Source organism: Camelus dromedarius, chromosome 30, assembly GCF_036321535.1.
Source record: "Camelus dromedarius isolate mCamDro1 chromosome 30, mCamDro1.pat, whole genome shotgun sequence".
Taxonomy (NCBI): domain Eukaryota; kingdom Metazoa; phylum Chordata; class Mammalia; order Artiodactyla; family Camelidae; genus Camelus; species Camelus dromedarius.
The window spans coordinates 15,392,526-15,464,614 of record NC_087465.1 but is presented as its reverse complement, the minus strand read 5'-3'; the positions used below and the strand labels follow the sequence as shown (position 1 = coordinate 15,464,614).

At 34.3% G+C, this 72,089-nt stretch overlaps 1 protein-coding gene across 1 annotated transcript; it reads right to left on the bottom strand.

Moving 5' to 3' along the window:
- Positions 1-35,718: 35,718 nt before the first annotated feature.
- On the bottom strand, positions 35,719-60,087 carry HNF4G (hepatocyte nuclear factor 4 gamma). Its single transcript, XM_010979411.3, has 10 exons — positions 59,910-60,087; positions 56,736-56,907; positions 53,727-53,821; positions 50,946-51,052; positions 49,225-49,380; positions 46,157-46,244; positions 43,993-44,145; positions 43,633-43,869; positions 42,545-42,667; positions 35,719-38,244 (listed from the first exon to the last, which is right to left on the bottom strand). Exons 1-10 carry the CDS (start codon positions 60,043-60,045, stop codon positions 38,123-38,125), a joined length of 1,389 nt encoding a protein of 462 aa, XP_010977713.2. The 5' UTR covers positions 60,046-60,087; the 3' UTR covers positions 35,719-38,122.
- Positions 60,088-72,089: the final 12,002 nt, after the last annotated feature.

Genomic DNA, 72,089 nt, shown 5'->3' with positions numbered 1-72,089 from the left:
AGACATGTTCTATGCCCTCAGACAACAGATAGTTTCATGAGGAAGCAGGCAATGCATTAAAAGTTACAATGAAATTTGATGACTCTTATGTACAGAATGGTTTTAGAGCTCATTTCAACTATCAGCAGGAGTATCAAATAAGTCATGTCCTATCTTAATTCACAGATGACCTCTAGGAGAAATGCCCCTAGATCATCTCCTGAATTCTGATTCACGAGGGGGTATTTCCTGACTTTCAGTTAAATTAGTGTGATCAAACTCTTTGTCTTCAAAGCAATTTACTAAGGTGTCTTCCTGACATAACTAACATGCACATTCTGTGTTTCCCATCCATGTAAATCTTGAATACATGACTTCAGACACGGTAGAAACATCATAGAATAAAGACCGCCCCCTAAAGCAGAGATAGCAAGGTTTCAACTCAAATGCTAATCTACCCTTTGTTGAGAAAGATTCTGGAGTCACATGTGAGATCGGCAAGAAAAAGGCCCAGTGGAAATGTCTGTGACATGAACACTGGAAGAGGAATACTCTCACTGGCCGTCCCTGTGCTGGGTCGAGCATATGCTCTTTGATCAGACTGAGAGCTCCTCTGCAAGACTGGATTCCCTGAGGGCTCGGCAATGTCTGACTCATTTCTGTACTTTTTTAGGGCCCTAATCATCGTAAATGAGAAAGCAATTTTATAGAGCCTCCCTCCACTGAGAATCATCACTAGGAGCATTTTTTGTAATCTATCTCCATTCTGCATTTTGGAAACAAATGGAAGAGGATTTGTGGGGAATTTTCTTGGGAAATGACCTATCTCTCTCTTCTTCATCACATGGCATCCTACTGTGTCTTTCTAATTCACGTAACGTCTTCCACATTCATATGTTAATGCTCTGGTTTTCTAAATTCCTACTCTACCCTGGAGAGATGGAAGTGCCCAATGAAAAAAAGTGAAGTTACATCGAATTGGCGATGTGTCACACAGGTGGAAAAGAAGGGGGACGTTTTTTTCTATTTTTTTTAACTATATTTAATCAACAACCCAAATATTTATAGGATACAAATTCATAGAATAAAGAAAAATAATTTTTAAAAATACAAGGTATATTAGTACCCTGGTAAACCATGGGCAATGCCTTATAAAAAAAAAAAAACCCAATTCTAACTTTTTCCAGTAAAAACATTTTATTACTATGTACCTAAAATAATTGAATTTTTCACCTGGACAAAATGGCAAATGGCTGTGATGTTTGTTCTAATAAGATTTTCCTTTATTTCTTAAGGGAAAGGTGTTTTCAGTTTTCTCTGTACCAGCCCATATTTCTTGGGCCTTTCTTCCCCAGTGCGTGATTTGTTCTGAGCAACTTGTCATTTCCCATCCTTATGTGGCACTTCCCTAAATGCTTATAAAATGCCTTTCAAATAATCGTTCAAGGAGATTAAAATTTTAGGGGAGAAAGTCATTGGTACTTTTATCGAGGCCAGGGTGGGCAACATTAAAAGAATATTGTTAATATTGTCTATACTGCTTACATTGATTCATGGTGAAAAATGTTTCTCAGTTTATTGCCTCCATCTGAACGGCAAATCTATGTAGAAAATCTGATCAAAGCACACTCTTTAATAATGCATCCTGTCTTACTATTGACATTCTTAAGTTGTGTTGACTTTTCCAGCACTGGTAATGGTGGGAGAAGCCTAACATTAATAAGTGAGCTGATATTTAAAGTATCTATGCTCCACCGGAGTATTTGGAAAGTCATTTGAATGCTGTCTTAGGTCAAATATATTGGAGGAAAATAATAGTCTCTCCCAATGGCTGATGGAATAAACGTGGACAAATGTAGACCAGTGTTCATGTCTGTGCCGTTTCTTCTCATTTAGGAGAAACCTGCTGCTGTATATCAGGGTTTCATGTCAGCTGTTGGGCACCCAGTGGACTGGCCGTGAGTGGCTGATCTGTGAGTGGTGAGTTTTCTGATTTCAACGCTAGCAAAGGTGTGCCAAGAGTGTTGTCTCCTCCATGAGTACTCTAATGACCTTTCAGCACTGAATTGAGATAAAGCAACGGACGCCACTAATAGAATTTGCTGCAAGGAGGCCCATGGTGCACTGCTGACTTCACTATGAGCTCTGGTGCTATAGGACACTAAAACAGAGCTCCGGGGAAGGAAAGAGAAGTGAATGGAACACAGAAAGGACATACAATTTAAAAAAATTTATCTGAATATTCAGAGACTGTAAAACATGGTGTACTTTAACATGCAACAATTTTGTTAGGTAAATCTGAAGCTAGGCTGGCGTCTTCTTAGGTTCAATGAACACACTGGCCAAGCACATGTTTTTATGCCGCCTTGCAGTATTTAGGATGGTATTATACATTATAATAAACAAAATGCAGGAATGTCACAGTTGGCTAAATTCCTATCAATTATGAACTTAATTTTTACACATATTTAATACTTATCTCATTTCTGACTTTGCTGTACTGAGAAATTTTCTTTTAAAGAAAAATGGTTTATACAGTTCACTTCCTGCCATAATCAAGGTCTTTCTAACCTGATATCTGAAGGTTATGCTTCAGTGAATAATTCAGTAGGTTAGTGAAACTCTGGCAGCAAAGAAAGTGCTAATCTTAGATGGAAGCTGTGAGGGATATTAAGAAACAATTGCAAAAAGTGACATATTTAATAGAGAAAGATTACACTGTGCTACATCTATTTAATTTGAATTGAATAAATTTTGCCAGTATTTTATGAGATGCAGACTAGAAATTATGTGAAACTTCAGAGTGTCACTTTAGGAGAGAGACGAAAGGCCTTAAAAATATCGTATTGTGATTTTTGAAGAATTCTCCATCATTGAAGAGAATTTTGCAGAAACTAAAAAAAGAATTCACTGCAGGACTTTATTAATTTGAATTTTAAAATAAAGGAGAGTAGAAGGTGATTTACCAAAAGATAAATAAGGTGCAGAACTAAAAGGAAATCATGTCATGGGAGTCCTTGAAATCGGGGAATTCCTTCTGTACTGTGACTGAGTGAGACTGGCTTCCTTCTCCATTTTTCAAGGGAAATTTAGTTGATCTGGCTGAGACAAGTCTGAAATTATGAATAATTGCAAGTGTGGAAATGATAGGGGCACTTTGTGGCCTTAATCGCTAAGTAGATCCTCACTTGAGCCTGTCTCATGGCATTTATAATTAGGTTTTGCAATGTGTACACCTGGCATAATTTCTGAGAAAGAAAACAAATAATTCCAATGCTTAACCTAGTGCTTTTGAACTTAAGAACTTTGAAATGGCAAATGTACTAACAAAGTATTTTGACAAATTATTTACCTGGGATGGGGAGGCAGAGATCAAAAGTATAAAAATATCTCAGAATCTATTCTCTCCATCCAGACTGTGTTCCATGAAAAGTAGGACCCCACTTCGAATAATCTTGGGGAGAATATCTGTTCTATCTTCTTCTTGGCTATTCACAAGAAAATTTAACACAGTAAAAAAATCTAAAATGTCCTGCTGGAAAACAAATTAAAATTTTAAAAAATACCTATTAATCAAAAAAATTTTTTTGCTTAATCTCACGTCCTGAATTTGACTTCCATAGTCTATCCTCTTCCATATAAAACCTATTTTGCAAAATACAATTTTTGAAATTGCCCCTTATATTGCTATAATGGGCTGAATATTTGTGTCCTTCCAAAATTCTTATGTTGAAGCTCTAACCACTCCCTCAGCAATGTGATGGGATGTGGAGGTGAAACCTGGGGAAGGCAGTTAGGTTAAAATGATATCCTAAGAGTGAAGCCGCCATGAGGTACAATTTGTGCCCTTGTAAGAAGAGGAGGAGACACCAGAGCTCCCTCTCTATGTGCACATTAACCCAAGAAAAGCCACATGAGGACACAAGAGAAGCTGATCATCTGCAAACCAGGAAGGTCTTCACCTGAACCCAACCATATTGGCACCCAGATCTTGGAGTTCCAGCCTCCAGAACTATGATAAAATAAACGTCTCTTGTTTAAGCCACCCAGTCCTAGTACATTTTTAAAGCCACCTGAGCAGACTAAGACAATTGCTTTATCATTTTTTTCATTTTATATCATATTTTATCCATATTGGATCCTTGGATCATAAAAATTTCTTCTGTCCTTAACCTGCATAGGGGCATACATCTCAATCTTTTAAAAGGTAGAGGTGTTTTTAATGTGGAAAGGACGATGACCTTGCCATCTGCCTCTATCCCCAGGTTTTGCTGCTACGTATCTGGGAGTAATTTTTAAACTGAGCATCAGTCTTCTCACCTAAAACAGTATTAGTAACACTACGTCACTAAAGTGATGTAAATAAGTCACCTTATGTAAAAACTCAAAACAGCTTCTGAAGTTCATAGACTATTAGTGTGTGGCAAGACACCCTTATGATCATGATTAAAGAAAATCTGAAAACCAAACCAACTAACCAGACTGCAGTCCCTATGCACGCATGTGCTATAGCAATACCAAAACAACCCTGAAGCCCTCTGACATAGGATGTGGGCCTTAGGAAAGAAGACTGCAGGTTTCTGATTTCTTTCCTTCTTACCCCTACAGCAGACTGAGAGGGAAAATCTAGCCCATTGAGTTACTGTGGCAGCTGCTGTCAGTTCCTTTGCTCACATCCTGTGGACCTTACTCGTTCAGCGTATTCCTGCCAACTTCCGGTTGCCAGCTTGCTGCCTGTGAGCTGAGTGTGCCTAGGGGAGCTTTTAATCTGGCCACTTGGCCCACGTGAAGTATGCTGGATGTCCTGGGACAGTCAATATCAACCCCAACCCCCATATTTCAAGTAATGACTCTTGAGAGTTGGGTATAAATCTCCCAGCTCACTTGCCGTTGGGTGGGATAACTGAGTGCATTTCTCAGAGTTTCCTTGAGGGATTAAAGTCACTTTTTTACTTTCCTTTTGGTGATTCCTGCTCATTCCAAAGATACACTTGAAACTTCGTCTCAAAGTCTGCTTCTGAGAGAACCCCACCTAAGACAACTGCAACTCCTTAGAGTAGGAAGGAAGACGTTTGTGTAAGCTGTTGCCCCCACACGTAAACAGCTTCGTTCAAAATGCTCTAAAGTCTAGGCTTATAATTGTCATTATTATGAGTTTCAATTGATTCCATTGCCTTTTGGAAGAACATTATGAAAACTAACAAAACCAAGAATAAACTAGCTGAGAACTGAATCCACATCGTGTGTAATGGAAGCACTAACACTTAGACGATTATAGGGTTGACGCTTGAGTCTGAAGTCATCTCATATCTCTGTATTCTACATGGACAGATTCCAAAGTCCTTGTCGAATTTCCTGAAATTCCCAACCATGAATGTGACTGTTCACAGTCACCTTTGCCTTTGCCATCCTTCTATGCAAGCCTCTTTAATTGATATAAAATTCCCACTCACACCAATTAGCAGTAAGTATAGTAACTTCTGAAAAAGGAGGAGGGTGGGAACTGAGCAATAGTTTGAATGGTGACAATGAGGAGAGCCATTGTTCTCCCACAGAGCAGGAGGCAATCCATTGTCGAATATTACCCGCTACTATGCTCTCTACACTGTGAAATATTTCTGCACTGTAACAGAGTCTACCCTGGCTGGCCCTAAAGTCATCCCCTGAAACATACTGTCTGTTATGCCCCAATCCATCTTTCTTTCTCCTCTTCTTATTCCCCTTCTTTGAGAAGCAAATTGTTTGTTGCTCAGACCCTGAGAGTTTCACTATTTCCTCTAAAGTCACTACAAGGCATTGTCTTCTCTAAGGAGTATTCTGGTTCCACTTTTTACATTTATACTGTGTACTTTACATCTATACTGTTAACTTTCTTTTTCTGATTAGGTGAGTAACATCCAAAGGGATGGTTTTTGTAATTACTGATCCTTTCCCACTATACCAGAGTTAATAAATGTGGTTAAATTACAGCGTGCAATTCAATTCTAGAAGATAAACAGGTGAACATTGTTTATTCATTATAAATTTATTTTATCTGAATTAGAAGCAATATAATTACAATATCAAACTCAAAGTTTTAAAGAAATCATCATATAAGAAGATTCTACTTTCAAAAATTCTAATTCAAATTAATGTGGATATCAATAAAAATATCCAAAGAAGTCAGTAATATTTTAGAAACGGCCAACTGACATGACAAGAATGATGAAGGTGGCGTTTGACTGAGTGAAATTTTTGAAACATTTCCCTAGAAAATGGTGATGTGTTTAATAAAAAAATTGGCTAGGACAATGTTTGCCATGATTCCGCTCCTGTTTTATTTGTCTCAAATTTTTATATATTTTTGGAAAAATAAATGCTACTCCCAGTTGGACTGTTACATTTATTTTAACAGATGTGATACACTCATTTAAATTCACTGTGACTCCTCGCTTTACCAACTGCTCAAAGTTGAATACTGATCTTATTAAGAAAAGTTATATCGCTATAGTTATTTTTCTTATTTAATACTTCACACATGTGCACACATGTGCATAGACAGATAGATACACAGATAGATAGATAAATAGATAAAGTTAGAAATATAGGTAGTCATATCTTCACCTGGGTTTTGGGTTTTCTTTAATATTGGGATATTGGGTTTTCTTTAATATTCCCAATTTCAAAATACAGTCTTCTAGGCTCTTTCAAAATGAGTCAGCTTCTCTAGACTACTGTGGATCTGAAATAAAGAGAATAAATCCTAGGCTAAGTACCATCTCAAAGAGATTTTCTATTTACTTATTCCATGGTCTTTAATCCAAAATTCTTGCTCTCAGCATCCCCAAATTTCAAAAAGCATGACTAAAAATGACCTTCTTGCCACAGCACTGTGGTTTCATTATTTAACAGTTTTTGGATACCTTTCCAGTTACATTTAAATTGGTCCCAAAAATTGGAGCTAAGAGAGGTTGAAGGTCACAGCAATTCTCAGGAATGCCTCTGAACACCAGTGGTCATTCATCCACCAAAAACAGATTGAACATTATGCTAAAATTAACACAAATGAAAACAAAGCTGGTCCTGATGTGCAACAAAATTAAATTGTATTTTCAACTTGCCTATCTTCAGAATGAAGGCAATAGAGTGCCCACATTTATACTAAAATTTATCTTATATTGTCTGAATAGGCTACAGTCTAATTTCAAACTTTGCCATCAGTACAACTTATTTCAAAGGAGAGACTAAAATCATTAAACAAAATCATCTCCACCTATATTTCTTTTTTTTTTTACCTTGCCTTTGAATAATATTTTACACTTTTGAAAAATATTGTCCATATATACCTAACTTTATCCTCATTACAAACAAATCAACTGAGTAGGTGGTGGCATTGCACCAGATTCATCAAAAAGGTCCTCAACAGATGAGAAAAGCGCATGACCCTTAAGAATGGCAAACATGCTTACTTCTGTCTACGTCCCAGTCCTGCCCACCTTGATTATACCCGGTTGGCCACGGACAAGTATTTCTATAATGAACGAAGTAGTGACTAGTGAAGCTGTCTTGCACTTATACGCCTCAGCCAGCCAACTTTTACCTTAAAGCAACTGTGTCCACGCATTTCTCTGATCACTGCTATTGATACAGAAACAAACCAAAAAAGGACCCATCAGCTTTTGCCCCAAAATTGTGATTCAGTGGCTCTGTTTAGACACCTCGTGGAAAGGACATTTGTCTTCTAAGATACCAGCCTTTCCACTTCTGCCCTAAATCCTGTAATTTTCACTTACCTTCTATTTCATTTCCTCTCCATCCATCCATCTCCTCACTTCTGCCTTCAAGCACACCCAGGACATTTACTATTAAAAGAAAAAAAATTCAATAGTGTAGCTTCCAACTAGTATCTATTTTATTTTTCCTCCCACTGTATTTTTTTTTTAAACTTAACTTTCCAGAATCTGGTCTCTAGATAAACTTTAAACAATAGACATGATACATAATTGTATATCTAAAAGTTGAGATGTGTTAAATAGTACTCAGTGAAAAATAACTTCCTCGCAAGCTTCCCCAGCAGGGCAGCCTCTCTCCTCTTGCCAGAAGCAATTGCTTTAATCACTGAGTCCTTCCAGAGGTCGTCTCAACATATTTAAGCATATATGTTTATAGCCTGTTGGTTTTTTACACCATTGATTACATGCAATGCACATTGTTTCATGTGTTTTTTTTTTCACCTGCTGTTAATAGATCTTGGAGGCTGCAGAATATCTGTCCATAGGAAAATGCCTAGGTTTATTTTTGTTGTCTCTTTTATTTGTCTGTTTGCTTGTTAGTTTTAACGATTGCTAGGTAATCATTGCCTGTGAATATCGTTATTCATTTATCTGTTAATGAGCACTTAGGTGTCTCAAAGTTTGTCATTTTAGTAATACTGCAATGATTATCCCCTACAGAAGTCATTTCTCACAAGAGCAGGTATATAGGTAAGATAAAGCTCTAAGAATAAAACTGTTCACTTAAAAACAAAATTTTGAAAGACTAATCTTTTCTCTGAACGTATTCCTGAATGAGTCTATGCTCCTGTCAAAATAACTCAGTAATTCTTACTACTTACTTATTTGCTTACCTTTGAGCTGCCTTTTATGTCTGATTTGTGCCCTTCTCTTTAAATTTCCTTGCCACCTTCTCCACAAACTCAAGTTATCATCTTTTCAATTAACCAAAATCCTCATCCTTCATGAACCTTTCTCTAATTCTTCATTCCAGGAGGACATACCCATGTTTCTTAGTACCTTTATCAAATCTTACTTACTATGAACTTTCCCGACACATCCTGCTCTCAACTTGGCAATGAAGTATTTGCATTAATCCTTCAGTTCCCACCTAGGTTCTTAGAAGACAGTCTATACCTCTTTTGTTTGCTCCTTAGTTGCACTCAGCCCACACCTGCATATCTGGAAGACTTGACAAGTGTTTGTTACACTAATATATTATTAAATAAATGAATGAATGAATAATCAAATGAAAGAAATGTAAGTTTTGCAGAGAATCACATTTAATCCAGTCTGAGAAGGCTATGTGCAACCTTCTAGACTTCTATATCTATTTAGTAATTTTTATCTTCCAAAACAATTGCTAAATGACTAAATCTTAGGGTGCTTGGCATCTCTCTCCAAAACTGAGATAAGTTCAGCATAGTCCACATACACTTGACATCCAAATGAAGAAGCTGTTAGGAAAATGTCACTCCACTCTGGTCATGTATTCAGGGTCAGATATTAGCTCCTATGTAATAACTGAGAACAAACGCACAGTTCATGAAGAAGCATCTCTTCTGTTCATCACTGTTTGCCTTCTCTGCATCCCTGTATTCTTTTCTTTTAGAGTGTAGATTCACTTGGGTTTGGGAAAAACCTGGGTCCCCTATAAAGCAAACTGCAGGGCTTCTGATTAGTTCTGTGAGAGAGACACAGTTCTGAGAATTGCTATCATAAAGCACTGCCAACCACATTTGCTACACTCACTGTACAAATAGCAGAATTTGGGATTTGATGCGATGAAGTTCCATCTTTCTTAACAAGGCAGACTATAGAAATGATTTTCTTGTCTCTGAATCAAGGATTGGGTCAGCTGTCTAATTATTATAAGTACTGGGAGAGGGATTTTTTTTAATTTTAGACATTCTCACATTTTGTAGTTAAAAAAACTGTTTGAAATGCAGATAACAGGATATTGTAATATTTTTAAAGCACAATGCATTAGAAATTACAAGGAAGGTCCCTGGTCCTGGGTCTGCCTCTCTGTCACATTGTCCAGTCTTTTTCCTCTCTGTCCTTCATCTTCTCATTGAATAAATAACGATTTAGCCTAGAAAATTTGAAGGTCCATTTAAGTCCTAATGATCTATTTAGGAGTGGAGCTCTGGAGATAGAAAACCTGCCTCCCAGATACAGTTCCACTATTTCGTGCTAAGTGAGTCTTGGCAAGTTATTTAAGTCTCTGTGCCTCCATTGTCTTATTTTTTTCATTTGGGGCTAATGACACCTACTTTACACAGAGATTGTGGGTCTCAAACAGAACAAAGTAAGGAAAAATAGCTGTAAATTCAAAGTCACTGCACACAAATAGTAGTGACTAAAATAGTATTGTTATTTTTTCTTAATTATGAATAGAGACAATTCTCACTTTTATTGCACAGTGTGTTTTGGGGAGGCTTTTTTTTTTTTAATTTTTTTTTTTTAAGTAGCATATGTGGTGAATAAAGCAGAGTGTGGCACACTGTCTCCATAACTTAAGCCCTAGTTTTTGTGTAAGGTTCAAAACTTTAGGGAAGTCAAGTTATGTCTTTTAGCCATAAGTTTTCAATACCTCTTAGGAAAAAAAAAATATATATATATATATATATATTTAGAGAAAACAATAAATGCTAATATAAAGGAAGAATCTCAAGAATGTGAAAATGAATATATGTATATATATGCATGACCGGGACAGTGTGCTGAACACCAGAAATTGACACATTATAACTGACTGTACTTCAAAAAAAATAAATTTAAAAAAAATAAGAGTGTCAAATGCCATGCAGTATTTTTAATATTTGAAAATAAGTCAACTAATACCAATAAATGCTCAAACATTTTTAGACTCCATGTATTTATAATAATAGTAATAAATAACGTTTTACATTTAGTTTTCAAACATTCTTCTGATGACTTTGCGTACATTAACTCAATATTAAAATCAGGTATATGCATAATTTTACAGGTGAGATTAATTGAGGAATAGTTTAAATAAGTTGATCAAAGTCAGATTAGTAAGTAACGTAGTCATCATTTTGGTTCACACAGTTCCAGGCCATAATCAGAGATTATGATTGTAAACTACCCTGATCAGAAAAGAAGTGGAATAGCCAAAACTGTAGCTGAGTTATTTGAATTACTCCTGGCTCAGATATCCTAAAGAGTCATAGAAAAAAATTTAGCATTGAAATTTTTTTATTATTCCCATCTTTTTAAATTTGACACAAAAGGAATGGAGAGAGAGTCTGTGTTAGATAAGAGGTCTGCGTACAGCAGCAGGAAGGGTTCGGGAAAAAATTATTTGAAAGTTCACGATAATTTTTGTTTCTTTAATGTAAATGAAAGAGCCACTGTCTTGAATTTGCCATTTCTTAGGAAGATGACTAATCCTAGCTGCAGTTTGGGAACCGATATGGTTTCAGCTACGGTGGTATCAGTATCAAAATAGTAGTTAGCATTAGTGCATAAATGAGATCTCCGAGCATCAAAAGTGGAAACAAAATCACCCTATCCAGTTATTTTCTTTGCTTTTTCTTTGCATGTCTTAAAAAGATTGCCAAAAACTAGAGGAGAAATGGTGAAGAAATGTGTATTCTCTCCATGAGCCTGCCTTTTGAAACAGCATAATGTGTTATTGTTTTTTGTTTCTTTATAAGTGAGAAGATTGACTCTGTTTGTCTTTTGATGATTTACTTTGTTTGGTTATAGAATGTAGCATGTTCATAATCAGTAACATTTGTCTCTATTCCAATCAGGAACTAAATGAAAAGTCTAAAACCATCAAACTTTATCATTTCAATAATGCTACCAACTGGAAGCAATTGGAAATTTTGAGAAACTAACTTGTCTTAAACGCTTTAGGCTTAAAAAGCTTTTAGAATCTAAGGGCAATTATATCACTGATTTGAACAACGTTGAATTGGTCAGTGACTCAAATTGGAAAAGGTTGTGTTGCACTGAGCACGATTTCTTTACTTTCCTTATACAAAATGTTATTTCATTTTAAAAATAACAGGCTGCTTGAACTATGGCTGGCTAAAGTTACTGTGGGCATGCTACTACAGGATTAAAGGACCTTAGGCACCGACAACCGCAGAGAATGAGAGGATAATGCTTCCTCTAACCTAAGACAATGGGTGTATTTACATACAAATAAATGCATGGGCTTCATTTACCAAAGGAAAGCAATCCGGTTTCCTTTTGTGTGTGTGTGTGTGTGTTTATTTAAACGTCTTTGGCTTAGATGCTGTCATTTACAAATGCACCTTTGCGTGCACGTGTTGCAATAGATGAGACGTGGTGTTGTGAGAGAGATCCTTAAACGTTAGGATTGTATTTCTTGGGAAGAGAGTGAGAGAGCTGTCCTCTAAGCATTAGCTACTGTGCTTGGTAACTCAGAACTTCACATTAAACTAGCTCTAGACATATTACCACCCTCAGATTTAAGGCAGTGACTATAGGTCCTTTGTTTTATACCTAGTTTGTTCTTAAGCAGGGAAGAACATCCTCTGCCTGCAGCCCGAAGAGTTTAAAGTCCTCAGTTTCCAGAAAGGCACTTGAACAAAGTTGACAGGAAACAGTGCGTCCTGCAAAGCAAGAAAGAATGAGAAAATGCCATGCTTAGATTTCTAGTAATATACAATGAGTAAATCATTTTCCATAAAGCAAGCAAGTGGAATATAAAATACAGAAGCAAATAGAGTCCCCTTAGAAGTGGATACTGCTTTTATTTCTTGCTTTTAAAAATAAAGTCCTTAACTGTGTATTTTATAGGGGCTATGTGCATATGGCATAAATTGCATTATACAAAAATCTAATATAATGTATATACATATATGTATGTGTACATACATCTGTATCTATCCATCTAGATGAATATGGACACCCATATGGATATAGATGTATATCCATCTAGATGGATGGATAAAGATATAACTATAAATGCACATAGAGAGAGAGAGCAAGAGAGAATAAAGAAGGAAAAGAGGGAAGGAAAAAGCAAAGAAAGGAGGAGGAATAAAGGAGAGACAAGAGACAAACTTTTATGAAGAGGGGATCTTGCAAGATCTGAGAACCACTTCATTTGCTTTCATACCTTTTGGTTCCTAGCCGCTATAGAGCTGAGTGGAGTATTCTCAACAGGCTTAGAGAAAACAGGAAAATTTCTTACCTCTTTTACTCTAACCCCTTCAATTAAATCCCTGCCCACAACCTGTACTTAGTCTCAAAGTAGCTCTACATAATGCTGAGGATTACGTTTAACTATATTCTGAAATGGAGAATACTCATTCAATTGTATATTTCCATATTTAGAAGGAAACTATAAAAATGAAACCAATTTAATCAATAGTTCTTATTTCAGAATCTATAATAAAACATAGGGGAAAAGAGAAATGTAAACAGATAAAAAAAATCATACTCAGGAAAGGTATAGATTTACACCACAGTATTTATGAAACACCAATTAAAAGATGCATGTTCAAATTGTGAAGATGAATATTTCTTTCGTAGAAATCATGAATGTTCAAGTTGTCCTAAACCTAAGAAAAAAATATAATTATATCTCCACCTAGTGGATACTGATGGTAAAGCAGGTGCAAGAAGTAAAATCGAAAAAAAAGTCCGTCTAATAAATAAAGCAGCAAAATACGCTTGCCATAAAATCTTGGAAATGAACCCCAAATTAGTTTATAATGTCATGAGGAATTGTCAGGAATTCTAGGCTATTCTTGTTTTCAGTGTTATATCTAAGCATTATTCTCTCTCTAGTTGTTAGAAAGTCAGCTTCTTTGTAGACAAGGGGTCTTCACTGAGTATTAAGTCAACTTTAATTTATACATTTCAACTGTAGGTTGCATCTGATCTTAGACAGAAAAGCGTATACTTGATTCGAAATTGGAGATCGATTTGTTTGATTTGCTATGTATTTGGGTGGATATCGCCTCTTAAATTCTTGTCTGAAGAAAACAGTGAGCTTGATGATTGTCTCTGGAAGCCAAAGGGAATTTCAGTTCAAACAAAAATAAAAGATAAAAAGAAATCCTTGAATTGTGTTAAGGAAAGTCTTCTTAGCAATTATTTTAATATTAATGAGGAAAAACGTGGACATTCCAAAGGTTTATGGAAGGGTTATTTAGTGTAATTTAACTTCTTAAAAAAAAAAAAACAGAAAAGAAACTATAGTATTTTTTTTTTAACCAGTGCAAGCATTTTTATTCTAGGAGCAAAAGAAAAATTTTATTTTGGCTTTCCCCCTTAAGTGTTCAAGGGACTGTTATAAATATTTAAAAGCTGTGATTTACGGCTCTAAGATCTAGAAGCAGTGGACTGAGGTAGTCTGCACCATGTAATATGTTTAGCACAAAAGACGTATATCTGGTGTGTGTGTGTAGGGGGGAGGGTGAAAATGAACTTCCTGGAAAGCCAGTGAGTAGATGGCATCAAAATACTATACAAAAAAAGTACCTTTAAATAAATCATTGCTAGAAAAGCAAGATCATTGACAGTTTTTTAAAAAATTGTTGGACCCAAAATAAGAATGACTTAGAAAATCATAAACTTGCTTTAAAAAATGAATATAGATTAAAAAAAGAACTTTTTAGAATCAAACAGTGAAAAGTAGAAGAACCTACAGATTCTCCATGGCAGACAGGGATGAAGATTTGTATTTTGCGAATTCTATATCCACATATCCAGAAAGATATATTAATACTAGAAAAAACAATTCAATAATAAAATTATACCACTAGAAATTGTAGTTGCAAGTAAAAAGTAAAACAAAATAGCAAAAAAAAGCATAAAATTCCAAAATAGTCCATAAACTGATATGCTGAGATTTATTTCACTAAGTTATTGTTTGTTTCTTTATATTTCTCTTTGTTTTTTTAATTTTTCAGATTTCTAAAATATGAAATATTTCTAATCTTTCTATTTAGAAATTTTGTGATATGTTAGCTGCTATGTGACAGATCAGGTTTGCTAAACTGCATTTTAAATTGACAGTTTTAAATATAATTTAAATAAAATTACTTATCCATTTTTTTCTCTCTTAGAAGAAGGAAAGTTAATTTATAGCTCTACTATCCTCCATTCTGTCTGTTTTTTATAATTCCTCATAGTCTTTTGCTGATTTTGTGTTTGGAACAGATTTTGGATGATGACATTTTTACAGTGCTAGCACATTTAATATCCTGCTACCTAATGCTACCATTTTCAAAATTGTTATTAAAACAATTTTCTAATTTAGTAACAATTTTTTAAAAGAACAAAAGCTTGTAAAAATGTTAGTAAAGATTCCTTCCTTAGATAACAGGATGGGAAAATTCTCTCCAAATCAGAAAAATTGAATTATGTGTATCAGTATTCAGTATAGTTGTTCAGGTCTGGATCATGGTAACTGAGAAACCTAATTTAGTCATCTATTTGCTTCCACTATGTAGCAACAGAAAGGAAACTCTTCTTTACGTATATATCCCTGCAAATATTTTTGAAATTTTTCCTGGTCCTTCTCTCATTTCTTGTGAAACTAAATATAGACACTATGCCTGCTGTTGTCCTTCTACTAAAGATTTAAATTTAAGAAATAATAGATGCCTGTCTAGACAACCCTAAAATTGTTTTACTTACTGATGTATGGATGACTGATAAATGTCATCTTTTCTGCCTGCAGTGCATTTTGAATCTCGTCTACTGACATTTGTCTATAGCTGACCTGGGTCTGCATTTTAGATTTACATGAAACACTTAAGTTTTACAACTATAAACCTTTCTATTTCATCATTCCTACTCTACATCGAATACAATAAAACAATTAGATCCTCTCCCATGTTTCTTCTTCCTCACATGGATGTTTTTAATTAAACCAGCAGGGAAGATTGTAATCAAACGAAAGGCAATGGAATTTACTTCATCCCTTACCTAGTGAAACAATTATTAAATTCCCTAGCTTCATATTTCTCATACCGATAAAATTAAATCTGCAGCTCTGCTAGGAAGTGTGAAAAAAAAAGCAGTGCCAAGTAATCAAAGCCTATAGGTCTTCAGAACAATAATGCAAAATATATAACTCTGTTGTCTGGAAAATTGTTCGCTTAGTCCTGTAGATTTCATATCAGTTTTCCTCATTTTCACTTTATTGGGAAGTGTTCCTATATTTTACACATAATAACAGAACAGTAGCCCTTAGAAATGTGGTTATAAGACCTAATTAGGTTATTTCTGAACAATGTTTTTATAGAATAATGGCTTACCTTGAGTTGACCCACAATTCTATTGAAAGAAATGGGGCTTTTTTTTTTTTTTTTTTGCTTATATTAGAAACGTGAAATTATCAAGAACATGAATACGAAGGCGTGCTTTTCAGGCTGTGTGTCTGTGAGTCTTTGTCAGACATCTCATTACCCTGATACATTGTGACATGTGACATTCCCACTTTCCACCTTTTACACCGTTTACAAGGCTTGGACAAGTTTAAAAATTTATATGAAAAACAATCATCCTTACATTTTTAACATATGGAGAAAACAATTTACATAATTCCTAGCCAATAAAGCAACAAATAATTTGAGCAGCTAGAGAAGTGATAACTTCAGTAAAAGGAAAAATGACTCCTGACAGCACTCCGTCAGATTTAGGTTTGCACTAGAAACTCAGCTGGCGACGGCCAATGAAAATGTTCTTCCCAGGTACATACCTCGTTTACAGCACTTATCTCAAATATATCAGTATCTGTCTCCATCACTTGACTGTGAGATTAAGAGCAGAAAACATAACATTTGTCACCGTCAAATATTTCATTCATGGTGGGTACTCAGTCACTGTTAAATGAATTAATGAATTAATTAATATTAAAGGAATGAATACATTTGGTGATAGTTGAAATGTTGATACCATGTTACTAAAACTAGGCTCCCTCCTCCTTAACCTCAAAGTATTTATTTTTAAAAATTGTTAACTTTCTGCAGGATTCTATAAAGGATCCTGAAAGTCATAAATGAAGTTAACCAGTAGACTAAAACACAAAGATCATGGAAAGAAACAGATAAAAACCTTCTGAGTCAACAGTGTATTTGGATGAGATAAAAGAAAGGAAAAATAAGACAATTAAGATGAACATAATTTTACAATATTTTGATTGTGAATTAGAAGCTCCAAACTACATTAATTGAAGGCATTTAATGAAAATCAGGCTGCAATCCTAACTTCATGACTCTCTTTTATGATTTATCTTTTCTGGTTTCAGAATGAATCTATGTTCTGTGAAGAATGCAGTCTAGTTTATGACGGGATTTATATGGGCAGATGCAGACGACTTTGGCTGAAACTGGTGTTTGGTCAGGGATCCAGGAAATGGAGTTATATCTGTGGTAAATGTGACTATAGTCAATGCAAATTTTGCAGACAATATAATTAGTAAGATGATAATGATTTTTGAAAGCAATTTACAAAGATAAATTATGCTATCTTGCACTGTTTTGGACATGGATATGGATATAGGAAATCAAGAAGAGAGTACAGGAAAAGTAAAAGAAAAGCCTCCCAGGGGAAACAAAGAAAAAGAAAGAATATCCCTGAAAGGGGATATAACGAATGAAATTAAATAAAATGTAGGTGAATGCATTATTATCCTCCTTAAAAGAATCATTATCTTCATTAATTTCCCTGGTAATCATTTTTCATCAATTTCTCATTTATTTGCTGCTAGTCAACATAAATGGAAAGCGAAAAAAAGAATAATTTGCCACCAGAATAGATAACAAATAAATTAGAAGGCTGATTTAATGACTTTACCCAAAATACATTGCAGAGAGAGAAAAACAGAATATGAAGAGGACTTTGAAATTACAAGGCTAGAATGCAGAGATATTAACTATAGCTAAGGATGTTGTAAGTCTCACTCCTGATACGGTGGAGTAAGTTTTCAGTGGGCTGACTTTCTCACAGCTATTTATTGTTATAAACTCTGGGCAAAATACCTTAAAACAACTACCTTATGGGTTTGAAGAGTGAACAGAAGAAAACCAATTTTGGATGAGACTTGAAGATGGGAAATATAAACTCTCAAAGGGGACTGCCGTGTCCTGTGCTGTCAACCTGAGGGCAGGCTGAAGTTGCAGCATGGCACGGGATGACTCAAGCTCCTTGAGAAAACCTGCAATCTTTTTGGTCTGAGGAAAAGGAAGATGAGGCAACCAGAGAAGCCAGAAAGTGAGGGGAGTATGTGCACAGAAGCGATCCAGAATCGGTCAGCCCAGTTCCTTGTAAAAAATCTGTCCGTGTCCCAGACACTGGATCCAATCTGCAAGAAGCAGTCTATAAACAGCCCAGTTAAGAAAAACCCTGAAACTGAACTACCCACAGCAAAAAAAAAAAAAAAAAAAAAGTAGTCTGCAGTGTGAATCAAGCCACACGCATTAAATACCAGATCAAAAGCATCACGTTTGTTGGAGGAAGTTAACAGAATCCAGAGACTCCACAACCTAACATTCAAAATGCAAAGGCTACGGTTCAAAATTATTTGATATACGAAGATCTCAGAAGCAGTGATTCATGGACCAAGGGGAAAGATAATCAGCTTCGGCACCTGTGAGTTGCTGCAGACATGGTGGTTTGAGACGAGGAATCTAGAGCAGCTGTTATAACTATGCTTAAGGAGGTTAAGGAAAAGACTTTCGTAATCAAAGAAAACAGTCAACTTTCAGCCGAAAATAGGAAATATAAAAAAGAATTGTAGATTGAATCATGTCCCCCCACCCCCCCAAAAAAAGTATATTAAAGTCCTAGCCGCTGGTACCCGTGAAAGTGACCTTATTTGAGAACAGGGTTTTTGGTGATGCAATGAGTAAAAATGAATTAGTAAAAATGTCCTGGAATAAGGTGAGCCCTAAAGCCAATCATTAGATGCTTTATGAGAAAAGACTCAGACACGGAAGAGACAGAGGGAAGAATGCTTTGGAAAGATGGAGGTGGAGATTGGAGTTACAAAGCCACAAGGAAAGGAACAGTGGGATCGCTCGCAATCCCCAGAAGCTAGAAGAGGAGAGGAAAGATTCTTCCCTAAAGACTGGATGGAGCAGGGCCCTGCTGGCACCCTGATTTCAGACTTCTAGCCTCTAGATCTAGGAGAGAATAAATTGCTGTTGTTCGACGTCACCCAGTTTGAGGTAATTAGTTACAGCAGCCCCGGGAAACTACTGCAATAATCAAATGGAAAATTTTAAACTGCAATTTAAAAACTCAATAGTTTTAAAAGTCACTGTTTAAAAATTTCACTGTATGGGCTTAACAGCAGAGTGGAGATGACAGAGCAAAAAGTCAGTTAACTTTGAAACAAATCAATAGAAAGTATCCAACCTGAAGAATATATATTGACTTGCAAGAGAGGTGCAAGTGCGGTGAAAATAAAAGTTTGAAGGCATAAAACGATGGAATCCAAATGAGTAAGTTTTACTCTAACCATGTAGATGACATTTAAAGAGACTGTAAGCATGACAAATTAAGAGAAAATATGAGAATCTACTAATAAATTTATAAACTCTTTATTGGGGCCAAGAAACCAATGATCAAAAGAAGAATGAAAATGTATTTATGTAGAAATGAATGTAGGAAAAGAGATTGGGAATGACCCATTCTGCACAACACTAAGGTCTCAATTATGTTTGTGCTGATGGATGATCAGAGTAGTCGAGAAAATTTAGAGGAATATAAAGATTTTGGAAAATGGAAAAAGCATTAATACTAGAGGCATTAACAGAGATATTAAAATCACAGAGGTTAGTGAGAGGGGATAGAGAGGGAGAAATAAAACAGGTCTTATTCTAAAATTTCAGAATAAACTTATTTAAATAACATTTATTGAGCTCCTACTAGGTACTAGTCACTATGTACAATAATGCAGAAATAGTCTATTTTTCAAAGAGCTCCTGACAGTAAGAAGTCAAGAGTGTCCTAGGGAGTAAAGGAAGTAGCTCTGAGGATATGGGTTAAACAGATGGCATAAATCTCAATAGAGTTCGGTTGTTGGGATGTGGTACAGCCAGTGTTCTAAAAGTGGGATCAGGGCATGAAGACTGCCCTCCTCCTGAGTTCGAGTATCTGGGGGAACTGACGAAGCAAAGGCTGCAATAATAAAGGGAAGCGGTAGAGTCAGAAGAAGCTGCAAACTAACACTGAGGGATAAAAAGATGGAAGGAACAGATACAATATTTTAGAAGAGCCAGGGGAGATGGACAGCAGTATGTTAAAGAATCCATAGAGTAGAAGGAGAAATGGTAGAAATTGGTCAAAGTAGATTTTAAAAAGGGCAAGACTGAGCTGAATAGGATTGAGAGAAGTAGGAAGCAGATTTTTTTAAATGATGAATCAATTACCCGTGGGGTGTCGATGTGGATAAACAGACTAAAAGAATTTTGTTATAGGTGCATGTGATTCTGAATGCGCACCTGCTTGTGTGTGTATGTATGCACATACATGTACAAAGGATGAGAAAAAGCAAGCTTAAGAAATATAAAGATGGTGGAGTTAGTGTAGGCAGTATCTTTTTCTTCTAAAAATGGCTTGGATTAATTTAAGGAAATTTGACTGGAGTAGAGTAGAAGGAGGTGTATTTCCGAACAGTGCTACAAATGATTTAATATTCATATATGAGTCAAGGTAGTCTTAAAAGCAATTCAATTTTAAGAATTTTGTATTTTCAATAATCAGCCAATTATACCCATGTAGTCATTTAGAGTCAGTGCTTTTTACTGGTGACAGTGCCCCTTGAACCAACGTAATAACACTTCATAGTTTTTTTAATAAATATAATATCTTGCTGGAATAAATGGTTGTCCCTGTCTCTGGCGAGTACAATTTTAAATGCCATTGAGAATTGAAAGCAGGAGCCTATGGAGCAGGATTAGAAAGAAAGGATAAGAGGAATTTTATAATTCAGCAAGCCATCCCTACCCGCAAGGCTTTTTTCCTATAACAATAAGAACAAAAATGCATTATATCTGAGTGCAACAAAACATGTTGTTTCTGTTTTTGTCATTGTGTTCAAATCAAGGACGACGTATGCTTAAGATGAAACAGATCACATTTTGTCACCATTCTTCAGATGGTGCTGTTGACCTGGCTTCAACTCCAGTCACAGGAACTGAGACAAACAATTGTTTGTTTCACTCACTCTTAATACCTTAATATCTAAACTGGGTCCTCAAAGAAATAGAAACTTTTAAAAAAGTTTTCCATAATGTATATTCACCTAAAAACTGAAAAAAAAAATATTGAAAGAAATTAATCATAATAATGTCATTCCAAAACAAGCAGTACTATCATATCTTCTCATATTTTAGACATATTTAACAATATCTACTATAGCACATATATGATTTTTTCATTTTATATTATATTGAAAAGCATTTTCCTATGTTTTAAAAATTATCTTAAATAATTGCTTTAAATACCTGAATATTCCATTACTCACTTGTAAAATTTTTTTTTTTTTATGTTCAGGTCCTTAATGAATGTTAATTGCAACATAAACACTCTCAATATATAAGTCAATTTAAGCATAAATATAGCATAAGCATAAAATTTATATACGCACAAGATACATATAAATGTATATAAAATGTGGAATTGATCTGTTGCGCTGGTGTTCACTGCTAAAACTCTCTGATGAAATTTAATAAATTCATCAGTCAGTTGTAGTTCTGGTGAATGTCTCTGTTCTGATTCTGGACTAGGTCCCTATATTCTCTTGTTCTGAATTCCAGTCATCTTTTCTGTGATTCTGTCTGTCTCACTGGTAACAATAGCAGTAAAGTTAATTTGCAGAGGATTATTTTCTAAGTTTACAAATGTTTAAAGATAATATTTAAAGTGAAACATTTGTCATAAGCAATAATTTTCAAACTCCAGCTATTTCTCTTTCTACTTGCGACTGAGCTCATCTGAGAAGTTCAAAGTTATGGTATGTCTACTGCATGTGACTAGGATTTCATAGCCCTCCGTGTCATTTGGCAGGTTGTAAACAGCTACTACTGGTGAGACTAGAACATTGGGCAATTTCCATGCAGCGCATCTCCTTAACCCAGTTCTGATAATTTCAGCATTTATCATAGTTGTCTGAATTTGGAGACAGTATTACCTCTTATAAACACTATAGATAAGACACCTTTTAAAAAAAAATCTACTTGCTCTAAAAACAAACAGGCAAGTGTAATTGAAGACTGAGGAGAGACATGAATATTGCCAGTCCTAAACAGGAGGGAGAATCAAATGTGTTATATTCATTGGAGGGTTTCCTTTCTCTCTCTCCTCCCCCTCCATCTCTCAGCAATCCTCCTTTTTTTTCCTTACACAAAGTCCCATATCAAAACTTTTTTTCTGTTTTGATTTCAACATTCTTTCCGCTAAAATTTGTCACAGCCTTATCTATTCCCTTGAAATTTAACTTTTGATGCCACATGTCTTCAGAATAATAGCCATAGATCTGATGAATGATGATGCAGTGGGATGCAGGTGAGTGCCTTGGTAATGTGTATTATTGAATTAATTAATATAAATTTTAGATTAGGCCAACAGTGAGTTGTTGCTATTTTATTTTTTTCCTAATGGGTAAGCCATTTCAAGTATTTTGAGTAATATCAATGTAGGAAACTTACAAATACTCTTTAGGCAATTATTTATTTAGGTAATGAACTTAAACATCTGCCAAAACATCTCTATTTAAATCTAGGTAGACCAGGAATCAGAATCACATAGGAATACCAGTTACTGACTTTGTGTTCTGGGAAAGTCATAAAGCCACTTTAAGTCTCAATCTCCTTGCTGTAGAATGGAGATATTAATAGTACCTATTAATATTAATTCATACACAGGTTTGAGAGTCAAATAGAAAAAATGCATATAAGGTACTTAGTACAGTGTGAGGGAGATAGAAGGCATGTAATAAATGTTATCTGTATTATTGCTGTTTTTCATCCCAAGTAATCATTAAAATAATTAAGATCCTGTTGGTTTAATGGCTTAATTTAACAAAGTCTGCATTCAAATATTACCAAATACTTAAGTAGCAGAGTTTAAAATTGTATAATCTTTAAAGTATCTTCACACCCTTGGATCTAATGACTTTATGATTCATGCAACTATGAATTATACTTTTGAATAAGCTTCCAGCCAAATATAATTCTAAATACAGTATTATTGAGGGTTTTCTTTTTTTTCCAGTTTTCTCATTTTCTTTTAGTTTGTAGATTTTTACACCAACTGAAAAACAATAAAATTCTAATGGCAATTTCCTTAGTTTTACTTGGGCATCCAATATAATAAATGTGGGGGTGACTTACTGACTGAGAAAGTGAAACTAAAATCACCATCGAAGCAAATGGAGGTGGATGGTTCCCCCATCACTTTGGATGACATAATTGTTAAAGATCATTTCTTTGGGGATGTGCTTGCTGTCAAGTCCTATTGACATCAGTGGAGATGCCTTCATTATCCGGCTGCCTCGACTGGATGTTCATGCAGTGAAACTTAGAAAATGCCAGTAAACAGCAACAATTTGATGATTTTAATGTTTTTGCTCTTTCAAAACTCAGATTTTTTTTTTTTTTCTAAATGGCCAAAGGCAGTCATGCCAGACAGGCAGTCCGATTATTTGGTTTAAAAATCAAACTAAACTCCAAAGTCCAGTTACCATCTTTTTGACAGATTTTGAAACAGACCACCAGAGCTATACTACAAACTGTCAAAAAAAAAAGTTGTGTTTCAATTCTGTAGCTTCCCCAAGGCCTGGTTACCATTTGGTGTTCTTAACTTACTTATTGAATTTTCACTCAAGAAGTCGGGGTTTCTGAGAATTGTCAAGCTGTTCTATTAGAAAGGAAAGATCGTTTGTAGAATGGCAGTGTAAACATGGCTCGACCAGAATTATGTCAATTCACTAATTTTCACCTCTCGCATGAATGTATGTCATATTTGAATATAATTGGGACTTGGCTCGGAATGATCGGTTTCTGGAGAGTTCTTGGTGCAATGAATACAGATTAAGGAAGCCTGAGATTTAATTTTATGTCAAATTTAAATGTTTTGTTTCAAATCCGTATATAGGCCACAAAGTGGTTTTACAGATTATATTAGTAGAATCTAGTAGTTTTTCTAAGCAGAAGAACCCTTTAGAATACATCTTTTTCTTTAAAAAATGAGTGACAGTTGTAATTTTGTTCTACACGTTTTTGACATATTTCATTTCCAGGGCATTATTTATAGTTTCTTATATTCCTTTCAAAATGGAAACATTATGGAAGTACCAATTATTAATGGCCCTGGAAATTCAAGTAATTTATAGGTTACAAATAATCTAGATAGGAATAAAAAAAAGAAAGCCATGCTTCCACGTATGTGGCTAAACATTTGCTTAAAAATGAGTCAGGTTTATTTTTAACAGGAAACCAAGTAGATTTTTAGAAGTGCATTTTAAAGACTATATGGCATAATCATCCCATTTTACAGATGTAAGGAAACTGAGTCACATAAGGTAATTAACTTACTCATAATCATACCTATAGCATCAAAGCCACAGTTACCTTGATTCCCAGTTTTGTATGGTTTGCCGTGAGCTTGTGCTACCAGCATATAAATCATTTATTAATGTCGACTGTGTATGGCATTCATGACTTTTCCAAGACTCTCCCTATATTTTGGTATTTTTTGCAAAAAAGAAAAAATGGAAAGGTATTTAAAGACAGATCTACAATTTAAAACTTTGCTTCCTCTGAGATGGAAAGATTACTGCAGAAACAAATTAATGTTCAAGTATGCTTTTGTTATGTTTTAAGTAAATCTGGGGATAAATGAGGTGGGAAAGATAAAACTATAAAGGGAAACACTTTGTTCTTCAAGAATGGAAAGCTGGATTTCAGTAGACATATCTTTCTTCTTCGTCTTTATCTCAAATGCTTACCCAGTTGGCATTACCTTCATAGCAGCCCTGTTTTTATATATTTGCATATGCAGCTATACATTTATTGGCATATCTACCAAAACATGCAGGAAAACAGAGAAAGAAGGAAAAGGAAATTGATAATAGGACGTTTTACCTTGTTCTATATCTGTATATAATTCATTTCTTCATAGCATTGCTTTGTTAATTTTTGACTTCAAAGTTGTTTTTTTTCCCCTGATATGAGTCATTTAACAATCTCAGTACATTTACTGCTTTATAGAAATGCAGTTACTAAAAGGAAATTTTTGTTTGCTTTAATTTTTTTCTTTTCAATTTTTTTCCCAGCAGATTTTTGAAACATCTATGAGATAAATTTAGGGATATAGGTACCTATTTTAACAAGCTATTTTCCAAAAAAAGCATATACATTTTCAAAGTTCCCTGAAAAACAGACCTTTCTGAATACATGTTACCATAGGAAATAAGAGGTTTCTATGACAAAGTAATTTAAACTGTTCTTTATTTGTTTCTCAAAGAGCATTCGAAAAGTAAAGTTCTCTAGTATTTACAACATTTCTTTGATTAGTGCTTCACATCGTGTAACTCTTCGAGGGATGTTTAATGGGGTCTAAGGATCATAAACTGACATAGAACCTTATAATGGAAAATTCAAATTAGATACAGTAACATTCACTTATGAAGATTTGAAACAGATTTAACACCTGGTATGTTTTTTTCTCTCCTATTTCTTATGTTTCACTTGTTGTCACACTTTCACTGATATGCTCGTTCATTGACCTAATTGTTTCTGAAGGACAGTAACACTGTGGCAAAGTCATTGAAACCAGCTGATAGATCACTCTACAAAGTTTATTCAAATCTCATCAAGTACCTGAACAAATATTGTATGAAGTAATAATTTTCTAATTTGTCAATTTCCATTTGTCTTTTCTTATTAGGCATTTTAATATTACTTTTTTGTTTCCCTCCCATTTGTCAAGATCTCTCTCTCTGTCTCTTTCTCTCTCTCCTTCTCTCTCATAAAATAATCACAATCACCATTTATAAATTGACAAAATTTGAATTCATTTCCAAATATCTACCTGTTATTATAATCTATCCCTTTGAGCCCTCTTGCACTTTCCTGTGCTGGGATCTGTTGTCATACTTAAGTTATGTTCTTTTGCATTTTGATGAAATAAAATATCAACTCTACCTTTCATCCCATTACTATCATTCCCTCTACTTAATTATTACTGTGTAGCTTAAATCAAGTGTTTTTAATCTAATATTTTCAAATTTCCTTTTATTACTTAAATTATATACTAAATTTTGGGTTATGGTCATATATACATTATTATGGGTCCATCAATTTCATGGGATCTTCAAAGCTCTTAGTTGGTCGATCTTTTTTGAATATCTTACATAATAGACAGGGACAAGTAACAAATTTATGAACTGAAATGTCTCTTGATTAACCATCTGATCATATCCTGATTCTAACAATGTTTATCATATACACCTGCAACCCCCCCACACAAATTATTATTCTAACATGCAAATTACATTTCTTCTTGTTGGTATTTTTTGTTTTAAAAAGTTAAAAATTACAAGTAAAAATTCAATGCAGCAACTCTTACTATCAAAGATATTGAGTCATAGGGACTTATACTGAGGCTATAAATAATGAAGACAATAAACAAAGAAAAAAGAAATATTTCTCTATTTAATTTAGCCAAAAACTTTGTAATGATTTATATAACACCATGTAACCTTTTTTTTGGGGGGGGGGGTCCATGTATGAACTATTAATGGTAGCCACATTTTAAAAAAATATGACAATCTCATAGAGAATGTTATTTTTTCCATTAGAACTCAAGCCATTAAATCCATTATCCATTTTTGTTTCCTTGTCAATGCAATCTGTCTCTTTGCTTTGCCCCTATTAATGCCACATTGAAAAATTGAATCTGTTCCCTAAGTTAGTCTCTAACCTCTTTTATTATTTGAAAGAGAGTTTAGTGCTTGGAAACTTGCTCAGGGAAATAGAATTCCCTTCCGAAAATTTTCCGCAGCACAAACATCAGTATTGCGAGCATGTTCACCAGTGAGTCTCTGGCCTCCTTTTGAAGAATTGCCGAACAAAATGACTGAGGTCAATATATGGTCTCTCAGAGACTTAGCTAATTTATTTGTTACAGGTGATGCTGGTCCCTTCAGATTAAAGAAAAGCCTCTGCATTCTCAAGCCCACTGTATGCTGGGAGTATGTGATGGGGGGATTATTTGTCTGGTCCTTGTGTTTGGGACCTAAAGAAAAAAAAAAGCCTTAATAAATTCAAAGCCAGTTTTCAATACCTTAAAACACATTCCTTTTTTGGTCCAAGGTAGATTTTGTTTTTCTACATTAAATTATTTTATTTATTGTTTGGTAAAATTGTTGATCATTTTAAAATATTATTTGCTTATATTGGATCAGCTAGAATAATTTGAGTGCTCCGCATTGAACACGTAATATGAATGAGGTCATCTAAAAATTAAATCAAGATTTTGTTGTTGTTGTTGTTCTCAGCTGTGTGAGAAAATAGGCTAGACTAATTAGCAAATTTTAGCATCCTCAGCCACCCTCAACTCTGATCTCTGTCTCCTGGTCTCCTCAAGTCAGGGAGACCACAATGCCTGCTACAGATTCCTCTCTACATCGTGGTCTACAAGGCTGGACATGGGCTACAAGGTCCTCCATGCAAACAGCCAAGACAATTGTAGGACTTGGCATCATTTTTTTTTTCTTTCTAAGGGATCACAGTCCTGCACTTTTGAATCTCCAACGTCTAAAAACAGTAGTTTCATTTATTTTGTCCAATTTTCTATTTTATTTTTTTCCTTACAGGCGAGAGTAAGTCCATTCTCATTGACTACTCACAACACGAAGCAGACATCCCTTTTTATGTTGTGAGTTTGTTACCAAATTGGAGCGGGTATAGTTATTTTTTATAGCTTTTTCCCTTTAACTTTCTTGCTTTAATGAGCAACTTGTTCTGATACAGGGTTGCAGTCTTCTGATTTTGATGTCTATTCACCACCCCACTCAAAGTCTTGTGTACTTTCACCTTTATGTTTCAGGTGGAAGAGCCCCTTGCAACAATTTTTGCAAGGGAAGGTCTAGTGGTGACGAACTCCCTCAACTTTTGTTTGTTGGGGAAAGCCTTTATTTCTTCTTCATATCTGAAGAATAACTTTGCTGGATAGAGCATTCTAGGCTGACAGTTTTTATCATTCCAAATTTTGAGTATGTTATTCCACTCTCTCCCAGCCTGATCAGTTTCTACTGAGAAATCTGCTGATAGCCATATGGGGGTTCCTTTGTGGGTTATCACCTTTTTTCCTCCCCGACTGCCTTTAAGATCTTTCTTCATCATTGACTTCTGACAGTTTTAATATGACGTATCTTGAAGGTCTTTTTGCACTGAGGTAATTAGGTGTTCTCTTAGCTTCATGAACTTGTATATCCGGTTTCCTTCCCAGGTTTGGGAAGGTCTCAACCATTATTTCTTTAATTAAACCCTCTTCTTCTCCTCTTCTCCTTCTGGGATACCCATTATCCTTATGTTGTGTTTCCTAATGAAGTCAGATAGTTCTTATAGAATTTTGGCTTTTTTGTTTGTTTGTTTTTCCATCTTGGTTCTCTGTTCTATTCCATCTGTATCATTTCTAGATTCCCATCTTCATGCTCACTAATTCTCTCTTTCATATGGTCTGCTTTATTTTTAATACTTTGTAATGCATTCTTCATCTCATTGATTGAGTTGTTTAGCTTCAGAATTTCTGTTTGGTTCACTTTTAGAGTTTCAATCTTTTTAGTAAAGTAGTCCTTCTGTTTACTGATTTTATTCCTAAGCTCGTTGAACTGTCATTCTGAGTTACCCTGTAGCTCACCGAGTTTCTTCATGACAGCTATTTTGAATTCTCTATCAGTTAGATCGCAATACTCCGTGACTTTAAGTTTGATTTCTGGAGGATTGTTATTTTCCTTTTCCGATGCCCCGTTACCATGGTTTTTCATGGTGGTTGATGTGGTGTTTCACTGCTGACACATTTGAAGTAGTGAACACCTTTACGTAAAGCTTGTCTCACTTGATTGTAACAATCCAACAGGTTAGTAGTTACTTTCTTCTGTTTTGCAGCAGGTGGTGCTATAGTACAAGTTTTGTTATCAGGTTATCTTGAGAATCCATTTCTATCCTCCAGAGCCTCTGTCAGAGTCAGTATTGCCCGGTGACCATGTTGTGGCAGATTATACCACAGACTCACTCATGCCTTGCTCCTGCCAGTGTCACTGCTGTTTCTGGCATCACCACCTGAGGCACTGGGATTGTGGGCACCTCTGCCATGTCCAGCGTCACCAGGGTTGTGGGCTCAGCTTCCTTGGAGATGGGGCAGGCAGGGTCTCAGGTGCTTCTGCTGCATCTGGGATTGTTGGATTTGCATGAGCTGCCACTGCAAGTGAAGGTGCCAAAGATGCAGGTTCCTCCCCAGATGGAGGGATGGGGTCACAGCCGCACTGTGCTGCTGCCCAGTTCCCTGTGGCTGCGGACACCACTGCAACCAGGGGGCCAAAGTCGTATGTATCACCGGCCCTGCTTCCACCAGGTTCTCTGGGGCTGGAGGCTCAGTCTTTGCAGCCAGGGGGCCAGGATCCCAGCTGCCACCTCCGCTCTTCCTCATTTCTGCCTCCTCTATGTGATTCAGTCCACCGACTTTGGGATGTACAGATGTGTGGGACTCTACAGCATTCTGGCAGGTTGAGCAGAGCTCTGAACCTTCCTGAGTGGTGGGTGTTTTATTGGTTGTAGAGTGAAGGGGAGAGACAAAGGGGGCATCTCACGCTGCCATGATGCTGATGTCATCATTCAATTTTATGATTCAGTTTTATTGCTTTTTCCAATATCATTTATACTTCTTTTAAAACATATTTTAGTGATTACTCCAGAGTTTACAATATATATTTCAAAATCATCTAAATTCGCTTCACATGTGATACTGTGCTACAGGTAATGCAAGTAACTTTGAGTATTCCCAACTCCTCCCCCCCATTCCTTGTGATATGGCTGTCAGTCACTCCGCGCATGTGTGTATTATAATCATCTATTGCTATAAACATCTATTGCTTTTGGATCAGTTAAAAATAAGAAAATGAAACATTTTATTTTGCCTTTAGTTCTTTTCCAATGCTCTTTTTTTATGTAAATCCAAATCTCTGATCCAAATAATTGCTTTCTGATAGTTCAGTTTCTCTTTCTGATAGTTCCTCATTTTCTGCAAACACTGAGGCAGTTTTAAGTTTTTAAATTTATATTACAATATGAAACTCCATTTATTCATTTGCGTGGTTTCAAGCCAGCAGTCTTGTTAACTTTCATCAATTCTTGCTTGAAGGATATAAAATTAAAAGCTGGCTGAAGTGCCTGTTAGCAGGCCAATAATAGGGCACATACATTACCCCAGGGAGGAGGAATCTCATGAAGTTGTAGCAAAGAATTCTGATACGCAAAAATAAAAAATATTTCATCACACAGTGATTTTGAAGCTGTGAATAATATGCAAGTGTTTTTGCATTTTGGGCTTTCTGTCTTTCTTTTCCCTAATATGACTCAAGGTAACAGAATTATGAAGAACACTGGTACAAAGCTTAAAGATTAACTATATTGCAGGATTTTATTAGTGAGATCTAAACACTTAACAGGGATTATGGAAGAAAATGTTCAGAAAGTTGGTTTTGATAAATCCTTGTTTCTATCTGAAGATCACTTCTACTCCTTAACTAACGCCTATCTTCAGTTCTCTTTTTAATTTTACTTGTCATGCATACATATCACCTCAGTGTTTGGAATACCATCTATATAGTTATTGTGTAAATGATCACAGTAAGTGTATAATATACAATTATATTTATAAAATTATATAAATAAAATTTATATAATTATATTTATTATGTTATATAAATATAATAATATATAATTATTTATACAATCATATATATGGCTTACAGATATCTCAGATATTTAGTGTCATAAATAAAACTTTAACTGAACACTATGTAACCCAAAGGTATCATGATGGGAAACTCCCAAGCCCAAAGTCCAAATCTGACAAATTAGCCACCACTGAATACCAAGTAATACTGTTGGAAAATTATTTAAAAACAAATTAGTGCTCCTGTGTTTATTCTAAAATAGTAAATTCACTGCTTAAGATGAGTATGACTATACATTAAACTAAGGCTAGCATGTGATTAATAAAAGAAGAATACTTTTGATTTATCGGTGTGGGTGTTTCCAGTAAAGCCCATGACAAGGCTGAGTCGCTGCCCTGAGCACCCAGGTCTCCTAGTTGGTTTACGTGACTGGGTATCCAGTTCCTACCCGAGGGCACCTCTCATCCATCTCTGGTCACTTCCCTTCCTGCGTTAGTTTTCTGCGATATTTTTGTTTTACTCTCCAGAATAGAAATTTCCTCTTGGGAATTAGATGCTAATGGAAATTCTTTCAGCATGAAGAATTATAAGAACAAACATTGACAACGCTCTTGATCAGACTACTGTTATAAAAGGTTTAGTCTCAAGCACAAATAAAGAGATTTGTACACAGGTATCAAAAGCTTGAAAACATCTTAGCGGAGCTACCAAAGACCCAAAGTGTACTTTACCAGTCTGTAGGGAGTGAGTGTATGACTCTGTATTTCATTCAATGATGAAAATACGAGACGGATCTGAAAGTGAAAGCTGGATAAGAGTAAAATAGGGAAAATTATAGAGTTAAGAAATAGTCTTGGAAAAACAAAGGGATAATATTAAACAAATTATTAATTAGTTACAAAAGAACTTCTGTTAGCTGATAACTTCGGGAATTATATTTCAGAATATGCTATTGAAAATACTTTTTTTTTAAATTGTAACATCTCTACAAAATTTTTTTCCAGTTGGATGTGGTTTAGAGTTTGGAGTTGCTTCAAGCTATTGTGATTTCATTGCTTCCTAACTTCAACTTATACCCACTGCCATTCAGTAAAAACACACACTGAACTTGGAAGTATGAAAATGCTTTCTGTTTTTGGTTGGTTTTTTTTTTTAGGTCTTCTCTGTACTTTTCTTCTTTTTGTAGTTTTTTCCCCTTGTGGGTGAGCTACATTCTTTTTTATTCTACTAGGAGTACAATGATAAATAAATTCAACATGATTCTTATTCAGATGGGTAGGTGGTGGGAGAAAGAGTAGGCAAATGAACAAACAAAATATATAAACAATTATTAGTTGAGAGACATGTTTAAAGGCACTTGTTTCTGTGATAAGAGAAGAGAGAACTCAGGGAACAAAGTTTCTCTGAAGAGGTGACATAGGAGCTGAAACATGAACTGTTAATAACGTGTTAACGGTATGAAGAGTATTCTGAATAGACAAAAGCCCTAAATTACACTAACATAAATGATGATGGTGATGCAAGTCCAGCAGAGTGAGTGAAGAGGATTGAATGGGAAATGGTTATGTTGGCGAGACAGAGTGTATATAATAATACATAGGGCTTGGTGGGCTATGCCTATTTATGTTAATTGTGGCACGCACGTCCAAATTTCCAACAGGACACTTTTCTCATTCTAGCCTAACATTTGAATCCAGTTTTACAATTTACCAAAGCATCTTTCAGTGCTAAATTTTAGAGAGGAAAAAAAAAAAAAAAAGACTACTTCTTCCGAAAGATATTTTTGGAAAAACCAAAATATTTTCATGTGCATTAATTATAATTTCATTTATTAAAATACACTTTTAAGTAAATGTCTTCCTTTTTATACTTATTGCTACTAAAATTCCATTAATTTTTTAGCTGTGAAAATACACAAGTTGCAGAGATCGTTTTGTCGTTTCTCAGATGGTTTCCCAGGGAAGGCTTTTCTTTGTATCTGATCTTATCTGAATTCACCTGGGAGTCAGGAGACAGTCCTGGCCCCAGAATGAATTGCTGTGAATACTTGGCCAGCTCTCAAAATCCATGTATGACTAGCACTTTGAGCTTTCTGTAATTACAGAAAATTCTCAACCTATAGGAATTAGCTTTGACTGATTCTCATTTATAGCACCCTTGCAATTGCATCTGTGTAATTATTTACAGTACACAGAGCAGCAAGACTACAGCCTGTCGCTCAGACTGCCTAGATCTTAAGCATCGCCACATAAAACTTGGACCCCTGGGCAATGTCCTTGGGGTCATTCTAGGTACCTAGTTCAGGTGCACCATCAATTCCTGGATAGGAATTAACCACTTCTTTGCATATTGACCAGTCCTTTTCCAGCCAGGCAGTTCTTATATAATAACAAAAATATGTATTACAGTAGATATTATGTATGTAAATATTTTAAAATTATTATTTATAAATTCAAAGGGATTTTGGTTACAACAAATACAGATATTTGTCTTTCTTCATAGTTCAATAATTACAGTGTTTGTAGTTATGTTGGTAAAATGTTGGTCAGTAGGTCCTTGGGTAGCTTATATACTGTCTACTGCAATGCTTTACCAGAAAATGAAAATAGCATGGCCATATTAGAGTGTCCTATAGAAGAAATAATATGCAATATGTTTAAAATCTCTGGTATGTAGTCAAGTTACGAATAATACAAGACTATGTGGATCACTTTTTAAAGGAAGCACATAACCTGAGTGTTCATTTAACTGGTTAAAAAAAGTAGATTAATCACTTAAGCTCTTAATAGAATTATTAAGATGATTTATCATAAATAGCCTGAAAAATAACCTCATTGTTTTTCAAAATGATATTTTAAAGATAAATTTCTCCAAAATATGTTTTAAGAAACTAAGGGAAGGGATATGTCAATGTGAAAATATACTTAAGACAAATATCTAATACTTTGACTAGATCATAATTTTAAACTGAACCTTCCAATAATCATGCTAAAAACCACTGATTTTTTAAAATCTCAGTTCTCAGGCTTCATTGTTTGTACCTTAAATAGCAATTGTTAATTTTTTTTAGTGTTTACTAAGCCCCAGATTTCATGATAAGCACTTTTAATAAACTTTCTGAATTCACCTTTACAATAGCTTCTCTAATGTTAGTTTTGTAATTGACACACTTTTTTGTGCGTTTGTTTGTTGTTACAGAGCCCACACGTGCATTTCGGCTAAGCCTGAACTCTTAATCTCTACGATACATTTGCACACTTCCACTGACTGCATTCTCTGTCATAAATATTAATCACTTGTCAGTCTTTCTCACTCAATTTCAAACCCCTTAAGAACAAAAATATATTTCATTCATTTGTATTTCTGACCAAGTCTAGTTAGTACATTCCTTGAACACAGTATGTACAAAATAAATACTTGTCAAGTACTAAATATGCTTATATTAAAATTCCCCTTAACTTTACTTTCACTCTAGAACTACCAAGATATCTTTTATTGGTTAAATATCTTTTCTGCATGTTGGCAGTTCTCCAGTTGGCCAGGAAGGATGCATCTCTGCAGGCGGACACAGCGCCGGAGGGAAGTTCACTCTTGAATTGGGTCTTTTTGTCACATGATTGTTACAGTATCGAAGTTAGGATCTTTCTCTCCCTTCTGTAACTAAATGCCACTCCTCCTTTGGAAACTGCTGTGGCCCTGACCCTCCTTCCTTGACCAGCCTGTCTGCCTCAAGGGAAAACGACGACCCTCCATACAGGCCCTCCACCCTGGGTCACTGCTGTAGCCCTTTCTGCTCTTGGATTTGACCTCCACCGACTGCCTGCCTCTTGCTCCTCCCGTGGTCATGGCTTCTAGCATTACAGCATTGGAGATTTTGAAGTCTCTGTTGCGGAATTTCACATTACTTTCCCAGAAGTACCATTATGCCTGTGATTAATCACAGACTTGTCTGCATTTCCTTTACTCTGATGTCATCTGACACATATCTTGGAGGAAAAAAAAACTGAAGTTTCAGTACCTGTGTAGATCTGTCTTATTTTTAAGAAGCCTTTCTCTGGGCAATTCAGTGGAGGGAAGGAAGGGCCATTAGGTAAAAGTATCATCTCAAACAACCAAATTGAAATGGATGCCACTCAAGGACAACAAACTATTATTCTTGCGTTTGATATGTTTTCTTGATTCTCAGTCACATTCCTTCTGTGAACCAGAGCTCGTACTCTTCTTTCTCTTCTCGCTTTCTCTATAAAATTAGGGTATATTTCCTCTAGTCTCCACAGAGTTATAAAAATTGCCTGTTTCTTTTTTCAAAATAATGGTTACAAAAATTATTTAAATAGTAACTACTAAGTAAAAATATTGATTCATTAGGAAGCTGGAAGAATGTGGTTTGTATACAGATGCCTAAAACCGAAAAAAAAAATTACAAAATATGATATAAACATATGCTTTCAAAACTTGGTGAAAAATACCAGCTAAAACAGCTGCAAAAATTGAATACAGTTACTGAGGAGCAGAGCACGGAGAGCAGGGGCGTGACGGGTGGAGGATGGCAGGGTTTTACTCTACACTTTAAGTACAATTTGTGTTTTTAAATGATGTGCACATATTACCCAGATAAGAGTAAAAATAAAATACAACCTCGTAGAATTCTATAAAAACAAAATCACTGGTATTCATAATATAAGAAATGTTACAAAGAAGCTTTAAATATGAACGAAGGATAACAGCAATGAAAACACTTAGGTTAAAAATTTACATGCTAAATATATGTGTGCAGTGCGTAAGCCAGCCTAGGTCAGCTATTTTAATCATTGTGACAAAACTTTCAAGCAAAACTACATAATTAAAGTGCAAATGTGAGGATTCTCCCTTCAATCATTGTCCAACTATATGATTATTTGAAGACATGCCAATTAATTTTGCTCTAGCCTCTAAAGACAAGTATTTGCAAACTCTATGTAAACTTAATTAAATGACCACATAAAAGATATCATCAGTATCTCTAAAATTATGAAATCATTTTTGAACAATAACAAAGCACCACACTTCAGTTTTTTTCCTCAATTTTTATTTAGAAAGTTCAGTGAAACAACATGATATCACTTAGAAATAGTTTAATCTCACTATAATTTAACATTTTAAAAAATCTAGTCATTTTTGATTTTCAACAATGAAATTTATAAAAATAATTTTACATTTATAAAATGAATCATTATTTCACAATAAATTATTCTTTCTTATTACCTGAAAACAGTTTTGTGCTATATAAAAGCAACAACTTTCCTTATCAATGGTTTGAAAATATGCTGAAAACTTCAGTTCCCCTTTGTCCAGCATTTTTGGCAGTTAAGTATACAAAAATATTATATTACACATTCCCTGACCATACATAAGACAAATTCGTTAGCAATAATTTCTAAAACATTGCTGCAAAGTAAATAAATGCAGACAAGTTAGAGGGTTCACTAAAAATGAATTCTGTTTTATATTTTAAAGGTTTTTTTAATATCTTCTAAGAAAACCACACAAAAAATTAAACCAAAAACTACAAAAGATATGCCCATTTATAAAAATCAAAAGCACTTTTATTCATGAAATAGAGACTCTAGTTTAAATTTTCAAAAAAAAATGAGTTACATTTTTTTTTCTGTCCTAACTCTCTCTCAAAGATATATTTTACAGTTTCCAGGTACCAGCTCTTAAAGGAATTTTGATTCTGTTAAATCAATGATAGCTTCTAAGTAATCATTTTTTCATTTTAAGAGTTATTAAGTTAGTTCAACATTAACAGAAGCTTTTTATTTGTAGGGTAAGTGGGGACTATGAAATTATAATCTTAGATATTTTGAAAGGTTCTATTAAAATCATTTAATTCAGTCTCTTGCAGCTTGGGAAACCCTTCCTATACAATAATTACTATAAGTTTTTCCCTGCTTCAGCAAATAAATTGTGTGTGTATGTGTGTGTGTGTATGTGTGTGTGTGTGTGTGAGAGAGAGAGAGAGAAGAGAGAGAGATATCACTGTTTCTCGAAGCAGCCCATCATTAACTGTTTTAAAATAAGCTCCGGCTTTAGATAATATCATTTTTTCTGTCTCCAATGAACTATACTCCTCAGCCCACTGGATTTTTGAAAACGTGCTAAGTCCATGATTTAAATTTATTTTTGCTTTCATCATAACCTACCTGGTATATATTTTATTTTCTGTAATCTGTTTAAGAGTATGTTTTGTACTTCCCAGAGAGAAGACTCATTGAAAGTACAGAAGTGGTTTCTTATTCTGCAACAAATTTACATTCATTACTTACATGGAAACCTGTGTTACAGGTAACACAATGGGTGATATTCAATCATTGCTCAACTGCATATATTTAGAAACCATAGTAAGAGGCTCACATTTGCTTTACAACCAAAGATTTATTCTCATCAAAGTCAGTCAGACCTGGGCTTGAATTTGGCTCTCCTATTCTTTAGGTTGATGAACTTTGGTTACATGACTTAACCCCTCCAAGCTAAAGCTTTCTTTATTTATAAAAGAAATGAGGCAACACGTGTGACAGATGGCTAACTTGTCCGCAAATATCCGAAGCCCAGACACGTTCAGTTTTAGTTGGCACAAGGGCTTTCTAGCCAAAGACCACCCTCCGGGCCTCCCTGGGAACTAGATGTGGGCACCTGCTAAGTTCTAATCAATGGATGACGACTTCTAGACTGATTGAGGAGAGGGAAACAATGTCTGTTTTGGTTGTGCCACTCCTTTTAAGAGTTTCTTTTTTACAGTTTGGCTTGTATCCTGTCTGTTAAAACTAACATGTTTTATCTTAACATACATCTTCAAATACCGGCAGATTTCAAGGAATACCCAGGCATCTTTGGAATGCTTATTTATAATTTTCTAAACTTAATATAGGCAATATTTAACTGTCGACCAAAAAGATGCTTCTTAGCCACAGGATATCCTTAAGTGATTATTCAAAGAAACACACTGTATTCTACAGCAACTGCTTTGTTTTTCAAGTTTGCAAGGTTTAAAATTTATTTAAAAAGTTGGTTCATTTAATATGAATCTGGGATTTCTGATCTACTGTTCTCGGTCAAAAAAAGAATGCTTAGTTCCACATCACATCACCATAAAGCAATTATTTACAGATTTAAATTAATAATAAGACAACAAATGAAAGTAGTACATAAGAGTCCACTGGTTCAGGCACAGTACAAGGGAAGTTGGAAAAAATATACTATATGAACATACAGAAACTCAGATATACATTGGTTGCGTCTAAAGGTTTTAAACAACAGCAACAACAACGGCGTGAGCACATAGACAAGAAAACGGGATTCCACCTTACACAGCACCATGAAGGAGCCTTGGCTAAGGGTCTGCCAAAAGTGCTATCCTGAGATACCGCAAGGCCAATGCCTTTTCACATTTCTGCAGCGCCGTCCAGAAGTAAACGTGTTCTCACAATTGCTTGTGTTTGGAGAGAGGCTGGTGTGAAATGACTGAAGCTTGGTTTGCAGCTATTTTGTATGGTTCTTGTCCGGAGCCTTGAGGTGGGGAAGGAAGTGGGGTTTCAGGAGTTGCTAAAAAAGAATCAAAGCAGTATGTGTGATGGTGACAGTCACCCGGGCCCGTCGCATTAAATCTTGCATGACATCAATATGCATTCCTTTATTTTGGGTAAGTTTTTAAGAGATCATGTATAAAGTAGTGATTATAATACTTTATATGGTCACTGACATACTGTTGGAGATGCCTTCCCACCTTACCTCCCCAAAATGCATTAAACTAGAATAGATTCATGCTTAAAACGCTCAGTAGTCACTTGAAGGTGTCTTCAGCCTTTCCTTTTGGCATTGATGAACATTTGATTCTCTTACAAACTCAGCAGAAAAAAGTTAAAATAAAAAGAATTAACAGAGGGGGAAGGGTATAGCTCAGTGGCAGAGCACATGCTTAGCATGCACGAGATCCTGGGTTCAATGCCCAGTACCTCCATTTAAAAAATTAATTGATTTAAAAAAATAATTAATTAATTTAAAAAAGAAAAAAATTAACAGAAAGCTAGTTTTCCTCCCAAATTTAGAAAACAAATTTTGTAGTACTTGCAATCAATAAAAGCACATCAAATAAAACATATTTGGCTTAGGTTTCACTAACTCAAACATGAGATGACATAAAAAAATTAAGGTAACTTTTCAAGGGCTTTGAAATCTATGTTGTAGTTAAAAGCATCAGAAAAAATACTGACTTTGTAACTTCAGAATTATTTTCTAACAATTATACTTGGCTGTCCTTTCCCCCAACGCAAAGAGCACTGAGTAATTTAAAAAAAAAAGCAGTTACAGTTTGAATACTGTATTGTCTATAACAGCATTTCCTCCTATTGCAAATTTTACCATATCACAAAATAATTTAGGAGTCATTCTATAATTCTGAAAAACCTGAAATACCCCAGCAATCATATTCATTATTATTCCATGTATTTATTGGAACAAATAGAAAATGTCTGATGATCAGTCGGAGGCATTACAAACTTTATAGATTTTTTTTTCTCCCAAACAGTTTTTAAATATTCTATACAAAAATGAGAATGGTCCCTTTTTGCCTGGTTTTCTTTAATATATTAACTTTACATATTTAAGTGTGAATTAGCAATTAGTTAGAAACGATGTTTTTAGATATAATTTAATTGACAAAAGAATCACCAAATTTGCTTAAAAAATTATTTCTAGATATTTAGGATGAATCTAATACTGCAGTAGCCTACTGTAAAAGACCAAGAAAATATGCGTGAACTCAATTTTTTGTGTGTGCTTGTGTTTAATGTTTTGCTTTGTGTAAAATATAAACTGTTCCATATGAGCACAAGCAAAGTTTTCCTTTACAAAATGAATCTCTTAAATATTATGTTGAAAGAGATAAAATAAAAACAAAAAGTGTGATGATGTGATTCTAAAAAGATTAGGGTTAGCAAACATGCTTTTAAAATACTAGAAAACTAACATTTAAAAAGTAAAGGTTTCAACCTTCAGCAGAATGGTTAAACTTTCTTGCCAGTTGATGCCTACAGTGTTTAATGTAATGTTAATGTGTTTTATTTCCACGTTTATGAATAACTGATCTCTAAGAGACATGACTTTATAGACTCTTTGGTATGGTATTGGACTTGCCTTTCTCTGCTTTTGACTATTAAATAAATGAAAATGGTAACATCTGCTTTGCAGGAATGGTCTCAGTGTAGGGGTTCCTCAAAAAATTAAAACTAGAACGACTATATGATCTAGCAATTCCAGTCCTGGGTATATATTTGAAGAAAACAAAAACACTAATTTGAAAAGATATATCATCTCAATGTTCCTAGCAGCATTATTTACAGTTGCCAAGGTATAGAAGCAACCTAAGTGTCCATTAACAGATGAATGGATAAAGAAGATGTGCTCTGTGTGTGTGTGCGTGTGTATATATATATATATATATATATATATATATATATATATATATATGTAATTACTCAGCCATAAAAAGGATGTAATTTTGCCATTTGCAACAACATGGATGGACCTGGAGAGTATTATGCTTAGTGAAATAAGTCAGACAGAAAAAGACAAACATTGTATGTTTTCACTTATATGAGGAATCTAAACAATAGAACAAAACAGATTAATAAATATAACAAAACAGAAACAGACTCATAGAGACAGACAACAAGCTAGTGGTTACCAGTGGGAAAAGGAGCAGGGGCAAGATGAGGAAGAGGAGTTAAGAGTTAAAAACTACTGGGTATAAAATAAAAATACAAGGATGTAATATACAACATAGGGAATATAGCCAATATTTTATAATAACTTTAAATTGAATATAATCTGTAAAAATATTAAATCACTTTGTTATACACCTGAAACTAATAAGTTACACTTACTGTAAATCACTTATACTTCAAGACAGAAAAAAAAAAAAGATTCCAAATTAATGTCTTTCGAGTACATTGGGGCCCATATTAAGTGTGCTGTACTATACATCGTTTGTATTTTTTCCAACATTTCTGTGTTGGTCATGTACTCAAAGAACTTTGTGTTTCAGACAGTTTACACACAGAACTGCTCAGTGTGTGTCTCTAAAGGACAGCAGTGGTAAGCATGCATTTCTGTGGCTTTTACTCTCCCTACCACTAGGTAACAGTCAGATGGTACTCACTACATTGTTGTCACATTGCACTGAACATTTGGGTAAAACAACATTGTAACTAGTTATTAAGGGCTATTGTAAATTCAATAGGAAATATTGGTATGCATAATAATTATACCACAATAACTCAAGGCATCTTGGTGAGGTAGCTGGTTTAGTGTTTAGAGGCAACAGATCAAAGGTAAATCTGGGATTCATTAGTGTAAATTTAGAAGCAATTAATTCTAGATGCTTTGTCAAATAGAGATTTGTTTTAATCTCCGGGGTGACTTACAAGAATAAAATCTGTGTTAAATCTTCAGTGATATCAGATTGACTCGCTACTACCAATCCCTGTATTTATATAATCATTTTAGTTCCAAAGAACTAGAGGGAGACCAAGGACAATTCTGATATGCACCAATTTCAGTTATTATAGCTTAGTTAAATAGCACCAGTCCTTTGAAAACATGGTTCAAATTTCAGTTAGCATGGTAACTCAAATTACCTGTGAGTATTATATAAATACAAACTTCACTGCTAACTCTTCAGTCTATAAATAAATAATTACTTAAATAATAGATGTATATTTTGATCAGGGACCAATCACATCATGTCTTTCAATTTGTCCATGATTGGTTACTGGACATATATCGTTCAGTTCACACACTGACAACAAAGTGAGAAGTTGTGTCGCCTCCTTGTCTCTCAGTGATAAATCCACACGAAATTTGCAAAAATGGACAACTGAAAGAGAACCGACCAAAAGCGGTGAATGTGCAGTGAAGAAACAAAAAAAATGATAATGCTGGAAATGAAATTCAAATCGAACATAAGTAGAATTACAGAATAACTGACAATGGGTATGTTGACGCTGCCATTGTTTGAGTCCCTGAAAATGAAGCCAAGAACTTAGCGAAGGAAAACTTGTAAACATAAATGAGGAAACTAGTTGTGTTGAAAAAGGTAAAGAGGTCCCAGAGGAAGTGAAACTGGCAAAAAAAAGTCACATCAAATGGTTTCTCAGAGATACTTCAGGACATTGAAAATGCAAAGGACAAAAGGTTGGAAGCTGACCCAAACTTCCAGAAGAGGAAAATTCATCAAACATGTTCACTTCCTCTTATAAGTTATTGGAGGAGAAGGTGGCAAGCACTGTTCAAACAACTCATCAGACTTTTTTACAAAGAAATAAAACAGATTAATTCTCAGCATTTCTAATATTTTAAATTACAGTGTACTAAATAAGTTAGTACACTAAATTAAAAATTAAATTAGAATTATTATTGTATTTTTAGTTTTCCTATACATTTATAACCTATAGTTTAAAAAGTTCTTAATGTATTGATAAACATATTTAAAGGTCACAAGTAATCATAATTTTCCCATTGATAATTAAGATTCCTTTCCATTTCCAAAATGTTCCAGCTTGCAGAGTCATTTTTCTGGTCCTGCCCTACCAGGCAAAGCTAGGTCTGCCTGTATGATCTTTTGTGCTCCCAAACCTATGAATTTGAAAGACTCAGGTACTCATAGCTCCAAGAAGAATAAGTGATTTGCTAAGTATCACAATCTCCCACAATTAAGTCTTAAGAAGAAATTATACCCAATTTCTACAGTTTCTGACTACTAACAGACGCTTTCCCCAAATTTCACTTTTCCTCAGGTAATTAAGTTTAAGAAATATTATTATCCAAAAGTAGTCCAAATACTTACAGATTTGGTCTGTATGAACCAGTGTTGACATGGGACCCAAAAGTATAGTTTGTCCAGTTAATGGATCTTGAGATAAATGTGGGTGCATTGGATGATGGAGATGGTTAGCATCACTGGAAGTACCTACAGAAGATAAAAAGATGCTCGTGTTAGTGATATTTAATCAGGAACAGCGAGTCTACCTTGGAACAAGTGTTTTGATTGACAGCTTGAATATTGCTATTTTTGTAAAGTGCTTTTTGGGAATTCAAAAATATATTAATAGAGCCACTGCCGTATTAAAGACAATGTCAGCTTTCACTGTACATGGGCTAGATTAATGTTGTATCATATTATGTTGTCTATTAATAATGGACCTTCTCTGTGGTTTCCTGGAATCATTAGGTTTGCTGCCTGTTGTTAAGGCAATTCCAAGAATCACTTACCTCAGGTTTATAGTATTTGGGATCACCCTAATAGCATAAACAACTTTTATTTCAGAAAGATATCATTAGAAAAACGCATTAAGCACTAGAAAATGAAAAGTAAAACTAAACTAAACTAAAATAAAGCGATTTTACAGGGAAATTTAATCTAGATCAGAAAGCAAAATAAATAATTTCTTAGGTTATTCCTGACAGCTACTGCAGCAATGAAATCTCATTTTTCCCTTTTCATTGTGTTGTGTCAATTAATTATTTCAGGAGCAGAGTGTTTATTTTTAAGGCATTTGCTGTATATATGTTTTGGTTATGTTGCAATTCCGACATCCTTGAGCTTTTAGAGGAGAAAAAAAGCATAGGAAAATGTAATATACTCCAAGAAGTACTAAAAATAGAAAATATATTTCAATTTACCATATTTGGAAGGATCTAAAACTTGAGGTAAGAGGGACCAGGTAGAGTAAAGATGGTGGAAGCTAGTAAGAACGGATGTTTGAATATGTTGCAGTATTTTTGTTTCCATTTAGTGGGTTTGTTTTGCAGACTTTCTAAATGTAAAAAATTGAGTTCATTTTGTCAAGGACAAAATTTAAACAGGTCAAACTTGTTCTAAAGTTCTGTAGTGTGATGCTAGTAAATAAAATAGAAATTCTTAAATGTACTCACCACCCAGTAGCATTTCCTGAAGTAGGTTGTCAATTTTAACCATCCCAAAAAGCTTAACAAATTGTATTTGCTCAATCATTTGCCAAGTGATGCTTTGCAGCGTGGGCAGGAGCAGAAGCAGCTCCCCAAACCTGCCCCTGGAGTCGTACTGCCGGTCGTTGATGTAGTCCTCCAAACTTAGCTGCACTTGGAACCGCATGTTTTTAATCTTCCCAGGGTCACTTAGCCCTTTCGCGTCTAATAAAGGAATAAAAAGGGCAATCTAAATACTTACTCTTACTAGAGTGTGAAAGACTCTAATATTAAAAAGGTAGTTTCATTTTAGTTATAATTATTTTTAGTGGAACTTTGGAAACAAACCTGGATCAAAAAATACAATTGCCTTCAAACAAGCATATTCATTGTCATCAATCTGAATTTCTTGAAATGGTCGGACCAGCTCATCTAGAACCCGGTTGGCCACACGGCTGATCTCGACTTCACAGCTGTTGCGGTGAATAACGTAGTTGTTTCCTAGATAAAACATTTTTTTAATTAAAAATTAAAAAAAATCATAATCACTTCTGCATACATACACAAAAAAATTACAATTTTGTTTAAATTACTACAAACCAATGTTTTAAATGATTTTCCCTTGAAGAAATAGGAATTAGTACTTCCTTTCTCAATAACATTGCTACTTGTGTTAGAAAAACTTAAGAACACTTAAAGGATCAATAACGTTGATAATGCGATCACATGCATTTTAACAGCCTGGGTCACTAGTGATAAAGCTAAAGTACAGACTAATAGCAAGCTAATAATTGACAGGGGAGAAACAAGATATAATGATTAGCTTTCCACTATGTCAGTTATTTGTCAGTGTCTTACTCATTAATGAGCATAATACAAAACCTAAAGAATCTTTCTTGCTTATGGTAAATTAAAAACAGCATTCCTTTAGTGGTCTAGGTGTATATAGGTTAACAACCATTGAGACACAATTCTAACAAGTCTAAACAGACGATTATTAAAAATTAGCACATGTATTCTCATGAGTTGTCTCATTAAGTAGTAAATTCTCTCTTCCTGGATTTCTTCAAGTAGAGATGCAATGATCACTTTACAGAGATGAATTCAAGGGAGTTCAGAAATCGGACAGAAAGCTGGACCACTAAATCCCTAAAGACCATTCTACCTTAGAAATTCTCTGGCTACAATATGATGAGTATTTTATTACAGCTTCTAAAATATTGGAAAATTGGAAGCTTATTATAGCCCTAAAATAATAGCTAAATTTTTATTTTCTGGTTTTATGAAAAGCAGAATATTCTGAGTTCTTTCACTGCAGGCAAAGATAATCTTCAGTATAACAACATGTGTGAATGTATTAAAAAAATTATAGCCCCGCCTCTGCTTATGAAAAGTTAAATTACCTAATTAATTAGGGTAAAAGGATTTAGAACTATGTGGTAAACACATTTTGTTTTCTATGTATATTGTATTCAGATTTACAAGAACAGTATTGTAGCAGTCCTAAAAATACAAGAGTGTGTTTAATAGAACTTAAAATCTCAGTCTCTGCAGTCACGTTACGTGGTTTAGAATCCTGGCTCTATCCCTTACTTACTTTGTGACCTTAGGTGAACTTTTTCTGCCTTCATTTATTCCACTGCAAAATAGGCTGAAAATATTAGTACCCATTCCTTAGGGTTATTGTGAGGATTAAATGAGATTGTGTGTAGATACATGTCAAGCACTTAAAGCAATGCATCTTACAGAGTAAGCCCTCAATAAATATTGTGATATTATGTTCAATTTATTTATATTGTGGGATAAAATATCTATCACAAAAATAGAATGGACAATTTAGTCATTATTTTACATAGCCAGAGGGAGGCAGAGCTAATAAGCATTAGAGGAATCTCAATTCTCTCACAGGAAAGCTAATTTTATAAATAAAGTGGAGGATTGGAGCACTTCATGGAGACACAAGTGTTTCTTCTGTGTCTTATCCCGTCTGCCCCTCCATTCCACCTGCCATCTTACTGTTCCCTGTGTCAGCACTGCTCATTAACTATCAGAATTTCTCAGGCAGTGTCACCAAAATTTTTTTTAACTTGCAATTTTGTAGCATATCGTGGGCAATGATATCACAGGAGATAAACATGTTCCTTAAAAGAGTATAAAATAATACACACTACAATTTTTAAGTAGACATTGAGGGTGTATGAAACAACACTGGGACTCCATCAGATGGTGACACAAATCATTCTTTGTCCTGATATGATTTAAACATACCCCAATATTAATTCTATTGAGCAACATCTATTTTTTTATTTTTATATCTTAATGCACTCTGAACTTCCTTGCAATAAAAGCAAGAAAAAATAGAGCCTGAGTGAGGACCTGACCAATGAAATCAATTTTTGAAATGACAGCACTCTCTGACAGTGTCTATGAATGCTTGATACATATAGACCAGACACCATGGAAGGCTAAAGCATGCATAATTTTTTCTCAAATTAAAAAAAAAAAAACTTACCCAAAAGCAAAATATCTTTATATACCATGGATCTCTTTGTAGCTCCAAGCAGTAAATGTTCCCCTGCGTGAGCTCTCAACAGCGCCACCTTAATGAAAAATTCCAAGTTTAACAATTAATTATAAAATATAATGATTAAAAGATTGTATAATATGAGTATGATTAACTTAGTGTTCATTAAGCCTAAGACTCTTTTTAAAGAGTGTAATATTCATAGATTTTTGCCATCATTAAGCCTTCTATTTTTCTATTTTAGCATGTCAACAGAGTTTTATTTTTCAAAATTTCAAAAACTGACAAGTCAATACAAATAGCAGCAAAACCAACAAATGAACAAAAACAGAACAGTTAAGTGTTTGGGAGTGAATGATGTTTGGGAATGAAATACAGTCAAACAAATCAGAGTTCTAATTCTGGCTTGGCCCACTTACTACCTGTTTAAGCCTGGGTTAGTTAACCAGTATGTTTGGGACTCATTTGTTTTCATCTATTTGAGGGAGATAGTGATAAAAATCTCAAAGTGAAGTCACGAGGACTCGATGAGAAACTGTATGTAAAACACGATCTCTTACACATAGTAAACTAAATAAACTAAAACAAAGCGAAGACTTGCGATACAGTGAATGAGGGAAGAGGAATCTGACACTCTCTAGATTGAAACTTTAACTCTGCACTAAGCTCTCAAATGAGCTCAACTGCCTGCTGAACATCACCAGTAGGAAGAATAGGAGGCACTTCAAGTTTAACACATCAGAGTGATGCTTCTCCAACATCATCATCATCTTAGTAAACGGCACCAGCATCCAAGCAAGTCCTAACATTGCTTCTCCATTGCTGCCGCCTCAGTGCAAGCCTTGGCCATTCTTCACCTGGCTTTCCAAAGAGCTAATAGGTATTCCTGCTTCCTTTCTAGTTCCTCCATTCTAAGTCCTCCTTGACAGAGCTTCTAAGATGACATTTGTAAAATAATAATCAGTTCATGTCACTCCTTTGCAAAAAGCTCTTCACTGGTTTCTTAGGGTGAGGGTTAAGATGGCCTTCGAATGAAATCTAAACACCTTGACTGTGGGCTCAGATGAGGTGATGGCTCAATGCTTTGCGCTCCCCGCCCACGTCTCTGGTTCCATCTTGCAACATCCTTGGCTCACTTTTCTCCAAGCACATGATGCCTGCTTGTCTCAGAGCCTTTGAACGTGCTGTCCCTGCACCCAGAATGCTTTCTCTTCAGATCTTGACAAGCTTGGCCTCTTGCCACTTAGGTCTCAGGAAAAATCTTTTCTGGTCCCCAGTTTAAAGTATCTGTTACCACTCCACCCCCAGTCATTCTCTAACAACTCATCCCATTTCATTTTATAGAAAGTATCCCCACCTAGAATTAACTTACTCATAATCTGTACATTTTTATTGCCTGTCTCTCCCAAGTACAGTGCAAACTTTACAAGGATAGTGATGTAATCTGTATTTTTACTGCCAAATACTCATAGTTCCTAAAACTGAATAATAGTCCTAATAAATATTTGTTTGATGAATTTACTAAGTGAATTTAAGTGATCTATGGCTCAGTTTTTACAATTGTTAAGTGGAGATTATAAAATTTATGCCACAGAGTTTCTGAGAGCATTGAAAAAAATAATGTAATATATAATGCAAGTGAAAACTAATTCCCTAATGACTTACCTATAATAGACAGTCACCAATCCATGGCTATCAATGTTAAACTGTTAATATTGAAGTGTCAGTTAATAAATAAAAAACATTGACAAGTTACTGGATTTCAATTTCCCAATTTTTAAATCATTGTCTTCATACGTGTCAGCAACTTTCAAAGAGTGATAATAAAAATATAAAGCTGATAAATAACATCACCCTCCTTATATGGCTTGGGGTGAGACAAGTAGGTTTTAGCAATTTAGCATTATTCACTCTGAAATAACCTTCTGAGCCAAGCTATCTTTACGATATGTCAATAACCATGACTCACACCAGGAAGGGAGTTACAGAACATTTTAAGAATGATTTCAGATTTCACAGCGTTTTCTTTTTGTCACCAGGTGAAATGCTCTCCTAGAAATATAACTGCTAACTTCCTGTGATCACTTTTATTTTCTGGTTGTGTAAATATTTTGCCCTTCTTTTATTTTTAAATAATCATGCCCCTTTCCCTTTGATTGTTTCTTTGTTTTTGTGTATCGATGAAGAGCACTGGTCAGAAGGTGTAAAAATATACACTGGTTATATTACATACCATGCTTTGTTCAGTCTGGGGGAAACTGGAAGTTACCAAATTATTCACGTCCTCAAAATATATCTATCTAGAAGAGTTAAAATGGTTCTGAAACTAATAATCTAATCTTTATAGTCTAATTAGAAAATTATAATTTTTAGCTATTGATTAAAATATCTTAATGTACACATGACAAAATATGAATATATATACATATTAGAAAAAGATCACTGTATTTGAATTCTCTGTATTTTCTGTAGGTTTCAGAGTACAAGTCTACAGACTTTTTTTTTTAACCAGATCTATAATTTTTATATAGTAAATGCTAGAATAAAATTGACAACATGAAAGGCAAAATTTTATATGTTAATTGCATAAAAGCGCATACAAAGATATCAACACACCCTTGTGTGGTTTCTGTCTAGAAGTGGCCTGGTATTTCTGAGGAATTTTATACGCACCTTCAGTAAACACCAAGACACAGTGGTTTACCATTTGCTTCCCAGATGTTTACTCTTCTAATACTTTGTCTCACAATGACAGTTACCTGCTTTCTCCCTTACTTAACCTTTCTAAACTCCAAGAGGGAAAAACATTGGCTTGATCAACTCTCATCCAATCGATAACATTTGTTAAGACCTCTAAAGTAGAATTTAAACAGTCTGCCTCTTCACAGAACAAGATGAATGAACAAGAAAACCAATCTTTTTCTCATAAGGTAATTTAACCGCTGCCAAATGTAGTAAATCTACTACAAATGTCATTCAAAGAACACAAAAACTTAGCCAAGTTCAAAAACCATTTTTTTTTTTTTGCAAACATTCAGAATTTCTTTAAACGATACCTGATCATCTAGCGGTAACTCACAAAAGGCAGGAATGTATTTAGCCCATTCCACCAACACCAGGAGCTGCTGTTTCATGGATTCACAGACATCACCAACACTGGCAATTTTCTTAACATTTATGTCAGTGCTTGCACCAGGGCTTGAGACTGAGATCTGGCATCAAGAAGAGCATTATATTAATTTATTATTTAAAATAGTAGGAGTAATACTTCTCTTTTTTTCTGTGACTGCAACAAGTAAACACCATTGAAGGTGGCACTGTCGTCATGGTATCCTGAAATGTACTGAACATTTTAAAATTGAGAAATAAAATACCTATTAGTACAAGTGAGATTAAGAAACTTCACTGCCTAGTACCCTAGTCTGGGAGCAGTATCTTATTTTATTGGCCAAATCTGTAAAAGAAGGTACCACCACTTTTGGAGAGGTTTGTAATTCAAAAAGACTATACAAAGAGAGATTTAGTATCCACATGAAATATGCTGTGTGATTTTATTTTTAGTTAAAAGGTGATAGTTCCATTAAGAAAGTCCATCTTTAATTTGTTGTAGTCTATGAAGAAAAGTTTCCATCGGATTAAGTTTACCAAACAAAGGGGAAGAGATTTGGAGGAGAAGCCAGACGATTGCTGTTGCCGCATTCCACGGAAGCCCACCCAAAGTTAAGACACCAATCTTTGACTAAGCACCTTGAAAACCTTAAAGTATAAAGCTTTAAAATGACAGAAAATTTTGAACTGTCTAAAATATAAGTTGTGTTCAAATGCTCCTCTGCTGAAAAAAATCACTTTCTAACAGTTCTTATGAACTTAATTGTTGAACATGTGTATGTCTGTCCGTGTCTTCCTGTTGTGTGTGTGTATTTCCTCACAGCTCCTTTGAGGCCATTCTCCAAATACTTTATAGGACCATCAAGTAATCTTCAAGTAACAATGATGATAATGCTGATGTTAACCTCATCATATTACCCCTGTGTTATCAAAAACGAAAGTAGTTGCACTGACTCATTATAGGACCTGATTAATAGTTAGCTATTTCATAATTTGCTTTATAATGGAAAAATTATCATTAACATTTCTAATAGGGGCACCGCCAAAATAAACTTTCTTCCGAAGTTTTCTTTATTTTATTCTTAAGAGATTTACTTTTATTTATATAACTGATCACCTATATATATTTTTTGACTTTAGAACTGATATTCTCACCCTAGAAATTTAAAATAATCAGCTTTCTCATGTGTTTTCCAAATTCTAGCTCTTCCCTTAAATACCTGTTTCCCAAGCAGGTGCCAAGGTGAGTTCCTGAGTCTAGAAGTCATTTTCAAGGAAGAAGTCTCTGACAATAGATCTCAACTAACACCCTCAAAGCTGTGGTAACTGCCTTTACAGATCTGACCAACACAACAAGATGCTGCCCACAGAGAGCTGTGTTACACATTAAGGATTTTAACTCAACCTTGTAAACACACTTTTCCTTTAACAATCTGAGACTGAAATGCATCATTTATCATTTTTCTATCTAAAAAACAGGAACTTGTCCAGGAAGAGTCAAAATTAAGTCAACAGTCCAGAAATATTTCCAAAAGTAAAACTCTTGAATTTGAACAGAGTAATGAATTAGAGTAACGAGTGCATTTGAATGAACTTAAATCATTTTTGCATTATGCCTAAATAAACATTTGAGTCTAATAAACAGGGCTGGACCCTGGGGCAGCAGTACCTGGTGAGAACGAACTTCCGCCTGTGCCAGTGTGTTAATGGAGGGAATGTTGCTGCCGTCGAATGTGCTTCTTCTGGTACTTATTCTATCACGTTCATTTTGCACAGCTGGGGAGAAAAATCGCAGTATTTGTTGGTCAGTTCTCTTCAATATATGTCAGAATATACAGTTTGAAGTAAAAAAAAAATAGTATAAAAAGAGAGAAGGGATATTTCTAAAACAACTTGGGAGGGGGGTATAGGCAGGGAGAAAAGTAGGACTGAAGATATTTTTCATTCTGTACCACTTTTGAAAGTAGAAAGAGCCAGGCTTGTCACTACAGCTCATAAAATATTGCCTTTTGGGACTTCATGATGGCATGCATGTTATAAAGTGTTGGGTCAGCCAGTTCAGCCATGCTGTATTTTTAATAGGATGGTTTTCCATTCTCTCAAAGTTAATAAAACTGTAAGATAACTAGAGGAAGGGTATCGCCTATGAGAATGACCAGGTCAAAGATAAGAGTGTATTCACGGTCAGAAAATATGAGTCACACATTTTGAAACTCCCATTTTTCTTTTTCCTCTAAAACACTAGCAAAAATGGAAAGTAAATTTATTTTAGTTGAGATGATTTTAGGATTGCAATCTTATGATCTGTTGTGAAACAGTGTTCTCGGGACAGTTTATAAACAATAAAACAAAACTTGCAGTGTGTAGGGGTCTCTCTTTAGAAGGCTGAGACTGGAAAATCAGCATTTTGGAACAATGAAGAAATATTATGTACTACATAAAAGTCTTCTAAGAAAGAGGTAGATCTGCTTCTTTCAGAAGGAAGAAAGAACAATGTGCAGCCCCCAATTTTTTATTGAAAACTAAAATTTTAAATATAAGAAAGAGTGAGAGGGGAGTATGAATTTGAATATTTGCTATATAAAGAATAATGTAAGTTGGATGTCAAAGTTGGATTTCAAAACATAAAAGGTAAAATGATCTTCTCTTAACCATAAAGAAAGAAAACAAAGTTTGTAGCCCGTAAGTTATTTGCATTAATGCTCTACCCAATTCTGCTGAAAACACAAAACTGTCAGAATTTTTTTTGTAATTATTCTTTTATTAAAGAAATTCACCAATTTGTATGTCAAAATCTACTACCTAACCAAAACTTACTATTAAATATCAACTCCGTTAATTTGAAAAAGAAAATACCAGACTCCTTGCTTTTAAGAGTGAGTAATCTTTAGTTGGAGTGAACCATTAATATTTTACTTTGAACTCATATTTACTGGTAGATTACTCCCCTCCTCTTTTTAAAAAAATATTGTCATTGATTTTCAGCCTAAGTTGACTCATTTGGAAGTGTAAATGTGGATATAAAAAATTAAAATGTAAGCTATACTTTTATGAATTTTATTTACCTGATCAACCTTTAGAAAAATACTAAAAGATATTGTAAACATTTGTAATCTTCTTGCAGCTATCATAAAACCATATTTATATGTGTTTCCGTCTAACCTTAGTATTATGCTATTACTATAAATAAGAGAAATATATCTGCTTTGAAAGCTCGAAGTTCCTTCCTAATCTATTTAGGAAAAATTAATGCATTATTCTATGAACAGTTCAAAACATAATTTCACTACTTTTGAAAATAATTTTATTTAACAAATTGCAAAATTCTTAAAGGAAACACAGAATTGAGACTCGCCTGTACTTTTGTAGGAGTGAAGCAGGGGTTCAAGTAGAAACGGATGGAGATGACTGACAAAGTATGTAATTAATCCCATAAGCTACCAAACATGCCACTGGAAATAAGTTATTTTGAAATGAAAAAGTGTTTCTCCTTTAAATTTTTGAACTTTAATCTGCCTTCACTTTGAGACCAGCACCCGAATGAAACAGGAAATTTTTGTCTCTTGAATATATTGAGTGACATAGGAAAAAAAACTATGTTTAAGATAGGTTTGATATTCTTTACATGTCTGTAGCATAGTTATTAGATTTAATTTAATTTTTCAGTGGTGTGTGAAATCGTCCTGAAAAGTATCTCTTTGTATGTGATAGGCCTAAGCATGTGGCAAAACTCATTAAGCACAAAATCTCATAGCAGCCATTCCCTGCCAAACTTTAAATGTGCTAAACACATTTGTTGCAAAATTAACCATAGTTAGAATGGGGTATAATATAACCAGATTATTGAATTATGTTCAAAATGAAATTAGTGCCCATTAAAATGCAGTATCTAGTCTATTGTCTCTGTCCTTGAATAGAATATAAGCACCCTGAGAGGGGACGATTTTGACTATTTTGTTCACTACTGAAACCTTGGCACCCAGAACAGTGTTTGGAAAGCAGCAGTGCTCAATAAATTTGTTAAATAAATAAATGAATGCATGAAAAGTCAACGTTCAGTTTAATGTTTATGAAATCTATAAAGATACTCAGTTGTTGTTGAGAATAAAAATGATTTAAAATACATTTATAATTGCATCCTATTTTAATATATTTCACCACTTATCTTTTGAACAAGACACTGGAGTGTTGTTTAGACAATAATTTTGTTGCCAGAGATAACACACTAGTGGACAGAACAGTGTAAAATCAGACCATCACCAAATAAAGACTGTCTCCACCACTTATGAGCTGAGTATGTATATGAACAAATTCTTAAACTCAAGGAACTGTAGGTTCTTCATTGAGGAAGATCAGAACTCATGTAAAGATTATTGTGATTAAATGATAATATATGTGTGTGACACTTTTCATCGATAATATTAATCATCATTATATTGTATATTATTACCTTCTTTTTTCATTCCTGCTCTAAAGCACTTTCTTAATCGACAGTATCTACATTGATTCCTTTTGTCTTTGTCAACAACACATTGCCGATTGAACCTATAATATCAAACAAAGATATGTTAGTTTGCAGAAAATTATTATGTATCAAAAAAAGCAAATAGATTTTTTAAAGTATGGTCAAATTTGGATCAATAGAAAGAATGTATAAGAACAGTAAACTACGACTTTTCCAATTTCATGATCAGCATGTACATGGAAAAACAAGTCTCACCTCTTGTGCAGTCTTTATAATAAAATAAAACTGAATGATATCTCACTTTTGGGCAATATCCATGATCATTTCTAGCAAGAGCCATGAAAGCCAAGCCTAGTTTAATAATCTTTGGTATATAAATTCTAATGTGTACTGCTAAATGGTTTCAGTGCGAGGGAGAATCTATGAGAACTTCACTCCTCTGCACTTTCATTCTTTTCTCTACTTAAGTATTCCTCTATTCATTTTACCTCACATCCAATTGGAGTTTACTCTAAATGCCAAATTACATATCAAGAGACATTTGAACACAGTCTTGAAAGTACGGTCTCTTCGCACCCACTACAACAGCTATAATCAGAAAAAACAGACAAAAACAAATGTTGACAAAGATGTGAGAAAATTGGCCCTCTCATATATTGTTGGTTATAATACAAAATGATGTGGATGCTTAGGAAGAAAGTTTGGCAGTTCTTCTAAAAGTTAAACAAGAGTTAGCATATGACCCAGCAACTCCACACCTAGGGATATACCCAAGAGAGATGAAAACATATGTCCACACAAACACTTGTACACAAATGTCCACAGCAGCATTGCTCGTAAGAGACAAAAAGTGGGGACAACACAAATGCCTATCAGCCGATGAACAGTTAAACAAAATGTGGTGTACTTACACAACGTAATATTATTATTTGGCAATAAACAAGAATGAAGTGCTGACACATGCTACAATATGTATAAACCTAGAAAACACTAATCTAAGTGAAAGAAGTCAGATGCAAAAGGTCACTTATTGTACAATTTCATATACATCAAATGTGTGAAAGAGGCAAATCTACAGAAACAAACAGTTCCCCTACATTGGTGGGCAGGGAGCTACAGGAAATGGAGAATGACTACACAAGGGTATTAAGAGGTCCCTGTAGGATGATGCTATGTTCTAAATTGGTTGTACTGATGCTTGCACAACTCTACGAATATACTGAAAACTAAACTGTACATTAAAGAAAAGAATACAGCCTCTGGAATTAAACCTGAGCTTTATTCCCAGGGCCACCATTCGCTGTCCATAGAACCTGGGAATATTATTTAACATCCCAAGTTACCTTACAGTTACAGAATAGGGAGGACTTACCATCACAGGTTGTTATGTGAGTGTACTTAAAAGACTCTGAGACCAGCAAAAACCTGAGCTTAAAAAGACTTTATGGCCCTCAACTTACATCAATATAATATTGTCCAAATGGAAAATCATAGCATTTGCTTAACACCAAAATGTGTAAAGGCGGCTAAATTGGCAGAAGTATTGATGCTGGGAAGGTGGTAAGAGTAAAGCCATACATGTTGTTGGAATATTTTTTTAAATTTCCATAAGTTGCTATGGGAACATCTCTTTCCCACTTTTCCCTACACAGGAAGAGGGGAAATCTTGAGAGCTCTGTGTGCTGACATTCCCTGACTCTTATTTGAAAGTTGTTGTTGGATTTAGTTGCTTGGATGGCCATTTTATATGCATGTGTATTTCACCTTGAACAGAACACATGACTTAAAACATTGTAAGAAATATTGTTTTCATGTTATTTTGTATTTAATTATTAATCTTTTGGAAGCACTCAGTATTTAATGGAATCAAAGAAAACGCGTTTGATGAAAATCTACTTGATCTACTTTATAACCTCTTCAGTTGGGCTGTAAAAGAAAAGCAAGAATACACTCTTTTTTGTTTACCAAGAAGGTTTTAAAGTGGATGATTTACATTTTTTAACCTACTTTAAGCTCTCCTAGAAAAATTACTAGAGGATACTAGTTAGATATTTGGGAGTTTTATATTAACTTTTCCCACAGCCCTAGAAGTCAAATGGCATCACGTTGTGAGAGAGTTAACTTCTTCCCAAACATCCAACTTCCTCCTAAAACACCTTAACAATTCTATGCGTGACTTTCAGAGACAGAGCGAGCACAGATGTTTTTCTGCAAAAATCAGTCATTTTTAATAGCCCATATTTAACACAGATGTAACCTGCATGCAAGAACTTGTCATTCTGAATACTCAAGGTGAACTATGTAATCCTACATTGTGCTATAATGTTGACTAGATATTATTTTTTAAAAGCCTACTAGAAACATGTGACACATACCATATAGTTAAAATAAGTTTTAGACCAAAAAAATTCAACAGCAAAACTGCAGCATGAGAATCATATTTAAAATTTTAGAACTGAAAATTTTATTCTATTCATTAACATCAACAAGCTACAAAAATTATCTGCACCTTTATAATTTTAGGACTCCGGATGTGATGCTAAAAAGATAAGCAGTAAAAATACATGCATTGTGAAACCATTTAAATACTGATTTTAAAATGTCTATTGGTATATGAACACATGATGAAACAATAAAAATAAGGAAAAGACAAACACCACATTTCAGACGGTAGTTACCTCTGGGAGAAAGGGGAGGAAGAAAAGGTGATGGGCGAGGTGTCCGCCAGAGGCTTCAACTGTATTGGTTTAAGCTGGGTGGTAAGTACATGGATTTTTTTTTATGCACGTGTTGTAAGTCTAGGATGTTTCATAAAAAGAACCACCTGTGTGAATGCATCTGCATACATACCCACCTTCACTTTTAATGAAGTTTATATATTTTGTCCTTACAGTTACAGAACTATGAAAGCTTTGAGTTTTATTCCCTTGCTTCATGAATGCCACTCTGAAACACCTCTCAAGGTAACCTTCCTACAAGTAGCACGTCAGGTACCTGCAGGAATAGACGTGACTCTTGCGAATGCTGCGTCTGAAGAAGCCCTTGCACCCGTCACAGCTCGAGGCTCCATAGTGCTTTCCCGTAGCCCTGTCCCCACATATGGCACACAGACAATTGACCCCGTTATCTGCGGTATTCATACTCGTCGTCTCCGGGACAGAACTATCTGTTAAAGAAAGAGAATGAATTGAGTGCCAGTTAGTACTCAGTATTTCCTGTATAAATCACTCATAGGCTGGAAATAGTCCATTCCTTGGCTTCTTGGAAGCCCCATACCAGTGCTCTCCTTTGAACCACTGGCTGCTTCTGTCAGTCTCCATCCCAATCTCCCCACTCACATTTCTGACGATTAAACTTTGGGATACCATAGGGCTCAGTCCCCCAACGACACTCATTGCCAAGGGAACCTCATCTAGTCCCATGACATTAAACATCATCTGTATGATGAAAATATCCCCCAATTTTATTCCTAGTCCTGATGCCTCCCATGGGTATTAGTCTGAAATGCCCAAATACCTATTTAACAACTTCACTTTGGAGTTTAATAAGAATTGCAAATTACAGTATCAAAAATAGAACTCTGATTTTTTTTTCCCCTAGAACATGTGCTTCCTTTAATCCTCCCTAGTCAGTCAATGGTACCATCTGGTACCTATGGCAAATAATCTGGGAAACTTCCCTGAATTCTCTCCTTCATTGCTCATATTCCAATCCAGTAATAAATTAATACTTAAAATACATATCAAACCCACAACTTTTCACCCTTTCATCATGGCCACCCCTATTCAAGCAACCATAATCTTTCCCCTGGATTATTGTACTAGCTTCCTATCTAATTTCTCTACTTCCACCCTTGTTTCTCTACTGCTTATTACCTAAGACCCCAAAGTACTCTTGGCATAAGAAATTCACACCATATTGACTTTCTGCATCCAACCCTTAGATACAAAATAAAGCTGACAACTGTAGAGCCCTGAGTGAAGTCTCTCCCCCCGACCCCCACTGCTCTGTTCCCTTTATCTGGTACTAGTTTCATCCTGTGCACTATTCTCCAGTAATGTTGCCTCTTTTATTTTTTCGTTTTCCCTTGAAGTCTGTTCCCATTTCAGAGCCTTTACATTTGCTGTTCCTTCTGCCTGGAAAGAAAGCGCTTCCTCAAGAATTTCTTCAAGCTGGCTATCCGGATTCTTCTCACATCCCACATTTTATGCAAAACATACTCAAAACGCACATCTAAGTCACCTCCCATCTGCCCTTCAAGTAGAACCTAGAACCTTGCTTATATTTCAAAATAACCATTTTGTTGTCTGAAATTACATTATCCTTCGTTTTGCTCATTTATTACTCATCTTTCCCCACAGAAAATAAACTTTGTGATGTCAGAGGATTCATCTGTCTTAGTCACCCTCTGCCTTCCTGCTCTAAGAACTATGCCTAGCATAAAGTAGGCACTAATAGTTTTGAAGAAGAGGCTTAAAGAAATCAACATAGATATTTTTACTTAAATATTTCTTAAATTAGTTAATATTGCTTACTACATATTTAAAAATCTCCATGTACTCAAAAGATATCGAACATATAAAGTAATACACTATAAACTTAAATTCATCATAATTGTATAGTAATATAAATATGATAAAAATTCATTGTTATATTTTCAATATAATGAAAGATAAAATCAAAGACTATCATGTCCCAATTACATTCTGTGACAAAAGATATATTCTACTTACAAATACTTTTGAGCTGACAAATATTGTCATATGTAATTTCATGAAGTTAAAAAATCTTTAATGAGGATATGCTTGAGGCTAATCATGTGACAGTATAGAATTTAAATGCTAGGAATTTTTCTTTTGGTAACATAAACAGAAGAGATATTAGATATATGGCAGTTAGAAGCGTTAAGGATTGATTGTGTTTTGGAAGATTAAATGGAAATACCAAAAAAAAAAAAAATCAACTCTTGTTTCCAGTTTACTGTCATAGTTACATATTATTAACAAGAAACTTACACGTTATTACAAGAAAACAAGATAGACAACACTTTGGAAGGAGCCATACAAGTCAATTGTTTTGGTAAATATTTATGGTAAATCTGTCCCTACTATTTAGTCATCTATAGTCTTTAAAAAATGTATGACTCTATTGAGGTAAATACTCTATTAAAATCTTTTAGTCAAGTCTACACATAAGGATTCAAAATAGTGACTTCCTAGTGGTTGCACTACAAATTCATTTTAACTCTTTTGTGCTAAAATTTCAGAATTCATCTTCTGAAAAGTTTTAGAGACCTTCCCACTAATAAGTTATTATTGTTTATTGTAAACATAACAGCTATGACAGTCACTGAAATTGTACAGCATAGTAGAACATTAAGATATCCTGAGTACACGATACATTCTCAGTCCCCAACACACACACACACACACATTTTCCAAAGTATACAGAATTAGTGGATTTCAGGAGTTCTAACAACTATTACTGATCTTGGACAAGACTTTTACTTGAAAAAAAAATCTAAATTCAAACTCAACAGTGACTGTATTCTATAAAGACATGAGCCCTAAACAAGCCATGTCTTATTTAGTTAAAATGTTACAATATCAAGAGCTTTGTGAGGCTAAACATTAGCTTGTCAAGTGTGGTTACAATATAAACCTTCATTTCTTTTCATATTTGTGTTCAGTGCAAAAACTTGATAGAATTTTAAGTAGTTTCTCAGCAGCAGCAATTGAGAACTGGAATAATGAAAAGAGGCATCCAGTAAAACTCTGCAGTGTTCTACAGAAACTTCTCCATATGTCATTTTAAATGTTGCATAGAAAATATACTTTACAGCCAACCTGCCAATATTACTTATTACTGTGATTTACAGTAAATAAAATAACTGCTGAAACTACTCTTTTTACCTAACTGGCCCATGACAGAATTCGGAGGTGACTTTATTGCGCATAACTAAGCTTTTTCTGCCTCAAACATAAAATAGCCATAGCATTGTTAATTTAAATTTTGTGATGAAGTACAAAAGCCTCAGATTTGTGGCCTTAAAAAGCAAGCCCTGAATACTCCAGCAATAAAACACGGAGCTACCACCTGGGAGGCTCAGTTTTACTTCCCTCATTATACTTAACTTTTCTTTTTATCTACGAGCAGATGAGAACTCACCGTTTGAATTATATAGAATCTGCATAGTTTCAAACTCCAGAGTCGTGTAAGTTGGGTCCAAAACTTCACTGTAATTTGCCATGTCCATGTCCAGCATTGGTTCCGATACCCTCATCATTGATTTAGAAACACACATAAAAGTGGCACCACGGGCCCAGAGTGCGTGATGGCTGTCTGGCTTTCAATCTGGGAGGGATAATCCAAAGTTAACTGTAACTGAGTGACTTATGTGCTGCAGTGGGAGGGGCTGTAAAACTGTAAACTCCTTCAGCAGGCCATATTCTGCTTATTTCTTTTTCTTTTATGGCATGCGAAAGCAATTCCTTGTGATAATGTTGGAATGCTTCGTGGAATCACCTTATCTGAAGTGCTTAGTGGACTAACATGATTTCCTAAATTGGTTTCCAGTAAAAAATAAATAATGTCATTAAGAGGATTAAACATTGAAAAGAGAATATCTCCGGCTTGTAAACTGTAATTATAGCATGATTTATCCCATTTGAGTGGCTGAAATCACATGCCACATGTTCTAAAATGTGGGACTTGCTTTACTGTTATAGATTTGGTAAGTCAAGACTGTAAGTTAACACTTAACATGAGCACTTAATAATTTCAAGTTTTCTTATCTGTACAATAAAGCTAACTTGGTTTATGCTGGGGTAAAGCAAGTTGGAATGACAGGGATTTATGATACATTTCGGTAGAAGCCTGGGCATAGCCCTAATATGACCTGTGACATATTCTCTTCAGCTATTAACCTACGAGCCCATCCTTTGCATGTTGGTAAACTTCCCAAGGGCAGAACCAGAACAGTTGCTAGTATATTGTAGGCATTGGATAAATAATTGTTATATGAATAAGGTTTCATTTCTTTTTACTCCTGATGCCAATTATACTCTAGGCATTAAACTGAAATAAAATTATCCCTAACGTGTGCAGATCTACACATTTGCATCATCAACTTTCTCATATCTAACATCTATATAGCACACTGTATCTTTTATGTGTACATGTGACAAGGAGCATTTAGAGTGTGGGGAACATTTAGAAGATAATATTCAAAGATTATATTTTATTTCTGAGAATATGTTTATTGATTTTCTCTTCCAAGAAATAATTCCATCCACATTTACATTAAAAAGTCAGAATTTCATTTTCCACATTTGTTAAAGATTACTGCCAAGTAATATTTCTTATTCAGTTTCTTAATACCATAAACCTTGTGACTATGGTATCTTAGAAATTACTCTATTTTTCATCTGGGAAGACTGGCCTCTTAAAATAAACTCAAAGCCATGTGAAGAATGGTGAAAATAGCAGGGAGTCATTTTAGCATCCAGATTCATTGAAATTAAATTCACTAAATTAAATATTGATCATTGGAATGGTCTCTTGCCTTCATATTCTGTAGCACTCTTAATTGTAAGGATAGTATTTGGGGGATAAATTTTAGGGACTGCTTTTGTTTAGTGAAAGTTAACTGTAGTTACTCAGTTTTTCAAGGGGACAGCAAGAAAATCCAGTGGTTTTCATTTGAATGAAGAGGTTCTCATTTGTGGTGAGGCACAAAGACATGCTGTGTTTCCAGTGTCAGCCATAACAGTGCATTGTGCATAGCCCACGATCTTTCTCATTAATGTAGTGGCTAACCAATGCCCAGGTATGTCGCCAATGGGAGTGTCCTCAACAGAAGGAAAAGAAGAAAAGAAATACGTAGAAAACCATTCATTTATAAGACTGCAAAACACTAAGAGAAATGTGGAGGTAGCTCAGAAGAACAAGGCTGTCATAGTTTTACTGGTCTGCTCCATCCTGTGCCCGTGGGTGTCCTCACCACGGACCAGGGCGCTTCACTCGAAAGTGGAAGGGGCTTTAAATTCATCTCAGCACAGATCCTCAAGTAGCCACTAGCAGTTAATCAGAGCTGGCCTTCATGGTGAAACCTGTTTCTCATCCATGTTCTTTACTGTAAATTATTTTGTTCATGTTATTGAGTAAAAACTCCAGAATTTCCAGAAGATAGAGCCAATCCAAATAGCAGGCATAGCTCCTCAAGTCTGTCTTCCAAACAATATTTAGATGTGCAAACTCCTACAGAATCCAGTCAGCCTCATTCTAATAAAGAAAAAGATTCTCTTTACATTATTTTTTTTCCTCAAATAAATTACAAAGTACACTAGAAATCCTATTTTCTTGAATTCTAGAATTGGTAATTTACTGAACTAGTTAAGCAAATAAAATAATTAAAACAGAATTATAGAAATGGTGTATCCATTTAATACATATGACTGCTACTGTTTTGTTGGATCACCAAGAACTTTTATTTGACTAAGAACCTACAGCTTGGGATTCTTTATTCTTTTTTTTTTTTTTTAAATCCCATACACTGCCTTTGATTTCTAGTATTTTTTTTAAGTGGAGGAAAATGTTAAAGGTATCTGTAAAGTAACTGGAATACAAAAGCCTTCTAGAATTTTCCATTGTTTTGAAATTTTTAGTATATTTTAACCAGCTTGCTTTTATTCACTTCCAAAGTATTTCCCTTGGTTTTTCAGGAAAAAAATTTTTTCTCTTAACACTCTTATTTCATTAAATTATGCAAAATTCTAAGTAAATTATGAACTAACAAGAGCAAATGGCATTAACATGTGAGGTAACACATACAAGTGACCCTTGAGAGCAACATAAAGTTGGTGAGATGGTCAGAGGACACTACAGCACTATGCAAAAGAGCCAGAATGGGAACAGCATAAATGTCCATCAGTGGATGAATGGATAACAAAATGTGGTCTACAACGGAAAACTATTCCGCTTTAAAAAGGAATGAACTACTGTTACATGCTACAACATAAATGACCCTTAAAAACATTATGATAAGTAAAATAAGCCCATTGCAAGAAAGACAAATACTGCATGATTCCATTAATATGAGAAATCTAAAGCAGTTACACTCATAGATTCAAAGAGAGGAATGGTGGTTGCCAGGGGGAGGGAGAAATAGGGAATTACTATTAAAGGGTATGAAATTTTAATAAAACAAGATGAATAAACTTTAGAAATCCACTGTACAACACTATAGCAGCCAACAATATCACACACTTGAAAATTTGCTTAAAAAGGTAGCACTCATGTTATATGCTCTTAGCACAATAAAATAAAATAAAATAAAATAAAATAAAATAAAATAAAAAGATTTATAAATAAATTGAACAACATGGGAAAATATCAACCTTATTAGTAATCAGAGAAATACAAAATAAAACAATCAATGCTGTTTTGTTTTCTTTTTTCTTTCTTTTTTTTTTTTAAAGATGCCTTCTGCTTATGGAAGGCAGCCTACCCTGGAAACTAGTATCTTCCACTAAGGAAGTTGAGAACCTGAGTTAATGCAGAGAGCTGGCTAAGTAGAGATTAATTAGATTTTCTCTTGCATTGATTTTAACATGAGATAACTTGTATTTAAGAAATAATTTCTATTCCTTCTTATGACAAATCCCTCCTCTCTACTTCTAAAATTAATTTGGCTTAACTTAGAATATTTCTATTTGCTTAAAGAGGAGTAGGGAAGGACAATGAGGAGGATGAGAAAGAAAAGAAATAAAGAGATAAGGGGAAAAAAAGAAAATGTCACAGAAATCATTTTAGTCATGGTTACTTTTGGATTTTTAATTATGCATCATAATCAAAGCCGGCCTCACACTCTTCAGTATTTTATTGTGTTTTCCATTCAATAGTGATTGTGGAATGTTCATAATTTAGTAACTTTGGTTTTTGGAAACATGTCATTTGGCACAATCAAACAAAATAAAATTATACAATTTAATTGTATAAAACTCAAATGCAAAAACAGTCATTGTATTTGTTTACATATTTTGATATTACAATCCAGTTATTTTTATGAAAGGGATAGATCAAAAGTCTAGGGAGCTTTTCATAATTGCTTCATCAAGTGCTTCTTGTGGCTAAATTAATTAAAAGCTTAAGTAATTATAAGAAAAAAAGTATTAATTTTATGCCTCGGTGATACAGAAACAATTATCCTTAAATAAATGGGACTTCTGTTACTAACCCCTACATTCCACATAAATTTGAGAGTAATTTTAAGTTAACTTCTAAAAGTTTAATTGGGAAAAAAATCATTAAACATTCGTGCTAACTCCTAAGACAGTTATTTGTAATAACTAACATATGTTTTCTAAAGTAGAAATACATAAACTTAATTTAAAACCAAAATTATAAATATATATCATCAACTACGATCTACTGAAAGTCACTCTGAACAGAGGTCACTTGTAGTATCTGTTCTTTAAGCTGAGCACAATGTTACTGTTCTTTAGCGTGATCTCATGGCTTGCAGGCTAAAATGTACCTTCTTAGTCCTAGACAGGTCAAATACCCCAGAGAGAAAAACAACATTATTTGTAGATAAAAGGTCGATTTTAAATAGCACAACTAATGTTCTTGAAAAATGTCTGTCTGTCTTAAAGCAATGGTTCCTTAAACTGGCATGTGAAATATGATATTTAAAATTCTTTACAGCAACATAACAAGAGATGAAAACAGCATAGTGTTTAAAGAAGACAACTCAATTCATTATTGACTGACTATTCAAGATAATAGCAGAAACATTTCTATCTTATCTGTAAGACCATTAAGCCTGTTAAATTGCTCTATCCTTTATATTTGATTTAGTCATTCCTTCATAGCGTGATTTAAAATAGAAAACAGGCTAATCAAAATCCAGGTTATTTTCATAAAGGAATCTTCATGAAAACAACTTGGAATGTTAATTTTAATACTAAACATTTTGTTTTAAAGTTTTAGCTAATAAAATTTGTTCTGTAAATGTATTCCTTTGAGATCACTTTTCATTACCAAAAGTACTATGCTAATCCCAAGAGCACATTAGTTTCTCATTTCCTGTTCCACTTTTCTAAGTATGAAGATGACACAAATGTGATCACTAAAAGTTAGATGAAGAAGAATAAGAATCCAAATCAATCCAGTGTATTTTTCAGTGTAAACAGGAAATCATTAAGAGGAGAACTCTACCCAATAAAATGGCTTATTATTTCAAAGCAAAGCCATCTTTCATTTCTCAAAAAAAAAGTCAATTAAAATGTCATTATCTGCCTTGCTGCCACTGTCTTCACCTAACCATCATTCCTTTTTTGAAATAGAAGTCTTATCTCTTCTTTTTCCTTGTGACGAAGGATAATAAACATATTTAAAAATTAAAACAAACAAAAATAGGCATTTTAATCCTCAAAACAAGTTGCTATCACTGATAAGCAAAGAAAGAATTTACAATTGGATCTAATGATGGGATTGTATTTTCAAAGCACTTCATAAGTTCTTTCTCACAGCCCAAATTATGTATAATTTTTAGATAAACAAAAATAATTTTACTTTGTCTTTTTTTCCTTCTTTGATCTAGCTGATTGCCAAGCAATATCCAGAAATACCACAGAACTCATTAGGTCATTTAAGCCAAAGTTACTTACTATCAACATTAAAAAACATGTATTATTATTCTTATTGAAATATACTCCTAGTTTAGAACTGATGGGAAAAATTAAAATTAAACTGAACTTCCATAAATTTTGCTTACAAAGTTTTAAAATTCCCATTAAATAAATATTTAAAAAATTAAAATTAGAAATAAAATTTAAATTTAAAAAATTGCATATCTCCTTGCTCAATTTATATTGTTTTTCAATTCATAACTAGAATCCCAAAACAATTTTAAATCCTTATTTTAGAACCCATCTTTTATCTAATGCAAAAAACTCACATCACTACTAAAAAATGCTAAATGAATGAATGAATTGGGCAGAGACACACAGCGCCTTGTGAAATAGTTTAGAAATATATTACTATTTTTGTAATATTTATGGTTTACCTCAGCTATTCATATTTTTTTCTATTTGCTCACTGAAACACCAGATTGTCATCTGGAACTAGTTATACAATAAATGTTAAAACCCCAAACTAAAGAAGAGTGAAAATGGTATCATAATTAAATCAGTTACTGTTAGCATAGACAAAAGGAGGTTACACAGCTGAGACCGAAATGAAAATACTCTGAGTAAAAGCTTAGAGGCACTATGAGAAATCTGCATATATTAAACCTACCTTCAAGGTCAGTTGCCTTGTGATTCAAAACAGACTCTCCTTTTCAGAAGATAAGCAGTTGATTAGTACTAAATTATTAACTGGAATATAGATTATACTGGTAAGGAAAATATAAAAAAAAAAAGTCTGGGTATAAGGAACATGTTACGGATTGCACAGCCACTATTTCTGCATTTCCTTTTTACAATGGGTATTATCACTGTGGCCACGGCAAACTCAGCAAAGTTAGAATGTTTTAAGATTGTGGCGGTACTCTTGATACCAAAGATGCTGCATTATGCAAAATGAAGGGAAGAAAGTTATCAGTTTGGGCCAGTACCTATTTCAAATATGTTCTGAAGTGATACAATGTTTAACAAAAATAGAAGCAGTTCTACTGTGCTGAGTGCACTATTAGACTTGAATATTTTGAACAAATGTATTATAATGACCATAAACTTTTGTATCTGGGAGCCCAATGCATACATACATACTTAAGAGTTATTGTTTCTTAATTTTAAAAATGTAGTAATAGATTATACACACAGTCATATAGTTAAGAACTACTCAACATTTGGCCTTAAAGCTTTTTTATATACAACATATTAGGGAGAACAACATATTAATATATTTGATTTAGATAAAACTAATTAAGATTTGCAGCTCCATCTAATATAGTTAGGTATGTGTGACTCAACTGAAAATGTTAAATATTTCATCACTTTTATATAAGTTTCTTTCTGAAAGAAGCAATATTGGTTGGCTTTTTGAAAATAACATAATGAAGTATATCTTTTAGAATAAAAATATAGGACAATTGAAATGATCTTAATAACAAACAAATATTAATTTAATTTGAACCAAACATCATAGGTAAGGTCATGGCTTTTGGCAATGCACTAAGTTTCAAAATTACAAGCTATAATCACTCTCAAGAGTAACTAATTTGGAATTGCTTAACATCTAACTTATATACTAGATCAGTAATTCACAAATTCTGCTGCACATCAGAAGCATCTGGGGAACTTTCAAAGACCCCCAAGGGCCAAGTGCCATCAGACAACAATTATATCAGAATGTCTAGGGGTAGAAGTCAGGTATCAGTGTTTTTAAAATCCTTTAGGAGAGTCCAATGTGCAGCAAAGTCCAGAGAGCATTGCTTTAAGCTGCAAATTCTATGAAGGCAAAGATTTCATATTGTCTATTTATTTTGTTTCTAGGGCCTAGACTAGTGTCTAGCAAATGATAAACACTCCACAAATACTTACTGAATGTGTGAATAAAATACATATACCGATAATTAACTATGACAGAGTATAGCATTAATAATGAGTGAATAAATCAAGCACTTTTCTAGTGACTATTTCTACATGAACAAATAGAGAAATTTCCTGCCCTCATGAAATGTACAAGAAAAGAAGAAGAAGAATTTATATCTTTATAAAGAGGCAGATAATTGAACCATTGTCTTTCCACTGGATCCACAAAGCAGAATTGAGAAATTCAATGTTTTATACATTTAGACCTTGAAGTAATAAACTTACTGGTTTGAAGGTACATAGTAAGAAGTGTAAACCCTCTTGCTGTCTGATTCTTCAATGTTTGCCTTAATTTACATTGTTCTTTATTCTTAGGTAATTCAGTGGGAAGTTGCTGCAACACTGAATTAGCAAATACTGAACCTTTGCTCCTAGGAGAAATGCAGGGTTAGGTTCCTGTGAGCCTCTGGTCACAACATTTTCATGAATGAATCAATTCATAACCTGTTTTATGTGCATTTCTATTTAAAGGCCCCTTATTTAATAGCTATGCTGTTGATTTGTTACCATTGAACTGACAGTCAACAACATTATAACTCATGCCTGAATAAAGCTTATCTAAGATATATTTTTTCTGTGAGGCATGCCATAGCATTCAGCAATTAGGAGCACTAGACAGCACCTCAGTACTAAACTTAGTGGTCATTTTAAACAGCAAAATCACCAACAAAAAGTATACAGATGAGGGAAATGTGGCAGTGAAGATGTTGTGAAAGGACACTTGTCTATAGTACAGAGGGTTGGATGAGCATGTTCCTTGTTGAGGTCCACATGCTCATCCAGCAACTCAAACCTTTCCCCACTGAGCCCTGCAAAAGTACTTTGAGTTCTGATTCTGGGGTAAGAAAAAAAAATGTTAGCAAGTAGCCAAATTCACAAACATGGGATATGTAATAAAAAGAAAGCTGTTCATTGGCTTTCTTGTGACATGTAACATGTTAATTATATTCTGAAGCAAATAACAACTTTTTGTGAATAACAAAGTCTTTTGTAGTCTTTCAAGTATATACATATTTTTTTTTAATCCCTGTGTTAATTTGTTAAGCCACTACCAGCCTTTAAGAAAGCTATATGAATATATTTTTGTGATTAGTATTCGGGTTTTAAATGGAAAGGAAAAAACTGATATGTATCAACAAATCCATCCCCTTTAAGTTTGTCCATGTTTGTTGACCCAACCTCCAAATGTTTACCAGTCCTTTTGTTGTTGTTGTTGTTACAGGAAACCAAACAATAACTTTTTAGTTCCAGGGCCATAAAAGTAAAACCCCTATTTCCAAATCTTTAATTAAAAAAAAAAAAAACTTCAGCCAATAATTCACTGTGATACTGGGTTATGATAGTAAATGGAATGTATGTTCAGCCAAGCACTGTTACAATCACATTAATTAGGGCAATTTTTAATTTTTCAATAACGAATAGGCATTATTATAACAGATATGTTTTTCCAACTGTTCTCCCTGCAGGTATGGTAGAAAAAAAAGAAAACAAATGAAAAGAAAGGAAAAGGAAAGGAAACAGAAAGAAAAGACAGGACACCTTAGGTCAGAAACCTAGACCTTAAGAAAAGTTTTAAGAGATGAATATGCAAAATTTAAATAAATTCAATATGTATTTGTATAAAAATGCGCAGGGCATTATTAAGTATTATGTTTTACTTAAGTGTTAAGAGTATATCAGAGTAATTTTTATAGCATTACTATTGTTTTTTAAATGAAATGAGTTAACATTAACACCAAGGAGAGAAAACGAGACTATAAGCGATAGCCAATCTATTTTTCATGGAAATGACGTTTATACAATTTTGAGGCCTTTTGAAGAGGAGCAAATTACTAGAAACGAATTGCCCTAACCAGGACAATAGAAGGGGCTCAACTGATGGGCCTTGAAACTTAAGTTTCATTTTAGCCTCTCTCGAAATCTGCACCAGACTTACTAAATACAATAACTGTTTTTATTTAAAATTATATTACCCTAATTCCACCTGTACCTGTGTGGCAACATCTTTTCTTTCTCCTTTTCCTCATCTACCTCATAAGTTTTCATTCTTTACTTTACTGCTATTTTCTTCTCCTTGGAATCTCATGCATTTAAAACTAAAATCACTATTTAGAAATAGGATTCCAAAATTTTATTAGATTACTCCATTGCAAAATATAATTCTATATCCCCAAGTTTTAACTAACCCTTTTTCCTCTGGAGTGCTTTTTTGTAACATGGAGTAAAACTCTGTGGACAATAATATAAGTAGGGATCAAAAATACACAGAATTATCTGTTTCTGGTCAGCTATAATCAACATAAGTGTTAATGAAATGTCTTGATAAACTTTTTTACTAAATTTAATACTCTCTTCCGTATTATGGACTTTGGAAAGATTTTTTAAAAACTCATTGAATCTCTTTGTCCTAAAAACATTTGCAGTAGCTCACTAGTTGCATCTGCATGCTTACATATTACTATATGCCAGCTTCTTGCTACATTCAACATATCCAGACTAAGAAAGCTCACACAGATACTCTCCATGTCTTCATTTATTGTTCATTACTATGATCCAAAATATTGGAACAATTAGTTTATTATATATCTAGGAAGGGGATCAATGTTTTGTATGTATGAGGAAAGAAGAAATTAAATACAAGACTAAAATTTTTTTCTACATAAAGCAGTCATTGCAGCAATGAGAATTAGGGACTACTTAGACAGCCTGTATGATAATGATAGAGATATAATGCTCAAATGCCTTGATCCCAGAAGGTTGAATTAGCATCTAGGAAAAAGCATGAGGGAGATGAACTCATCATCCTGTGGGTTCAAGGACATTACTGTTCTTTTGCATTAGCTACAGAGAGCTGGGATTCAAAACAGGTCTTTGTGGTTCCAAGGGGTTTGCTGCTTCTTTTATGCCATCTGTTTGGAGGTATGTGTCAATTCACTTTCTCAAGCTATTTAAAGACAAATAACCAAGCTCCAGTGAAAGTATTTCCACTATATATAAGCACAACATAATTCCAGCTTTAGATTAACTTGTATGAAATATCAGCAAAATTTCGGTGGCATATTAAGAAAATCATTAAGCTACAGCAGTGATTCTCAGTGAAGTGTGATTTCCCCTCAGGGGTGACATTTGCGAATGTCTGGAGACCTTTCTAGTTATAACAGCTGAGAGAGAGGTGATGTTGATATCCAGAGGGTACAGGCCAGGAATGCTGCAAACACCTTACAATGACAGAGCAATTGTTCACAGCAAAGAATTATCTACGTCAAATGTCAATGAGTCTCAGGGTGAGAAAACCTGGACCTGTAGTATATGAGACTCAGGTCATGTGTCCTCATTTAAAATTCAACATATTTTAACTGAGAATCAATTGTGAAAATATGTTCATGCTTTTTGAAAATTGTAAGGATCAACTGTGATAACTTGCTTCAGCCTGTTGAAAATTATAAAGAACTGTTTAATCTTTATTTATTTTTTAAACATTTATTTATTTACATGTTATAAAATATAAAATAAATGCTCATATAAGTGTACTCTGTTTCACTCTAAGCTAGATAGACAAACCTCTTATACATCATCATAACACCAGTATCTTCATAGTTAAGTAATAGTATGCACATAAAAAAACATGCTTCTTTAATTAATGAATTAGTATGCCAGCTTACACTTGTAATTCCTGGGCAGAATCTTTTACAAAGAAAGCTAATAAATACAGCATTTTTGGGGAAAAGAACTCTATACTCCAAAGTTACTTTTAATAACTAAGTATTGGAAGGGGGACATAAAACAGCATAAGATATGAAACAACTACAGCTTTAAAAGAGGTGTACAACAGGTATTTTAAAAGACAGTTTTCATCCAAAAGATAATGACTGTATTTCTAATGTAACTGCAGAACTCTTAAATCATTGCATTTAAAAAATGAGATTCAAAAGGAAACAACACACGTCAAGTAAAAGATGATACCAAATTAGCTTTATGTAGTAAGAATATACATTTATTTCTGATCATAGACTTCAACTGGCTAACATGCTGGGGCCAGTGTAGGACTGTTAGAACATTCACAGATGTCCAATTTCTAAAACAAGTTATAAAATTCTTCCCTAAATTGAAGCAATGATAGTAATTACTTAATGACTGTGGGGGGAAAGCAATCATTTATCTAGTTTTTATTATTATAATACCTAAAGTATTAATAAATACTACCAATAGATTTTAAAACATACTACGTACATATTATTCATCAGCTACTACCAAGCAAATGATTTACCTGTGCTGCACATTAAAATGTCTATTTCCCTCAATCATTCTCAAAAACTGCATCTTTCTGCTCTGCTTTTAACTAGGGAGTTGAAGTTATAAGCTCTATAACTTCAATTTATTTATTGCCTTTCTGATTCTATCTGGAAAAACTTAAAGAATATTTGTCATTTCAACAGCTTTAAAATTTGATCTGATCATTACCAAATATTTATTCTTTTGGACTTGAGTATGTTTTTCTGTTAGTTCTTACATTATTTTCTATTGAGAATTATCCACGTATAAAACAATTTATTTATATTACATCCTACTTGAGATAATACTTTAAGAATTGGATAACAGTAAGTGTAAATGAAGAAACCTTGGCATTCTTTACATTTAATATTACATGTTAGTACTTTACTCCATTTCAAAAATATTTATATGACAATTTACTTAAGATACTATCAAAATATTTCAGAAATTACAATTTGTTTACTAAAGAGATTCA

Excerpts from the sequence above, each read along its gene's own strand:
- HNF4G (XM_010979411.3), bottom strand. The coding sequence starts at position 60,045 with ATGTGTGTTTCTAAATCAATGATGAGGGTATCGGAACCAATGCTGGAC. Across the intron at positions 56,908-59,909 it reads GATTCTATATAATTCAAACG|ATAGTTCTGTCCCGGAGACG; the intron begins GTGAGTTCTCAT and ends TTTCTTTAACAG. Across the intron at positions 42,668-43,632 it reads TCAGGAAATGCTACTGGGTG|GTACTTCCAGTGATGCTAAC; the intron begins GTGAGTACATTT and ends TATCTTCTGTAG.